General features: G+C 39.4%; 2 protein-coding genes across 5 annotated transcripts; both read right to left on the bottom strand.

Annotated features, from left to right (window-relative positions):
• Nucleotides 1-24,274: 24,274 nt before the first annotated feature.
• On the bottom strand, nt 24,275-25,150 carry LOC111161305 (transcription elongation factor A like 3). The gene has a single exon (XM_022524894.1). The coding sequence runs from the start codon at nt 25,133-25,135 to the stop codon at nt 24,533-24,535; it is 603 nt and encodes a 200-aa protein (XP_022380602.1). The 5' UTR covers nt 25,136-25,150; the 3' UTR covers nt 24,275-24,532.
• Nucleotides 25,151-35,814: 10,664 nt separating this feature from the next.
• LOC111161273 (transcription elongation factor A protein-like 4) lies at nt 35,815-38,473 on the bottom strand. 4 transcript variants are annotated; one of them, XM_022524855.1, is made up of 4 exons: nt 38,372-38,473; nt 37,718-37,787; nt 36,911-37,376; nt 35,815-36,820 (listed from the first exon to the last, which is right to left on the bottom strand). In XM_022524855.1, exons 3-4 carry the CDS (start codon nt 37,346-37,348, stop codon nt 35,996-35,998), a joined length of 1,263 nt encoding a protein of 420 aa, XP_022380563.1. In that variant the 5' UTR covers nt 37,349-37,376; nt 37,718-37,787; nt 38,372-38,473; the 3' UTR covers nt 35,815-35,995. The 4 variants fall into 4 exon arrangements, with proteins under 4 accessions (XP_022380563.1, XP_022380559.1, XP_022380562.1 ...); XM_022524851.1 differs by having other exon boundaries at nt 35,815-37,376; XM_022524854.1 differs by having other exon boundaries at nt 35,815-37,371; nt 38,372-38,445.
• Between the last annotated feature and the right edge of the window lie 33,616 nt (nt 38,474-72,089).

A 72,089-nucleotide genomic window follows, 5' to 3' on the forward strand; every position in this document is an offset into this window, starting at 1 on the left:
ACACACACTCTCTCTCTCCCTCCCCCTTCCTTATGCCCAGAGAAACAAGGAAGGGGCTCTGAGGAAAGGTGGGGTAGCAACTCAGGCTGCTGGGGAACATTCAGGGACTGGGAAGGCAGGTCCAACCTGGGCCAGAAGAAGGCAGTACCAGGCTCTGGGCTGGGCAGGACCCAGGCTGTCACTTACTTGCTGGAGGGCTCTGGAGGCCCAGGAGGCTTCTACCCCTCTTCAGGCCTCTGCTCCTGTCCTCCTTCTTCTCCCTAAAAGGCGGGGCAGGGGGTTGTGGTAGAACAATGAACAAGGTCCCTTCCAGCTCCAGGCTGCCTGCCATGGTGAGGAGGGCTTCTCTTAGGAACACCGTTTGGTCTGAGGGGGACCTCTCTAGACTGTGGCGGCTGCTGCTGCTTTTCCCAGAATCTAGACAAGGTCAGAGCACAGAACTTGTGCTATGCTGGCCTTCCCTGCTGGACTCCAACATACACACTCACAGCCTAACTCTTGGCCTCAGACACCCTCAGAAGGGTCCAGGACAACCCCAGTCTGAGGTCTGGATGACAGAGGTTGGGGCAGAGGCAGGGTAGGCTACATAATTTGTGAGGCCCTTTATAAAATTATAATGCAAGGCCCCTTGTTCAAAGCGCAAGGGAGGAAGTACCTTTAAAGGGACTAAAATATAAAGCTTGTCTTTCTTCTGTGGTCTCCCTTTTGACTTTTCCTTTTTTTTTTTTTTTTGATAGACTTCATTTTTTAGAACGGTTATAGATTCACAGAGAAATTGAGAAGATATAGAGAATTCACATATATTCTACACCCAGAAGAAGCTTACATTAATATGGTGCATTTGTTATAAATAATGAACCAATATTGACATATTGTCATTAGTTGAAATTTATACTTTATTAACATTTCCTTTGTTTTTTTTTTTTTTTTTACCTAATGCCCCTTTTCTACTCTTGGGCCCCATCCAGAATGCTGTGTTTCTTTTAGTTGTCGTATCTCCTTAGGCTCCCCTTCGCTATGACAGTTTCTCACTCTTTCTCTGATTTTGATGATGTTTACAATATCTAATGAGATTTGGCTGGTGTTTTTCTCTTGATTAGACTGGGATTATGGGTTTTGGGGAGGAACATCACAGAGATAAAGTACCATTTCATCACAGCATAGCTGCATGCTATCAGTAGGATTTATGACATGGATGTTGACCTTGAAATGGTGCTTTTTATTTATTATGTAAAATTTTATATTATTAGCATGAACTCTATAGTTCATTGTTGTATTCTTTGATGCTGGTTTTAAATGCAAACACAAGAGCATGTGACTCATATGCAGAATCACCAGAATTACACAATTCGTCTTTTGTAGCTTGTACATGCATTCATACTTACTTCTTACCAGAATAATGGAAATGCTGCACAGAAATAAACTTTTTTCTTCTCTTGATATGTGGACATATGTACATTCTACAAAAGGAATGAAAGGTGAAAAACTGTGTGGTGGTCTCTCTTTCCTTCTTTTAAAGTTTCTTTTTAAGTAATCTCTATGCCCAACGTGGGGCTTGAACTCCTGACCCCAATATCAAGAGTCACAGGCTCTTCTGACTTAGCCAACCAGGTGCCCCTCCCTTTCCTTCTTTGTAGTCAGTATAAGTGGTTGGCAAATACAGGGAAGTTACACATGTCAGAAAGGATGTGATTGGGTTTCTTGGTTGTTTGTGTTTCTTAGAATGCATTCTGTGTTGGAAGTAAGTTCTGAATGGAACCAAAAGGGTAGCCTCTCCTGCCAGTTAACAGTCATAGAAGTAACATGCTCACCATTTCCTTGCTCAAATACATCATGTAGTGTCTTTGTATGGTTTTGGTAACAGGATAATAGTGGCCTCATAGAATGAGTGGGGAAGTATTCTATTTCTTGGAAAAGTTTGTGAAGCATTAGCCCTCATTCATCTTTATATGTTTAGTAGAATTCACCAGTGAAGCCATCTGGAACTAGATTTTTCCATTTCAGTAACTTTTTGTTTACTAATTCAGTCTCTTATTATAGGTGTATTCATATTTGCTATTTCATCTGGAGTCAGTCTTGATAATTTGTGTCTTTCTTGGAATTTGTCCATGTCATCTAAATTATCTAATGTACTGGCATACAGTTATTCATAGTATTCCTTCCTAATCCTTTTATTTCTGTAAAGTCAGTAGTTATGTCCTCTTTCATTTCTGACTCTAGTAATTTGAGTTTTCTTTCTTTTTCTTTTCCTGGGTCATCAATCTATCTTTTTAGAAGATTTTATTTATTTATTTATTTGATACACAGAGAGAGAGTACAAGCAGTGAGAGCAGCAGAAGGAGAGGAAGAAGCAGGCTCCCCAGCCCGATGTGGATCCCAGACCATGGGATCATGACCTGACCTGAAGGCAGAGGCTTTAACCCACTGAACCACCCAGGCGCCCCCTTAGTATTATTTCTAATCTTTCAAGTTTATTGTGGTTTGTTTTATTGCCTAACATATGGTCTCTTCTGGAGTATGTTGTTCCACATGCACTTGAGAAGAATATATATCCTCTTGCTGGTGGGTGAAGTATTCTATAGATGTCAGTTAGGTCCAGTTGGTTTATAATGTTCAAGTCTTCTGTTTTCTTTCTTTTTTTTTTAAGTAATCTTTACAACCAATGTGGCTTAAACTCATGACCCTGAGATCAAGAGTCTTATGTTCTACCAACTGAGCTAACTAGGTGCCCCAAACCTATTTTCTTATTGATCTTCTGCCTTATTGTTCTATCCATTATTAAAAGTTGAAAGTCTCCAACTGTTATCATTGAATTGTCTATTCTCCCTTCATTTTTGTCAATTTTTCTTCATGTATCCTGATAGTCTCTGTTAGGTGCATATATATTTATGACTGTTATATCTTCCTAATGGATTGACCCTTTTATTATTAAATGTCTTTCTTTATCTCTATAAAATTTTTTATCTCTATTAAAAAAAAGGTCTAAAGTCTATTTTGTCTGATTACTATAGCCACTCCATTTTCTTGTGGTTGCTGTGTGTGTATCATTTTTATCCTTTTACTCTCAATCTATTTGTATTTTTGAATCTAAAATGTGTCTCCTATAAAGAGCATATTATTAGGTTTTGTTTCTTTATATCCAGTCTGACAACCCTGCCTTTTTTTGAATAGCTTAATCCAGTCATGCTTTATTATCACTTAAAGAGTTGAATTTAGATCTGCCATTTTACTTTTCGTTATCTATATGTCACATATCTTTTTTGTCCCTTTATTCCTCTTTTGCATTAAGTGAGTGCTTTCTAATGTTGCATTTTAGTTTTATTAATGGTTTTTTTTTGCTATATATTTTAGTTATGTCCTTAGTGTTTGCTCTAGTTGCTTACCATATATGTATTAGCTTATCAGTTTCAGCTTCAGGTTCATACTAATTTAATTCTAGTGATATCCAGAAATATTACTCCTATGTAACTCTACTCCACTGATTTTATTGTTATATATTGTTATATATAATATACCTATACCTCTTGAAAACTCAACAATACACTGTTATAATTATTACTTTGTGTAATTTTACATATTTTAAAGGCTCAGAGGGGAGAAAAGAAAGCAAGTATATGTTTCTAACTTTTGCTATGTTAATCCTTTTTTGGGCAAAGATTTTATTTATTTATTTGACAGAGAGAGAGCAGAAGCAGGGGAAGCAGCAGAGGCAGAGGGAAAAGCAGGCCTCCTGTAGAGCAGGGAACCCAACACTAGGCTCCATCCCAGGACCCTGGGATCATGACCTGAGATGAAGGCAGAGTCTTAACCAACTGAGCCACCCAAGCACCCCTGTTACGTTGATCTTCTTATATATAATTTCTGGGTCTCTTCACTTCGTTCCTTGGGATTCAAGTTACCATTGGGAGTCATTTTCTTAGCTAATATAGCACTTTGTAGTATGTAACATTTCTCTGAGGCTTTGTACATTTTTCTTTGTCCTTTTCCTCTCTGTTGTTCAGATGGCTTAATCTCTATCACTCTGTCTTTGAGTTCACTAATTAGTCTTCCAGTTCAAACATACTGTTGAATTTTTCATGCCAGTTATTGTACTTTTCAACTCCTGAATTTCCATTTGTTCTTTTAAAATTTGTTTTAATTTTTAAATTATTTTTAAGATTTTATTTATTTATTTATTTGAGAGAAAGAATGTGCATGAACAGTGGGGAGGGATAAAGGGAGAGGGAAAAGCAGGCTCCCCACTGAGCAGGGAGCCTGACACCAGGGCTCGATCCCAAGACCCCAAGACCATGACCCGAGCTGAAGGCAGTTGCCCAACTGACTGAACCTCCGAGGTGCCCCATTTGTTCTTTTTTAAAAAATAATTTCTCTCTCTCTTTTTAAGATTTTATTTGTTTATTTGATAGGGAGAGAGAGAGGGGGGGGACACAAGCAAGGTGAGCAGCAGGCAGAGGGAGAGGGAGATGCAGGCCTCCTTCCCAGGACCTTAATAAGATCAGGGCCTGAGCTGAAGGCAGACACCCAACCATATGAGCTACTCTAAAAATAATTTCTCTTTATTGATATTCTGTATTTGATTTCACATTGTCATCATATTTTCCTTTCTTCTTCAATCATGGTTTCCTTTAATTCTGGAATCACATTTATAGTGGCTACTTTAAAGTCTTTTTTAATCTGGTGTCTGGTCACTCTTATAGGCAGTTTACGTTGCCTGCTTTTTTTCCTGATATATGGGGCATACTTTCCTGTTTCTTTGCACATCTCATAGTATTTTGTTGGAGACTGGACATTTTAGATAATGTATTTTAGTAACTCTGGGTATTGGTTCCTCCCCACAAAGGGCTTGTTTTTGTTATTTTTCTGTTTGTTTAGTGACTAGCTGGATTATTTTAGATAACTTAGATTATTTTAGATACTTCAGCTGTTCTAAACAAATAATGTCTGTTCCACACACAGTGTGAAACCCCTAGCTTGTTCCTCAGTGGGCTCAGCTTTAGGTATGCCCACAGTCATCCTGGGATGACAGAGTTTTGGCAGGGCTCTCTATGTCTATTTCCCTGACCACACGTGCCTGTTAAACACCACTAATTGTGTGCTGATTGCTCTATTGTTTTCAACAATGCCCTGAGGCATAAATTGTTCTACAGACGGAAATTAGTTCTGCTCCCAGGTCTTCTCTTAGCTCTCTCTGTCAGATTTTCTCTGGTGAATGAGCTAACCTACAGTTTAGTCTCTATCTCCAATGAATCTACCAATGTCCTCTCAATTGCTTTTCACCATGTGTGGTGTTTTCTGGCACTACTTCTGACACCAAAGGCATTATGTTTTTCCACACTAACCAGTTCTCTGATTCTCCAACACCAGCTGGCTTTCCTACAATTCAATCCAATTCTGGCACTAACTCACTAGTTAGTGCAGACCTTATAGTTTAAGGGCTCAGTTTTGCAAGACTGCCCCCACTTCAGACACTTGCCACAAATGGGGTGCCCAGGCTACCCATGCTTCTGCCCAGCCAACTACAAATTTGTAAGTTCCCATGACCCCCTCTTCAGTTTTAGTACTTTACTAGAACAACTCACAGAACTCAAGAAAGTGCTTTTCAATTTTTTTCCAAAAATAAAGTGCTTTAGTTACTGGTACTGGTTTATTTTAAAGGATGCAACTCTGAAACAGCTAAGTGGAAAAGAAACATAGAGCAAGGTATTGGGGGGTAGGGAGAGGTGCAGGATTTCCATGCTCTCTCCAGGCACACCACTTTCCCAGCACATTAATGTGTTTACCAACCTGGAAGCTCCCCAATCCCTGTCATTTAGGGAGGTTTATGGATATTTCATTACATAGGTACAATTGATTAAATCATCAGTTATTGGTAATTGAATTCAATCTCCAGCTCAATCTCACTCCTGAGAGGTTGGAAGAAGGGAAATGGGACTGAAACTTCCAACCTTTTAATAATTTGTTTGGTCTTTCTGGTGACCAGCCCCCATTCTGAAGCTATGGTGACCCTGTGAGTCACCTCATTAGTATAAACTCAGATGTGGTCAAATGGGGCTCATTATGAATAACAAAAGACAGTCCTATACTTTAGGAAACCCCAAGAGCTTTAAGAGTTCTGTGCCAGGAACTGGAGACCAAGACCAAATATATATTTTTTATTATACCACACAGTACAACCTCTACTGTTTTCAAGAGCTCCTTGAGGCTCAATCTTCTCCACACACTGTTGCAAATGAAATCATTTCCTTTGAGAAGAAATTTAAAGCTCTCTGTTTGACAATGTGCTTCTCCCCCCCAGATAAAAAACTGAGCCATTGCTCTGGAGTTTGCAGTTATTTATTTTATATTATCACAAAATATACCTTCAAATAATATTATATGACTTCATGATTAATGGAAGAAGTTTACAACCATGTATTTCCCCCATCATCCTTTTTCCATTGTGTTATTTTTATTTCTACAGATGATATAAACACATAGTACATTAGTGTTATTTTCATTGTATAATCATTTCTCATTAACAGTGTTATTGAGATATAGTTTATATGCTATATAATTCACTCATGTAAAGTGTACAAATCAATGGTTTTTAGTATATCCATAGGGTTGGGCATCCATCACCTAATCTAATTTTAGAACATTTTTATTATCCCGGGGCTACTGGGAGGCTCAGTCAGTTAAGCATCTGTCTTCAGCACAGGTTATGATCCCAGGGTCCTGGGATTGAGCCCCACATCGTTGTCGTCCTCCTCATCTGTTGTCTTTGTCATCAGGCAGAGAGCCTGTTTCTCTCTCTCCTTCTATGGCTCACCCTGCTTGTGCTCTTTCACTCTTTGTCAAATAAATGAATAAAATTCTTTAAAAAAAGAACATTTTTATTATCCCAAAAAGAAACCTGGTATTCGCTACCAATTATTTTCTTTCCCTACCCTACTGCCAGCCCCAAGAAACCACTAATCTACTTTCCATCTCTACAGGTTTGCTGATATGGCAATTTCTTAGAAATTGAATAATACAATATAGGTTCTTCTGTGGCTGACTTCTTTCACTTAGCATATTGTTTTCAAGGTTTATCCATGTCATAGCATGTATCAATACTTCTTCCTTTTTTTTAAGATTTTATTTATTTATTTGTCAGAGAGAGAACATGCACAGGCAGGGGGGAGTGGCAGAGGCAGAGGGAGACGCAGGTTCCCCACCGAGCAAGGAGTCTGATGTAGGACTCGATCCCAGGACCCTAGGCTCACCACCCAAGCCAAAGGCAGACACTCAACTGAGTGAGCCACCCAGGTATCCCTATACTTCTTCCTTTTATTGTTAAATATATTTTATTATATGATATACCACATTTTTTTCCTTTTTTAACATATAATGTGTTATTAGCCCCAGGGGTACCACATATTGTTTAATGTACTCATCAATTGATAGACATTTCGGGTTTTTCCAATTTTTCTATTGGCTATTATAAACAATGCTTCTATGAACATCTGTGTTTAAGTTTTAGGTAGCCATATCTTTTTATTTCTCTTGGGTATATACCAAGGAATAGAATGGGTGAGTCATTTGATAAATCTGTGTTTAACATTTGGAAGTACTGCCAATCTATTTTCCAAATTGGGAGCAGCTTTTTACATTCCCATCAGCAATGTTTTAGGGATCCAGTTTCTCATTATTTTTTCTAAAGCTTATTTTCCATCCTTTTCATTTTGCTATCATATTGTATGTGAATTGTTATCTCCTTTTGGTTCTGATTCACATTTCCCTAATGATCAATGATATTGAGCTTTTTTTAAATGTGCCTATTGGTTATCTGTTTATCTTTGGAGAAATGTCTATTAAAATAACTTGTCCATTTTTAAATCAGATCATTTGTCTTTTTATGGCTGAATTTCCAGAGTTCTTTATATATTCTGGAAGTTAGTTCTTTATCAAATTGATTTGCAAGTATTTTTTCTCATTCTTTGGGTTTCCTCTTCACTTTCTTAATGGTGTAATTGGAAGCTCAAAACTTTTTCATTTTGATAATGTCTAATATATCCTATCTTTTGTCATACATACTTTTGTTGTCATATCTAAGGAAGCATTATTAAACCCAAGGTCATGAAAATTTCCTCCTATGTTTTAAGGGTTTTATAATTTTGGCTCTTATATTAATACTTATGACCCAGATTGAGATAATTTTGGTATACTTATGATGTAGTGGTCTAAATTCAATCTGTGGCTTGTGGATATCCAATTGTTCCACCACTTTAGTTTCAAAACTATTCTTTCCCCTTCAGTTATCTTGACACATTTGTCAAAAATCAATTGAGCTTAAATATGAGGGTTTACTCTTAGGCTCTCAGTTCTTTTCCATTGATCTATATTATCTGTCCTCATACCCATACCACACTGTCTTGATTATTGTTATTTTGTAGTAAGTTTTGAAATTGGGAAGTATGAGATAGTTCATATTATTCTTTCTAAGATTATTTTTTCTGTTCTAGGTCCCATGAATTTCAAATTATTTTGTCATTTTCTACATAGATACCAGATGGAATTTTGATAGGGATTGCGCTGAATCTGTAGATCAATTAGAGAATATTGCCATCTGAACAATACTGTCTTTCAATCCATGAACATGGGATTTCCCTTTATTTAGGTCTTCTTTATTTTTTTAAAATTTTTTAAAGGTTTATTTATTTATTTGAGAGAGAGAGAGAGAGAGAGAGCACGCACAGGGGAGGGGCAGAGGGAGAAAGAGAGAGAATCCTGAGCAGACTACTTGCTGAGCATGGAACCAACCCTGAGATCATGACCTGAGCCAAAATCAAGATTTGGACATTAACTTACTGAGTCACCCAGGTGCCCCTTCTTTATATTTTTTAAATAATATTTTGCGTTTTCAATTTATAAGTCTGGCATTTCTTTTGTTTGATATATTACTAGCAATGTTTTTGTTTTTGATGCCACTGTAAATGGAATTATTTTCTCAAGTTCACTTTCAGATTGTTAATTTTCAAAGTAAAGGAATACAGGGACAACTGGGTGGCTCAGTTCACTAAGCATTTGCCTTCAGCTCAGGTCATGATCCCAGGGTCCTGCGATTGAGTACCACATCGGGACTTCTCCCTCTCACTCTGCCTGCTGCTCCCCCTGCTTGTTCTCTCTCTTTCTCTTTCTCAAATGAATAAATAAAATCTTTTTTAAAAAGAAGAAATACAATTAACTTTTATATATTGATATTGTATCCTGCCACAGTATTATGCTAATATATTTAATATTTAATGGATTCCTTAGGATTTGCTCTATGTAAGATTATATTGCTTTCAAGTAGAGATCTTTTTACTTATTTATTTCCTAACTGGATGCCTTTTTATTTCTTTTTCTTGACTAATTGTCGTGACTAGAACTTGTAGTACAATTTGTAAAAATGGCCAAAGAGGACATCTTCATATTGTTTCTGTTCTTAGAAGGAACACTTTTAGTCTTTCTCCCTTAAGTGTGATGTAAGTTGTGTGTTTTGGTAGATATACTTATCAAATTGAAGAAGTTCTTTTGTATCCTAGTTTGTTGGATATTTTTATCATGACAGGGTGCTGGATTTTGTCAAATGCTTTTTCTGCATCTATTATATTGAGATGATCTTGTGGTTTTTGGCTTTCATTCTGTTAATATGGTGGCTTATATTGACTGACTTTTGTGTATTATACTAAATTTACATTTCTGGGATAAATTCCACTTGGTCATTGGGTATAATAATTTTTATATATTGCTGGATTCAATTTGGTAGTAATTTGTTGAGGGTTTTCCATCTAATTTATAAAAGGTATTGGTCTGCAGTTTTCTTATTATACTTGGTCTTGTTTTGATATCAGGGTGATACCAGTCTCATAGAATTAATTGGGAAGTGTTTCTCCCTCTTCTGTATTGTAATCATAATCATATTGAAAAATTTACTGTGAGGAAGAATACACTTCTAGAAATTATGAAATATATTTATAAATTTGCCAACCCATACGTTAGTGTAATAGGCAGTCCACAATTGCTTACTTCTTAGTTTTCATTAGAAATTACAGTTTCTGGGGGCACTTGGGTGGCTCAATTTGTTAAGAGTCTGCCTTTGGCTTAGGTCATGATCTAGGGGTCCTGGGATCAAACCTGCATCAGGCTCCCTGCTCAACAAGGAGTCTGCTTTTCCCTCTGCCCCGTCCCCCTGCTTGTGCTCTCTCTCTCTCTCTCTCTCTCTCTCTCTGTCAGATAAATAAATAAATTCCTTAAAAAAACAAGGAGGGGAGTGCCTGAGTGGCTCAGTTGGTTAAGCAACTGCCTTCAGCTCAGGTCATGATCCCAGGGTCCTGGGATTGAGTCCCACATCAGGCACTCAGCTCCATGGGTAGTCTGCTTCTCCCTCTGACCTCCCCTCTCTCACTCTCTCTCTCTCTCTCAAATAAATAAATAAAATCTTAAAAAAAAAACCCAAAAAAACAAAACAAACAAAAAAGACAAGGAAGATGATGTTGTTTAACTCTGGTAAATATCACTGAATCTAACACTAAGGCCATAGGTACACAGCAAAAATCCCTAGGCTTTCTTGCTTTGGTGGCTTTAGATAATAGAATTGCTTTAGATTGCTTGTTGGCTGAACAAGGAGGAGTTTGTGCCATAGCAAATGCCTCCCACTGTACCTGGATCAGTACCTCTGGTATTGTAGCAAATACAAGGAATTAACAAACAGGCCACTTAGCTAAAACAGATTGATGTCTCTTCAAGTATATTTTAAAAATTTATTTGCTATTAATTGGTTTGGTTCGTGGGGCCCCTTATTTAGGAGCATACTTCAGTCTTTGGCATTATCCCCTGATAGTCATCACTGTAGTCTCCCTGGTGTGCTGCATTCTCTCAAGGGTCTGAAGTACATATTCACAGTCATCAGCATACAGCAGATGGTCTCACCATACTTGGAGAAACAAACAAGATGAACAACAAAGTGGAATAGCAAAAACAATTCTTCCACAAAACTGACATCATAACTTAATGAGTTTCATGAGACAAGACTAGTTTAAACCTGATGGTGATGGAGAGTGACACTAATACCAAAATTTTGATTAATCTCTCACGAATGAGAGAATGACCAAAAGGAGGGAATTATTTTTTTTAATTTAAATTTTATTATTTTTTTAAACATATATTTTTATCCCCAGGGGTACAGGTCTGTGAATCGCCAGGTTTACACATTTCACAGCACTCACCATAGCATACCCTCCCCAATGTCCATAACCCCACCCCCCCTCTCCCCACCCCCCTCCCCCATCAACCCTCAGTTTGTTTTGTGAGATTAAGAGTCACTTATGGTTTGTCTCCCTCCCAATCCCATCTTGTTTCATTTACTCTTCTCCTACCCCCTTAACCCCCCATGTTGCATCTCCTCTCCCTCATATCAGGGAGGTCATATGATAGTTGTCTTTCCAAAAGGAGGGAATTATTAAAGTAATTGAGCAAGGTCATCATTAGACTGAAGTGGCACTAATGACTTGGTAGACTAAAGCAAACCAAAACCTAAACCCGAGTCAATTCCTATAACTATATCAAGGTTAGAAGAACAACCATCACAAACAGCTAACTAAGCTTCCCAGAATAATGCAATCACTTAAGATATCCAATTAAATAATTTCCTCATTTTGCTTCTGTATGTTCTCTATAAAAATCCTGCCCCTATGCCTGCGTGGCTGAGTGGGTTAAGCTTCTGCTTTCTGCTCAGGTCATGCTCCCAAGCTCCCAGGAAGCCTGCTTCTCCCTCTCCCTCTGCCTGCCACTCTCCATGCTTGTGCTCTCTCCACATCCACCCCTGTCAAGTAAATAAATAAAATCTTAAAAAAAAACAAACAAACCCAGCGCCTAGCTCCTGTCTGTGGAGCATTCCTAACCTCTTCCAATTTGGCACTGTTGGATTTGAGCTGATGTTTGCTCAAACCCTTAAAAATGTTAATATGCCTCAGTTTATCTTTTTTTTAAAGATTTTATTTATTTATTTGACAGACAGAGATCACAGGTAGGCAGAGAGGCAGGCAGAGAGAGAGGAAGGGAAGCAGGCTCCCTGCTGAGCAGAAAGCCTGATGCAGGGCTCGACCCCAGGACCCCAGGACCATGACCTGAGCTGAAGGCAGAGGCTTTAACCCACTGAGCCACCCAGGCGCCCCGTGCCTCAGTTTCTTTTTTAACAATTCTTCAGATTTGTAAAGTATTGGCATTTACTCTTCTTTAAACACTGGTAGATGTAAAGAAAAAACACACTCATGTGTCTCCTCTACTCTCAATACTCTGCTACAACACTATTTCACTTTGACAGCAGACTTGTGGGTTTTCCACACATCAAGCAGTTCTGCAACACCTGCTGAGTGTTCGCTACTCAATTCTGACACTGTCTACTAGGAGACAGCATCATATCCCACGGAGTAGTTCTACAACCCTGTACCCATTGCCACTTCAGATGCCAATTGCAAGTGAGGATACCTGTGCTTCTGTCTGACTGGCTGGAGATTGGAGGTTCCCATGACCCCCACCTCAGGTTTAATTAATTTGCTAGAGCAGCTCTTAAAACTCAGGAAACCATTTTACTTACTAGATTACCAGTTTATTGTAAAAGGATATAACTCAGGAACGGCCAAATAGAAGAGATTCATAGGGCAAGATATGTGTGAAAGGATGTAGAGCTTCCATGCCTTCTCTGTGAGAGCTACTCTACCAGAACATCCATGTTCTTGCTAACTGGTAAGCTTCTTGAACCCCATATTCAGGGATTTTTATGGAGGTTTCATTACATAGGCATGAGTGATTAAATTATTGGTCATTGGCAATTAATCTCTAGCTCCCTTTCCCTCCCCTGAGGTGGGATGGGGGAGGGAAGGATGAGCTGAGAATCCCATCCCTCTAATTATGGTTGGTTCTCTTGGCAACTAGCCTCAGTCCTTAGGTTACCTAGGGACTTTTCAAAGGTCATCTCATTAATATAAAGTGGTATGGCTGAAAACGGCTTGTTATGAATAGTAAGACACCTTTATTGCTGTCATCACTTAGGAAGTTCCAAGGGTTTTAGGAGCTCTGTGCCAGGAACAGGACAGAGAACAAATACATATTTCTTTTTAAAAATATTTTATTTATTTCCTTGGCAGAATGAGAGAGATCACAAGTAGGCAGAGAGGCAGGCAGAAAGAGAGAGGGAAGCAGGCTCCCTGCTGAGCAGAGAGCCCAATGCAGGGCTTGATCCCAGGACACTGAGATTATGACCTGAGCCAAAAGCAGAGGCCTAACCCACTGAGCTGCCCAGGGGCCCCCCAGATATATACTTCTTGTTATAAACCACAATATCACAGTGGAATTCATCAGTGCAACTATCTGAACCTGGGGTTTTCTTCACAGAAAGTTTTTGGTTTATTTTTTAAGTAACAAATTTCATCTCTTTACTTGTTACAGGTCTATTCAGACTTTGTATTTCTTCTTGACTTGGTTTTGGTAGTTTAACTCCTTCCAGGAATGTCCATTTCATCTAGGTTATGTAATTCATTGTCATACAACTATTTATTGTATTGTCTTACAATCCTTTATTTGTGTAAGGTTGATAGTGGTGTCCCCTCTTTCATTCCTGATCTTAGTAATATGAATCTTCTCACTTTTTTCTCTCTTTTGTTTTTCAGTGCAGTTAATGATTTGTTGCCTTTGTTGTTCTTTTCAAAGAACCAAATTTTGGGTTCATTGATTTTCTTTACTGTTTTTGTGTTTCCTATCTCATTAATTTCTATTCTAATCTTTATTATTTCCTGCCTTTAACTTGCATTGTGTTCAGGTTGGTATTCTTTTCAGTTTCTTGAGGTGGAAGACTAGGTTATTGAGATCTTTCTTCCTTTTAAAATATAGATGTTTACAGCTACGATTTTTTCTCTAGGCTCTGCTTTAACTGCATTCCATAAGTTTTGGTATGTAGTGTTTTCAATTTCTTTCATCTCAAATTATTGTGTAATCCCACCCCTCTTTGACCTATTGGCTTTTTAGGAGGTTTTTTTTTTTTTTAAATTTCCTGAACATTTGTGAATTCCCCACATGTGCTAATTTCTAATTTCATGACATTCTGGCCGTAGAATATATTTGTAGATTGTAGATTCCAATACTTTTAAATATTTTGAGACTTATTCTATGGTTTAACACAATTATTGGGGGGAAAAATAGAACAAACTAAACCAAAGCAAACAGAAGGAAGGAAAGAATAAATAAAGATTAGTGTGAAAATAAATGTAATAGAGTACAGGAAAATAGAGACAATGAAATCAAAATTGGTTCTTTAAAAAGATCAACAAAATTAACAGACTGATAGCCACACTAAGAAAAAGCAAGTAGATTCTCATTACTAAAATCAGGAACAAAAGTGGGGACATCATTGCTGACCTTATAGAATGAAGAGAACTGTAATGAAAATCTATGAATCTATGAATCTATTGCAAGTCAACAAACTAGACAATCTACAAGAAATGGATGTTTTTCTAAAAAGATATACTATACTGGAGCTGACTCAAAAAGAATTAGAAAATCTGAATAGACCTATATCAAGTAAAGAGATTGAATTAGTAATCCAAAAAAAGCTCATAAAGAAAAGCCCAGGCCCAGACAGCCTCATTGGTTTATTCTACTATTTATTTATTTATTTATTTGAGATTTTATTTATTTGACAAAGGGAGAGACAGCAAGAAAGGAACACAAGGAGTGGGAGAGGGAAAAGCAGGCTTCCTGCTGAGCAGGGAGCCTGATGCAGGGCTCTGTACAAGGACCCCGGGGTCATGACCTGAGCCGAAGGCAGATGCTTAATGCTTAATGCCTAATCTCTACTAAACTTTTAAAGAAAAATTAATAATAAACCTTTAATATTCTTATAAAAATAGGAGAGAAAACTCTTTTCAACACATTCTATAATATGAGCATTACCCTGATACCAAACCAGATAAAAATATCAAAAAGACAACTATAAAACAATATGCCTTATGAATATAGACACTAAATGCTAACAAAATAATCCAATATCATATATAACAATACCATGACCAAATGGAATTCATCCCAAGAATGCAAGCTTATTTTTGAAATTTTTTTATTATTTTATTTATTTACTTGTCAGAGAGAAGAGAGAGAGCACAAGCAGGGGGAGCAGTAGGCAGAGGGAGCAGTGGGCAGAAGGAGAAGCAGGCTCCCCACTGAGCAGGGAGCCAAACAAGGGACTTGATCAACTTGATTGCAGGATCCTGGGATCATGATCTGAGCCGAAGGCAGACGCTTAACTGACTGAGCCACCCAGGCATCCCGAATGCAAGCTTATTTGATGTATGAAAATCAACCAACATAAAATGCCATATTAATTCAATAAAGAAAAAAAAATCTCATGATCTTCTCACTAGATGCAGAAAAAGCATTTGACAAAATGGGAACTTCCTCAATCCGATAAAGATACAATGTAACTATACCACCTTACATTATACTTCATGGTGAAAGATTTAATGCTTTTTCCTAAGATCAGGTACAAGGCAAGAATATTTTATATTCATACTTTTATTCAATATTATACTGGTGGTTCTAGCCAGGGCAATTAGGCAAGAAAAAGAAATAAAAGGCATCCAGATTTGAAGCAAGAAGTAAATCTATATTCATAGCGTGATTTTATAAATAATATTCCAAAGGTATGCACACACTAAAAAGCTTTTAAAACTAATAAGTGCATTCAGAAAGGTTGCAGAATGCCATAACAATATACAAAATGAGTTATATTTCTATACACTGGCAATGAACTATCTAAAGATGAAAATGAAAAAAATGGAGTACCTGGGGAAGGCCTGGGTGGCTCAGTCAGTTGAGTGTCTGCCTTCCACTCATGTTTTGATCCCAGGGACCTGGGATCAAGTCCCATATTGGGCTCCTTGCTCAGTGGGGAGCCTGCTTCTCTCCCTCTACCTGCTCTGCATGCTGCTCCCTGACTTGTGCTCTCTCTCTCTCTCTCTGACAAATAAATAAAATCTTTTAAAAAAAAAGAAAGAAAAGAAAATGGAGCACCTGGGTAGCTCAGTCGGTTAAGTGTCTGCCTTAGGCTCAGGTCATGATCCCAGGGCTCTGGGATCCAGTCCCATGTTGGGCTCCCTGCTCTGTGGGGAGTCTGCTTCTTTCTCTTCCTCTGCCCTTCCTCCCCAATCATGCTCTCTCTCTCTCTCTCTCAAGTAAATAAATAAAATCTTTTAAAAAAATAAAACTAAGAAAATGATCCCACTTACAGTAAGGTAAAAAAGAATAAAATATTTGAGAACAAATTTAACCAAAGAAATGCAACCACTGTACACTGAAAAAATTTTTAAATACTGCTTAAAGAAATGAAGAAAGACCTAAATAAATGTAAAGATATTCTGTGTTCATGGATTGGAAGACTTAATATTGTTAATTTAGCACTACTTCCCAAACTGACCTGCAGATTTACTGTAACCTCTATCAAAGTTCCTGCTGACATCTTTTCAGAACTTGACAAGCTAATCCCAAAATTCTTTTGGACATCCAAAATACCCAGAATAGTCAAAACAATATTGAAAAAGGAAAAAATTGAAGGCCTCATAGTTTTGTATTTCCAAGTTTATTACAAAGCTACAATAATCAAGACAGTGTGGTACTTACATAAGGATAGGAATATAGAAAAATAAAATATAATTCAGAGTCTAGAGCTAAACCTTCATGTTTGTGGTCAATTGATTTTTGACAAATGTGCCAAGATAATTCAATGGGGGAAAGAACAGTTTTTTTAGGAAATGGTGCTAGGACATATAAAAGAATTAATTTGAGCCCCTACATCACATCCTATGTGAACTCAAAATGAATCATAGTTCTAAGTGTAAAAGCTGAGACTATAAAACTCTTAGAAGAAAACATATGAGTAAACATTTATGATCATAAGTTAGGCAATATTTTCTTAGACATGACACCAAAAGCATAGGTAACAAAAGATAAAATAGATGAATTGGCGGCTTAGTCAAAATAAAAAACTTTTATGCTTCAAAGGACACCATTCAGGAAATGAAAAATCAACCTATAGAATGAGAGAAAATACTTGCAAATCAAATATCTGATAAGGGACTGCTATCCAGAATATATAAATGTCTCTTACAAGTCAACAATTAAAGGACAACTAATCAAATCTATTTTTTAAACGGGCAAATGTTTTGCATATACCTTTTTCTAAAGAAGATATACAAATGGTGATCATGCCCATGAAAACATATTCAATAATATTACCTGTTATGGAAATATAAATCACACTACAGTGAGATACCACTTCATATCAACAAGGATAGACAAAATAAAAAGACAGACGATAGCAAGTCCTGGTGAGAATGTGAAGAAACTGAAACCTCATACATTGTTGGTGGGAATGTACAATGGTGTAGCCACTTTGAAAAACATTTGGTAGTTTGCAAAATGTTAAACATAGAATTACCATACAACCTAGCGATTCTAATCCTAGGTGTATACTCCAAAGAATTAAAACATGTTCACACATCAGCTTTTACACAAATGTTCATAGCAGCATTATTCATTGTAGCCAAAAATGAGAACAACCCAAATGTTCATCATCTGATGAATGGATAAATAAATGTGCTATGCTATCGAATGGAATACTATTAGGCAGTAAAAAGGAATGGAATACTGATACATGCTACAACATAGATGAACTTTCAAAACATCGTGTTGAGTGAAAGAAGCTAGTCACAAAGACTGCATGTTGTATGATTACATTTATATGAAATGTCCACAATGCCAAATCCATAGAGACAGGGAAGGTAGATTAGTGGTTACCAGTTCCTGGGTAAGGTGAGGATGGTGGTGGAGGAGAATGTGTAATGTTTGCTCATGTATAGGGTTTCTTTTATGGATGATGAGGATACTCTAAAATTAGATAGTGGTGGTGGTTGCACAACTTTGTGAATATTCTAATATAACTGAATTGTATACTTTAAAAAGGGATGAATTTTGTGGCATGTGAATTATATCTTAATAAAACTGGTATCTAAGAAAGTGTAATTATTTCCATTTAAAGACAAACCACTTTTTTTCTGTGGTGGAAGAGGCCCACTGTAATCAACCTTCCCCATGTGAATGTCTGGTACCCCCTGGAAATGGTGCCCTTGGCAGGTTCTGTACTCAGCTGTGACAAGTAGTCACATCAGGTTGATAAGGGGAGTCAATATTGTTGCACTCTTGCATAGCTCTATTCTTGCTCTCATGGCCACTTTACGGGGGCTCATTGAGCAAACAACAGGATTGCTGGGAGGAAAAACTGAATGATATCTACAGAGATGGTCATTTTTTTCTCCTAATTATTGAGCGCTTTCTCTGCAGTGGATGCCCCCAGTGGGTACACTCGCTATCTGAATATATAGATATGGACTATTTAGAAGGGAATGTGGTCTAGATGTCAAGATCCTCCCAATGGCTAAAAACATGCAGAAACTTGTTCAGGGCATCCACCATGAAGAATCCCTGTGCCCCTGTTTCTTCATAACCATCCAGATACCTTTTGTGAGTTGGTGCCTAAACACTGCCTGATCTTTTCTATCTTTCTTTTTTTTTTTTTTTTTAGATTTTATGTATGTATGTATTTATTTATTTATTTATTTATTTAAGAGAGAGAGAGAGAGCACGCGAGCATGCGAGCGCACAGAGAGAGAGTGAGAGGAAAAAGCAGATTCACCACTGAGCAGAGAACCTGACGTGGGGCTTGATCCCAGGACTCTGGGATCATGACCTGAGCGGAAGGCAGAAGCTTAATCGACTGAGCCACCCAGACACCCCATCTTTTTTTTTTAATTGAGATAACTTAGTAGATACCTTCAGACCAGCTGAGCCTGGTCTTTTCTCTTTTTTAAAAGATTTATTTATTTATTTATTTATTTGAGAGAGTGGGGGGAGTGAAGGGGCAAAAGGAGAGACTCTCAAGCAGACTCCGTGCTGAGGGGCATGGAGGCTGTTGTGGGGCTTGATCTCAGGACCCCAAGGTCATGATCTGAGCTGAAACCAAGAGTTGGATGCTTAACCAACTGAACCATCCAGGCACCCTGAGCCTGATCTTTTCTATGCTGCCTCTGACAATATTTTCCCAAAAGCCTGTGGAAACTGGCTAGCATAAGGCTCTCTCTCTCCTCGGTCCTGAACCCTAAATTTCTTTGGGGTTAATTGGGCAAGTCCCTCCTTGAAAAAGTAATTGAGATAACCAGACTTTAGCACAGACAGGGAGGGGCTTAGAGAGCCAAGCTTTGAACAATTTTGACCCTGTGCCATTGAATAACAATCAGGATGCTTTAACCTTGAAGAACAGTCAGTAGACATAAATGGTCCAGAAAATAAAACCACAAACCAAAAAAAAAAAATTTTTTTTTTTTAGAAATGAAACTCTTAAGATTATTTATTTTGAGAGAGAGAGAAAGAAAGAGAGACTGGGGGAGGGGCAGAGGGAGAGAATCTTTCACACAGATTCCCTGCTGAGTGAGGATCCCAGCTCCTGGCTCCATCCCACAACCCATGAGATCATGACCTGAGCTAAAACCAAGAGTTGGATGCTTAACCAACTGAGCCATCCAGACACACCCCCATTTTTTTAAATGAGGGCACAGGCTGGCTTAATCATTTTGTGAGTTGACAGAAAAAGAACTTTGAATGTCTGACAAATTTTAGAAAAATTGAATGGAGGGAATACAAGGCATTAGATGTTCAGTTGCTTAGTTACAAGCCACAGAAGCCAACTCTGGTTAATTTGAGCAGAAAGAGACTATTATTAAAGGGTATTGAGTGGCCTTGGGATGGGGATGGTGCTAGAAGAGGCAGATGATAAGGGTTAAAGTTCCTACAGTTAGGAACAAATCAGAATACACTTGAGAATCAATCTGATTTCTGTCCCTTTTAGTTTTTGCTTTTTCCAGAATGTCTTATAAATGGAAGCAAACTAGAGTATAGCCTTTTAAAAAAGATTTTATTTATTCATTTGACACACACAGAGAGACAGTGACAGAGGGAACACAAGCAGGGGGAGGGGGAGAGGGAGAAGCAGGCTCCCCACTGAACAGGGAGCCCAACGTGGGACTCCATCCCAGGAGCCTGGGATCATGACCTGAGCCAAGGCAGAGGCAGACGCTTAATGACTGAGCCACCCAGGCGCCCCCAGAGCATAGCCTTTTTTGGTCTGGCTTCTTTCACCTTAGCCTAATGAATTTGAGTCATTCATGTTTTTGCATGAGCCAGTAGTTTTTCTTGTTTATCCATTCACCATTTGGGGGATAATTTGGATTGTTTCCAGTTTTGAGCTCTCATGAATAAAGCTACTAAAGTTTTCATTTCTCTTGGGTAAATACTTAGGAGTGGGATTACTGGGTCATATGGTAAATGTATGGCTGTCAAACTTTTCTAAAGAGGCCATGCCATTTTTTCCCATTTATTTTAAGTAAACTCTACATCCAGCATGGGGCTCAAACTCATGACCCCAAGATCAAGAGTGGCATGCTCTACTGACTTGAGCCAGCCAGGTGCCCCAGGCCATGCCATTTTGTATTCCCACCAACAATGAGAATTCTAGTTGTTCCATATCCTTGTTAGAACTTTTTAATAACAGCCTTTTGTTTTTGTTTTTTTAGTTTAGCCACTCTAGTTGGAGTGTAGTAGTATCTCATTTCCCTGAAAATTAATGGTGTTGAACATGTTTTCATCTGAACATTTGCCATATTCATCTTTTCTTTGGTGAAGTGTCTATTCAAATCTTTGCCTATTTTTAAATTGTCTAATTTTCTTGTTATTTGTCTTATTATTACTGAGTTGTAAGAGTTCTTTGTATATTCTAGAGACAGATAGTTTATCAATGATCTTCCAGGTGGAAGGTTGTCTTTTCACTTTCCTAACATGTTAATGGCTTTTGAGGAGCTTTTTAATGAGGAGCCATTAAAATATAAAAATATTTTAATATTGATGTGGTCCAATTTATATATATTTTTTACTAGCACTTAACATCCTTCTGTGAAAGGTTTGCCTAACCCAAGATTATCTCTTTATTCCTATTTTTTCTAACAGTATTTAATTTTATATATTTTTAAGGTAATCTCTACACTCAATGTGGGGCTTGAACTCACAACCCCTTTGGGCTCTGGACCCCAAAGTCCAGAGCATGCACCACTGACTGAGCCAGCCAGGCACTCTTCTAACAATACTTTAAATTCTATTGTCTGCATTTAAATGTTTTATCATTAGCATTTGTCTTTTTCTATTTCTTAGTAGGAAAAACTGGAACTTATTAAGTAGATAGTGGAAGAAAAATAATTTCAAAAGTCTTTAAACCACTATAACATTAAGTAAGCAATATTTTACTCTGCAGATTATTCCATATTTTTCCTATTTTTGAATGAAGTATTAATAATTTTAGTTTTTGCATTTTGACCTATGAGCTGTTTTGAGTCCATATTTTGTATATGGTGTGAGGCAAGGGTACTTTTTTTTAAAGATTTTATTTATTTATTTAAAGATTTTATGTATTTGTTTGAGAGAGAGAGAGAGCATGAGAAGGGGGAGGGTCAGAGGGAGAATCAGACTCCATGCTGAGCAGGGAGCCCTATGCAGGATTCAATCTCCAGACTCCAGGGTCATGACCTGAGCTGAAGGCAGTCACTTAACGAACTGAGCCACCCAGGCACCCCAAAGATTTTATTTATTTGTTTATTTGACAGAGAGAGAGAGAGAGAGATCACAAGTAGGCAGAGAGGCAGGCAGAGAGAGAGGGGGCTCGATCCTGGGACCCTGAGATCATGACCTGAGCCAAAGGCAGAGAGAGGCTTAACCACTGAGCCACCCAGGTGCCCCAAAGGTACTCTTTTTTTTGTATACGGATGTCTTCTATAGACTGAATGTGTAACGCTCAAATTCATATTTAAATCCTAACATCCAATGTGGTGGAATTTGGAGGTGGGATCTTTGGGAAGTGAATAGGCCATGTGGTGGAACTGTCATGAATGGGATTAGTTTCATTATAAAAGAGACCCCAGAAAGTTCCTTTGCCCCTTCTGTCATGTGAATACATCTCTTTATGAACCAGGAATCAGGCCTCACCAGATACCAAATTCATCAGTGCCTTGATCTTAGGCTTCCCAGATTCCAGAACTGTGAGAATAAATGTTTGTTGTTTAAGCCACACAGTCCATGGTATTTTTGTTATAGCAGCTAGAACTAAGACAACATCTGATTGTTCCAGATTGAACAGTTGAACAGATTGTTCACTTGTTGAACAGTTTATTTTTCTCCATTGAATTACTTTGAGATCTTTTTAAAAGATGAATTGTCTATATACATATGGACCTATTTCTGGAATGTCTGTTTTACTCTATTGACTATGTCTATAGTCTATAGAATCCAGCATTGGGCTCCCTGCTCATCATGGAGTCTGATTCTCCCTCTGACCCTCCCCCTTCTCATGTCTATCCTTATGCCAATATTACACAGTCTTGATTACTATAGCTTTATATTTAGTCTTGAAGTCAGGCAGAGTCCTCCAACTTTGTTCTTCTTTTTCAACATATTCTGGCTATCTTATGTCCTTTGCTTTTCCATATAACTTTTAGAATCCCAGTTTGCTGGGATTTCTATTGGGATAACATTGAATTTATAGATCAGTTTTAGAGAGAATTACTATATTACCACTACTGGGTCTTCTAATCCATGAATAGTTCTCTCTCTAAACTCAGGGCCCCATATTCAATCATAATTTTTAAGTATATGTGTCAAGGACAGTGGAGGAGATATCAGGATGAATAAGAAAGTGTTTTGATAAAGGAAAATACTGGTGGGTTAAATAAAATACCTAACATTGAAAGTTTTAAATATTTTTAAGAGCACTATTACCCTTTTCAGTTGGAATTGGGTTTGCAATGGAAAGGGATATTTTCAGCTTGAAACTCAGTTGCATAACCCTCTCTGATTATGTGTGGACAGGTCCCTTAATTTTGTATTGTGAGCCAGCCAGGAGACTTTAGAAAACTCAGACTAAGAAAGGTATGTAAATTTAGATATGGTTTTCTTGGGGTACTGTGGTATAGTGTTCAATTCAAATCACCATCCATTGTCTGGTCCATAGATTAGTCTCAGGACACAGCCCCCAGTAGACCCCAAATATCTGAGTCCTCCGAAGAGAAAAGGAGCTATAAGCAAATATAAAATGAACTGAAAGTGGTAATGACTATGCTAAGAACTGTGGAATACAGGGCAGCCCAGTGAGCTGTGGGGCAGTACCACCTGAGTGGGCATGACTCTGAAGCTGGGAGAGAGGCTTTATCCACACTCCTACAGCAGTCAAGTAGGGGCTTTGGCCCTTTGGGGATGATAGGGAATCAGAGGGGCTTTGTCACCACAACTCCATATCAATAGTTGTTAGCAGAGGATACAGGGCAGAACAGAACAGGAGTGCCCAGCACATATGGTAGTATCCAGAGAATGGTGGTACCCTCTTCTCAGCTGCTTGGTCTTATTCCTAGGTACAGGTGAGACCTACCTTTGGCCTTCCCCTTAGTGTTTGACAGTCCAGGGTCCTACTACTACCAAGGTGCCAGCCCAGCATAGCTCACATACTCAGTATCTAATCTGACCCATTCAGCAGTATGTGAGTTTAAGTTTTATTCCCATTTCACAGATGACAAGACTGACCCTTAGAGCACTGGTTCTGTTGCTATAACCACCAGTTGATTTCTCTAGCTGGGAGTCTCAGAGATAATGTGAGTTTTACTTATCATTTTACATTCTGACAACAGGAATTTTAAGTGTCTTTATTGCCCTCATAAACTCATTGAACATTTCAGTTGTTTATCATGTATTGATTTCTAGGGTTTTTGAAATTATGACAAATGTAATCCATCCTTTAGGAAAAAGTGGTTAGTGAGAAAAGCGAATAAAAAGAATCACACATGGTGGCAGTCATAGGATGGTAGAGGACTCAGAAGAAGGAGCAGCAGTGCCCACTGACAGTTACAACTAGAGGAAGGCATAGGGATGAGTAATGCCCACAGAATGGCATAGAGGTACCTAACCATAAGGTGATTGGACTCATGTTTGAATAAAAATGAGACCTTTTTTTTTTTTGGCTACCATACAGGAAAAACCATCATCTGTTTTTTAGTATACACATTTTCAGAGCTTTATCTATGCACAAATGCATTATGCAAACATTTATATTTTTACAAAAATGGTCTGATACTGTATGTGTGGTTCTGAAAACTGTATTTTCTTTATTGTTATTTTACAGTGTACCATGAACATTTCTTCCATGCACATGGGTGAAAATTCCCTACTGAAAGACAGAGAACATTGTAGTTGGATCAAAAGGCTGCTGGTAACAAGAGTGACACCTAAAGCAAAGTATCAGCTTAAGGTTAAAGCACATAGCCTGGCAAATGCCTGCCAGGGAAAGCATGGTCAGAAATATTCTCATTAGAGAAGTTAAAATTGAAGGCCAAAGGCATTAAAGATATGGGATATCATGTAAGCCCTTTTGGCCCCTACCTCCGCCCCTCACGCCCCTGACACCCCGCTGCCCCCTTGGGGCAAACGGATCCTGTACATCTCTTTGCATCCAATGAAAACCACCCATTTTCTGTTTTTTTCTTAGCTCTTCCTGAGCCCTTGACATATCTCCACATTCTCTCATCATCTCCTCACTGCCCAAGTGCCTTTCCTGTAAGTCCTCCTGATAGTCCTTAGGGGAATCGTCTGTCCCCCTGTCCGTTTTTCTTTTTGCTTTCCTGGGCACATAATCTTCAGCTGGGCGCTTTTCAGCAGCCCGTGGCTCACTCTCAGGCTTTGCCAGGGATTCTGGCTTGCCCTCACCGTGTGGTTTTCCCTCATTTTCAGACTTGCCCTGCTTTTCTTGCTTTCCCTCATTTTCTGGTTGTCCCCCATTATCTGGCTGTCCCTTATTCTGGAGCTTTCCCTTATGCCCTGGCTTCCCCTCCACTTCCAGCTTTTCTTCCTCATCTGATTTTCCTTCATCTTCAGGCTCTACTTCATCTTCAGGCTTTCCCTCAACTTCCAGCTTTCCTTCATTTTCATTGTAGAGTTTTTCCATGTTGAATTTTCCCTTCTTTTCCTTGTCCTGGGTGGGGGGTAGAGTGGGAGAGTGGGGGTAAGAGAAGTCAAAGGAGACAAGGGAGACTGAGGACTTGGAGGTGGAATGCAGGTGCTGATAGTACTGGCATCTTTCCCCTTGGCTGGGTTCCCCTGACCTGCTTAAGCCCTCCAAGTTTGTCTTCTCCCCACCTTTGACCCCATAATTCACCCTACACCTGAGAGCCAACCATTTCCCTGGCAGGCCCTACCACCTTTTGTACCATCCCTCAGTATGGTGGGGTGGATGCAACATACATGGTGGTGAGATGGGCATTGGGGACCTCAAATTGTGCCCACACCGTGCCCTCTACACCCTCCCCCTACCATTCCTGTCCAGTGCCCCTCCACCCTTTCACTCACCTGAAGGGATTCTAAACAGGTTCTTCCTCCTTTTCTAGAAAGCCTTGCAGAGTGCAGGGGACAGACAGACAGACCTGCAGACAGACAGGAGACAGGGGGCAGGGCCTGTGTGCTCAGCCAACTTAAGTTTCTTTCCTGAACCTGGGCTTTCCTCATGCAACATTTTCCTCTCCTACCTCCCCCGCATCCCAGCCGCCATTACTTTTCAGGCCTCAGGCACCAAACCAGGATGCTTTCCAAACTGTTTGGGTTTCTGTGTTCCCCCTTCCCTGCAGGCAAGCCGCCCACCCTACCCCTTTCCGCGGAGGGCAGTATTTCCTCTTTGGTGCAGAGTGTGAGGGGGGTTATTTCTAAAATGTCTACATTTTGCTGTCGCACTGCAGGGGCGCCCCCCCTATTTCAGGTCCAAAAATGGATGGAGGGCGCACAGGAGGGGCGTCGAGGAGGCGGCGGTGGGGTGCTCCATCCCCACCTGCCCATGTCCACGCTGTATCCCCCTCCTTACCGATCTCCCGGACCCCCATTCCACTCCCCGCTGCTCCGGGTTCCTACTCCCATCCACCTCCACCCCTGCCCACGGCTGCCCGCAGTGCCCACCTTTACACTGACCTGTGGGGCCCGGGCAGGCCTGCGCCTCCTCGGGCTCGCCGAAGCCCGCTAGCCCCTCGCGGGCCACCCAGACAGCTCACAGAGCTGGTTCTGCGCAGGCGATGGGAGCGGACAGCGCAGGGACGACCGCAGGGCGGGCGAGCGGGCGGACGCGGGGGCTGCTGCCCACGTCGGCGCCCAACCGGTCACGTGAGCGCCGCGTCACCCAAGCTCGGTCCCCCACCCCGCCCCCCTTACCCCTATCCCCAAGGGACCAAGCAACCACACACGGTGGAGGGCCGAGTGGCAAATAGGGAATCGAGAGGGCAGGAGCCGGGAGGCTTTGGACCGCAGGTGCTTTACCTGGCGCATCTCAGGCCCTCCCACTGCATCCCTCTGCGATGTACGTCATTGCCAGATGTGACCGCTGTTCACAGGGACGGTACCCGACTTTGCCAGGAGCGCTCAACAACCGAGTCCCACAGGCTGCTTTCAAGACCGGCTCTGCCACCTTGATTAGCTGTATTCCTGAACCTCTTCTCTGTACCCATGTTCTCTCTCCCTGAATGATTTCTGTTCATTGCCCTCTAAGCACAGATGATTCTCAAATCTCCATCTCCAGGCTGTTCCCTCCCCCCGAGCCTTAGATCCACTTTTTGCTTTCCCATCAGCAGCATGGGAGAGTGCTTGATTCTTCACACGTTTTCCACCATGTGTTGGAATACTTTTTCATTTTCACTAACATGATAGGTGAGTAGTAGTATCTCAATGGCATTTTATTTTGCATTTTTTGGACAATTTAAATACCATTGTAAATTGTCTGTTCACGTCTTTCCACATTTTTGTTGGGTTGTTGGTCCTTCTCCCCTCATTTTCAGTACCCTTTATACATTAACAGTATTAGGCCTTTATGTTTTATGTTGCAAATATTTACTTCCGGTTTGTTGCTTTTCTACTTTGTATATGGTGTATTTCTGCCATGCATTAAAAAAAGTAGTCAAATTTATCAAATGTTTATTGCATCTAGATTTTGATTCATAGTTAAGAATTCTTTTCCTACATGAGGCCAGAGGAATTCACCCATGTCTTCTTTTAGTACTCATATAGTTAACTGTATTTGTCCTGAGGGCATCTGTGGTTAGGAATAGAGGTTAAGTAATACACCAGTGCCAAACTGAGTTGAATCTACTGCTGACTCAAGGCAGCAAATCAAAGTCCCAAGGCTCATTACAAGGAGAGGAGTTTCCTAACAAACCAGCACCCATATAATGCTGGGAACCTCAAATCTTTCAGTTTAGGGGTAATTAAAAACTGGAAATAAACTAGCTCTCACAAAGTCTTTTAGTTTGGCCTTGCAACACCTAATTGGACTAGTAAACTTTAAGCTTTGAACATAGATTGTGGTGGTTCCAGACAGGAAGAACCCTTATAAGTCCTGACCCATGCAAATAAAATCTTCTCTGGAGTAAGTGTCCATCATCCTAGGCCCCAAATTATTACAACAAACAATTGTTCATGTACAATGTCCACACAGAAAGATAACCAGGAATACAAATTTTAAAAAAGGCATCATAAGTAAGAAGCAGTAGAGACAACAGCTAACACAAACAGATCCATTAGTTTTGAATTATCTGAATCATCAGATACAAACTGTTAAACCACAATGCTTCGTGTATTCAGATAAATAAAATCCAATCTTGAAAATTTCAACAGGGTGCTAGAAATCAGAAAAAGTGGGAAAAAAAGAGGAATTCTAAAACTACAAAAAAAAACCCCAGCTGAAATTAGAAACTCAATGGATGGCTTTAACAGTAGATTAGATGCAGCTCAAAAGAGAATTAAAGAACTAGAAATTATGTTCAGAAGAAACTATCCATAAGGCTGCACAGGTAGTAAAAAAGATGGAAAATTCAGATGGGAGGGCATAAGATCTAACAAATGTTTACTTGGAATTCCAGAAGGAAAAGAGAAATGGATGTGTTCAGAGGCAACCTCTGAAGAGACAAGTGAGGATTTTTCAGAACTGATGAAAGACATTGATCCATAGATCGAAGAAGTCCAAGATATCCCAAATAAGATAAAAAGAAACTCATACAGAGATGCATAATAGTAACCTCGCAGAGAATCAAAGACAAAGAGAAAAATCATAATAGAATACCCCTTGAAGGAACAAAAGTTAGGGTGATCGATGGTTTCTCAATAGAAACAATGGAGGTATGAAGATAGTAGAATGATATCTTTATTAACTTGAAGGAAAATAAATGCCAGACAAAAAAAATGAGAACCAGTAAAAATACCCTTCAAAATTAAAGGTGAAATAAAGACCTTTAAAAATAAAAAGAGTTTCCCATCGGCAGGCATAAACCAAAGGAAATACTGAATGCTACAAGGCATTTTTCCCATCACAGAAAAATGATCCCAGATGGAATACTGGAGATAAGAAAGGGAAAAACAACAATTAAAAAGACAAATATGTATGTAAACTTAAATCAATACTACATAAAACTAGTAATACCTTGTTAATTCATATCAAAAAATGACATAGGAGTCAAGAGGGCTGAAGTAAAAGTACAAAATTAATATTAGCCTTTGATAAGTCAAGATTGTATGTTCTTTATTTTTTTTTAAATTTTTAAAAAAATTTTTATTTATTTATTTGACAGAGAGAGAGATCACAGGTAGGCAGAGAGGCAGGCAGAGAGAGAGGAGGAAGCAGACTCCCTGCTGAGCAGAGAGCACGATGCAGGACTCGATCCCAGGACCCTGAGATCATGACCTGAGCCGAAGGCAGAGGCTTAACCCACTGAGCCACCCAGGTGCCCAAGACTGTATGTTCTAATTGCCAGAAAACATTAAGGTAAAACTTCTAAGCTAATAGAGGGGCAAAAATAAGAAAATAATCCTAAAGAAGAGAAAACTAACATACATTAGATGGGACATAGAGAAGGAACTTGATACAATGGTTAATTTATATCTATTAATATCAGTGAGTACATTAAATATGATTTACATGAAGCAATTAAAAGAAAGATTTTCAGACTGGAAAAACACAATGTTATACTGTTTATGAAAGACATCTGAAATACAAAAATACATAGAGACTGAAAGTAAAAGTATAGAAGAAAATTATAATATGAAAACAGTAACCAAAAGGAAGACATTATAAATAACAAAATAGACTTCAAAACAAAAAGCGTTACAAAACATAACGAGTATCACTTTATGGCATTTTAAAATTTGTATGCACTTATTAGATTGACCTCAAAATAAATAAATCAACATTTGACAGAACTACAAGGAGAAATAAAGCTTTTATTTAAGCATTATAACACTCCTATTTCTGTAACTGTGTAAATATTTAAAGTGTTGAAAGGAAAAAAATCACCAAATTAAAATTTTATATCCAGCAAAATTGTTCTTCAAAAGTGAAGGAGAAATAGATTTTTCTCAGACAAACAAAAACTGATGACCAGCAAACTGTCCATTAAAGAAACATTAAAAGATTTTCTCTAGGGAAAAGAAAATTGATCAGCAACACAAATTAGTTCAGCAACTCAAATATTCATAAAAAGCAGTGGAAAGAAATATATGAAAGTATAATGAAATTGTTTCTTTTTCTTATTGACACAAAAGATAAATATCTGAAGTATTAATGTTAACAATATATTTAGTGATTATAGCATATGGATAAGTGAAATGAATGAATGCTCTGTAGTAAGGTATCTACAATACATATAAGTGAAGCAGAAGAATGTTCTTTGAAAGTAAACCTAGTGAAAAATACATATTGTAACCTTGAGGGAAATCACTAAAAAATTTTTTAAAAGAAATATAATTGATACACTAAGAGAAGACAAATGGAATCATGTAAAATACTCAAAACTGAAAAAGAACTCTTGGAAACAAATGGAAAACAGTTACAGATGGTTGATACTAATCCAAAGGTATCTCAAGAATCATTTTAAGTACAAATGCTCCAAATAAACCCATTTAAGACAAATTGTTAGAATGAACACATAAAAGCCAACTATACGTTTTGGACAAGAGGCCCATTTTAAAAAGAAAGACTCTGGGCACTTGGGTGGCTCAGTTGGTTAAGCATCTGCCTTTGGCTCAGGTCATGATCCCAGGATCCTGGGATCAAGTCTTGCAATGGGCTCCTTGCTCAGAGGGGAGTCTGTTTCTCCTTCTCCCTGCTTATCCCCTTGCTGTGCTTTCTGGCAAATAAATAAATAAATAAAATCTTTAAAATAAATAAAGACTCTGAAAGGTTATAAGTAAAACAATGGAGAAAGATATATACAACCATATAAGCTAAATAAAGGAAATATGGACAAAAGAAGGATGATGGAGGAGTGCCTGGCTGGCTCAGTGGGTACAGCATTTGACTCTTAATCTTGGGGGCATGAGTTCAAGCCCCACAGTGGTTACAGAGCCTACAAAAAAAATGCTGGAATAGCTATACAATTTCAGATAAAGAAGACTTGAGAACAATTAAAGTATCAGAGATTAAAAAAAGAGGCACTACATAATGACAAAGGGATCAATTATGGAAAAAAACAAATACATAATAATCTTAAATATATATGTACCTAGCAAAAATATCAAAATATATGAGGGAAAACTGAAAAAACAATCTGATGAAACAGACAAATCTATTATCAGAGTTGCAGTCTTCAACCACCCCTAGTCAGTAATTGACAGATTAAGCAGGCAAAATATAGTTGGCAAAATATAGATATAAGCAGGCAAAAAAAGATATAGTTGACCTGAACAGCACTATTAATCAACTTGATCCAAATGGCATTTAGAGAACATTACATCTAATATCAGAACATTTTTTATCAAGTTCATATAGAACATTCACTGCGAGTCCATATTCTAGGCCATTAAATACACTTTACCAAATTTAAAAGAACAGAAATCATAAAAAGTATGCTCTCAGTGGAATTAAAGTAGAAATCAACAATGGAAAGATGGACAAACACATGTATTTGGAAATTAACACAATTCTAAACACATGAGTCAGGGAAAAATATAAGAGAAATGCAAAAATATTTTGAACTAAATGAAAATAAAATTAACCTATCAAAATTTGGGGGATATAGAAAAAGCAGTGCTTAGAAGGAAATTTCTAGTTTAAATGAGTATGTGAGAAAAGATCTAACATCTATAACCTAAGTTTTCTCCTGAGGAAACTAAAGGAAGTAATTTTAAACCTAGTGTAAGCAGAAGAGAAGAAATCAATACAAGTAAAACAGAAAAAAAAATAGAAAAAAAAAATCAACAAAACCAAAATATGATTCTTTGAAAAGGTAAAAAAAAATTGGTACATCTCTTGCCAGGATAATCAAGAAAAAAGAAAGAAGATCCAAATTAACAAAATCAGAAATGAAAGTGAGGTTATCAGTAAGTGATTCCATGGACATTAAGAAGATAATGAAGGAATTCTATTAACAACTCTGTGCCTACAAATTTGATAACTTAGATACAATGAACCAATCCCCTTCAATGATACAAACTACTAAAACTCATACAAGGAGAAAACAATAACCTAAACAGCCTTGTATCAAAGAATTTGAATGAATAATCCATAACCTTCCAGACAGAAATCACCAAGACCAAATTCTACCAAACATTTAAGCAGCACCAGTGAACTTTTAGAAATCACCAGGGAATTCTACCACACATCTGAGTAAGAAATAATACCAATTCTCCACAATATTTTCCATAAAACAGAAGTAGAGAGAATATTAGATTTATTCTCTGAGGCCAATATTACCCTAATTCCAAAACCAGACAGAAGGCATTACAAGAAAAGAAAACTACAGACCAGTCTCTCTCATGAACACAGACACAAAATCCTCAACAAAGTATCAAAAAATCAAATCCAACAATGTATAAAAATCATGCACCTAACAAGGGAATGAATTTACTGTACACTCAAAGCTGATTCAACATCTGAAAATCAATCAGTATAATCCACCACATAAACAGCCTAAATAAAATATATTATATGATCTTATCACTTGATACAGAAAAAGTACATGACAGAATCCAACGCCCATCTATGATAAAGGTTCTTAAAATAGAATTAGAGGGGAACACCTCAATTTGATAAGGAATATCTACAAGAAACCTCTAACAACATACTTAAGGGTAAGGAACAGGAACAAGGCAATATCAGGAACAAGGCAAGGTATTCTTTTCTCATTGGTCTTAGTAAACATCATCCTGGAAGTCCTAGCTAGTGCAGTAACACAAAAAAAGAAATAAAACATATACAGATTAGAATGGAAGAAATAATACTGTCTCTTTACAGATGACATGATTTTCTATGTAGAAATGCCACAGCATTGACAAACTCCTGGCTACAAGATCTGTAAAGGTGTAAAGCTAATATACAAAAGTCAGTTGCTTTCTTATATACCAGCAATGAACTGGAATTAGAAATTTAAAAATACCATAAATAATAGTACTCCCCAAATGCAGAATGTGCCTAAAGAATCTAAGTTTATTACAAATATATGAAACAACCACACTGAAAAGGAAGGAGGAATAAGGTGTTGACATAAGGTAACTTTGGAAGTGAGTGGAGTCTATAAAACTAAAGGCAAATATTTCCTATAAATAAATATATAAAAGTAATTAAAGATAAAAACATACATAAACATGCAGATACACACAGGTTATTATACATCAATAGATCTCCTTGCTCTATTAACTGCAAGGGCCTAGAAGCAATGATACCCCAATAGTAATGAGTACTCTTAGCACCCAGATCTTGGTTTTGATACCATTCTCTAACCAAAGGTACCAGGGCCCCTTGGATAAATGGCAAATTCTAGGACTTGGACAGGAAATATACAAGACTTCCTCATCTTGTAGTGCCAGAAAGTGTTAAACACATACATACACGTGCACACATGTGCACACAGGGATGGAAAGAGGTATGTTAAATAAATACAAGTGCCAAGTGAAAGAGCTCTCAATGGCCGAAGTTGGAACTAGAGCAATAAAAATATGTGAAGTAGTATTAGATTATAATCCAAAGTATATGATAAATATTGACTGCTGGATTTTAAGGTAGTTATATTTTAACTCTTTGAGGAACAATGGAGTATTATTCAGCCACAAAAAGGAATGAAATCTTGCCATTTGCACCGACAGTATTAAGTCAGTCAGTCAGAGAGAGACAAATACCATATGCTTTCAGTCATAATTAGAACTTGAGAAACCAAACAAAGGGAAAAAATAAGAGAGACATAGCAAGAAACAGACTCAATTATGGAGAACAATATGATGGTTACCAGAGGGGAAGGTGGTGTGGGGATGGGTTAAATAGGTGATGGGGATCAAGGAGTGCATTTGTCATGATGAGCACTGGGTGATGTATGGAACTGTTGAATTACTATGCTGTACACCTGAACTAATATAACACTGTATGGTAACTAACTGGAATTAAAATTAAAACTTAAAAAAAGGATCCATACCGATACCCTCAAGTAAGTGGAACCTAACATCCTATTCAGTCTTTCCTAAGACTGTACATAGTGACTTTCTTCCAAAGAGGACAGTATGGAAAGGGAGAAATAAGAGTAACTTTACCATAGAGAATCCTGACAAACCCTACCTCAGCCTAGGTCACAAAAGTTTACAACAGTGGTAATATTGATAGTATGTACCCTTTTCTGAAAAAGTAAACTAGACAGGGTGTCTGGCTGGGTCACTCGTTAAGAAACTGCCTTCGGCTCAGGTCATGATCCCAGGGTCCTGGGATCCAGCCCCACATCAGGCTCCCTGTGTGGAGGAGAGCCTGCTTTTTCCTCTCCCACTCCCCCTGCTTGTGTTCTCTCTCTCACTGTCTTTTTGTCAAAAAAATAAAATAAAATCTGGGGTGCCTGGGTGGCTCAGTTGTTAAGCAACTGCCTTCGGCTCAAGTCACAATCCCAGGATGCTGGCATGGAGCCCGCATCAGGCTCCCTGCTCAGTGGGAAGCCTGCTTCTCCCTCTCCAGCTCACCCCCCCTGTGTTCCCTCTCTGTCAAATAAATAAAATCTTAAAAAAAAAAGAAGTAAACTAGACACCCAACATGGGGCTTGAACTCACGACCCCAAGATCAAGAATGGCATGTTCTATGGACTGAACCAGTCAGGCACCCTGGTAACATGTACCCCTTATATAAATGTGGTGACATAGCACTTACCTCTCTGGTCCTCTTCCCGAAAGCACTTAATGCCTGTGTAACGAGGAAAAAATCAAGCAAACTGAAATTGTGGGACATTATACAAAATACCTGACCAGTACTTCTCAAAAGTGTCAAGGGCATCAAAAACAGGGAAAGTGAGAACCTGTCACAGCCAGAAAGAGCCTATGGAGACAAGATGACTAAATATAAAGGTGGTAACCTGGATAGGATCCTGGAACAGGAAAAGGGCATTAGGGAAAAACTGAGGGAATTTAATAGGTACTTTGGTAAATAATAATGTATTATTTGGTCAATATTGGTTCACTGTGACAAATGCATCATACTAATGTAAGATGTTAATAGAGAATATTGTGTATGGGGTATACAGAAACTCTGTACTATCTTTGCAATAATTCTGTAAGTCATTAACTTCTAAAATAAAAGTTCATTCAAAAAACACTAAAAGCAAATTAAAGGCTAATGAAGAGCTGGGACGGGGTGGGGCGCAGGGGCAAGGGGGAATCACATAGGTAGATGGATCTGTTGAAATGGTAAGGCAGGGCTTAACAGCAACTTCCTGAGAGACAATTCCTCCTAAGAAAAAAGTGTCAGCAGACATGAGATTAACAGGTGAGAATAGTACAACATCTGGTCACTCAGATTTTTCTGGCTCAACCTCCAGTATCTAAATCCAGTGGAGATGGCACTGTATGCAAAAACAGAGTGACAAAAATTCTGGAAAGGAGTGTTTTTTAAAAACTTTATAAAATATCAACACCCAATGACAATTGGGTAATACCCACCTGAATTAGGGTAACTCTGCTGTAGGTAGAGAATTCCCCACCTTTTTGTTGAGACAGTGTTGCTTTAGTCCATCATGGTCTCCAGACCACCAGTAGCTGTGGGAGCTTCAGGCAATTACAGAGCCCCTGAGAAGGGGCACAGTGCCCAAGAGACATGGCATTACCCAGGGGACAGTGGCACCCACATTTTATCTGACTTCTGAGACCTCTTATACCTCCCCTAAACATCTGAAAGAATTCTGGTTCTGCTACTGCAAGGCAAAGGGTAGGAGCCAGCCCAACACAGGTCACACTCATTACCTCATCTATCTTCTCCATGACCCTGGAAGGCAAGTTTTACCCCATTCAACAGATGACAAGGCTGTTTGTTACAGCAATGGATCTGTAATATCGGCCAGGTTGTCTTCCAGCTTCCAGTCTCAAACATGAGTTTTAAGAAATATTTTATATCCTGACCAAGAATTTTTGGTGTCTCCACTACATTCATGAGCTAACTAAATAGTTTTTTGGATTGCTTGGCATATATTGTTTTCATGATGAAAGTAATCAGTGTTTTTTTAGGAGAAAACATACAATGAACAAAAAAGAACAAAAAAATCACCTTCAGATAACCAGGACATAGCTTTCAGAGTTTTCTCTGTACATAGATCACTAGGTAAATGCCTTTGTAGTTTTACAAAAATGGACTGATGCCATATATATGGTTCAACAAACTTTTTTCTTTTTAATTTTACAATATGCCATAAACATTTTTCCATGCAATGGACAAAAATCTGCTACTGAAACATTGAAGGCTGCAGTTAGGTACAAGAGTGATAGCTAAAGCAAGTATTAGTATAAGGTCAAAGCACAAGGCCTAGGCAAATGCCTGCCAGGGGCACTACACAAAAGGAATGTCTTCAAAGCCCCTCTGTGGGGCCCTGCATCCACCCCTGAGTTCCCTTGGGCCCCTCGGGTGGAAGGGGTCCTGTAAACTTTTTTGCATCCACATAAACCCCCCCAATTTCTGTCTGGTTTTCTTCACCTCATCCTCTACCCGGGCCATCTCATCAAATTCTCTTATCATCTCCTCATTGCTCAAATGCATATCGTGTATGGCCTCCTTATATTCCTTGAGACACTGAGCCAGCCCCTTGTTGGTTTTTCTTTTAGCCTTCCTGGGTACATCATCCCCAGCTGGGCGCTTTCCTGCAACCCTTGGTTCGATGGCTGGCTTTTCTTCTTTTGGCTTCTCCTCATTCACTGGCTTTCCCTCATTCACTGGTTTTCCTTCTTCTTTGGGCTTTCCCTCACTCACTAATTTTCCTTCTTTTGGTTTTCCCTCATTCACTGGTTTTCCTTCTTCTTTTGGCTTTCCCTCACCCACTGGTTTTCCTCCTTCTTCTGGCTTTCCCTCGTTCACTGGCTTTGCCTCGATTACTGGCTTTCCCTCGCTTTCCGGCTTTCTCTTGCTCACCGGCATTGCCTCGCTCTCCGGCTTTCTCTCCCTCTCTGGCATTGCCTCGCTCACAGGCACTGCCTCCATCACGGGCACTGCCTCGCTCTCCGGCTTTCTCTCCCTCTCCAGCATTGCCTCGCTCACTGGCATTGTCTCCATCACCTGCACTGCCTCGCTCTCCTCCGGCACTGCCTCGCTCTCCTCCGGCACTGCCTCGCTCCCTGGCTTTCCCTCCCTCTCCGGCTTCCCCTCGCTCACCGGCATTGCCTCCCTCTCCGGCTTTCCCTCGCTCACCGCCATTGCCTCCGTCACCGGCTCTAACTCGCTCTCCGGCTTCCCCTCGCTCACCCGCATTGCCTCCCTCTCCGGCTTTCCCTCGCTCACCGGCATTACCTCCATCACTGGCAATGCCTCCCTCTCCAGCTTGCCCTCGCTCACCGGCACTGCCTCGCTCTCCGGCTTTCCCTCGCTCACCGGCACTGCCTCCATCACCGCCTCTGCCTCGCTCTCCGGCTCTGCCTCGCTCTCAGGCTCTCCCTCGCTCTCAGGCTCTTCCTCGCTCTCCCGCTCTCCCTCGCTCTCCGGGTTTCCATCTTTTGGCTTTGTCATACTCTCTGGCTTTTCTTTATCCTTTAGTATTTCCTCATCTTCTGTCATTGTCTCTTTTTCTAACTTTTCCTTGTTTTCCATAGTACAGGCTACTTCTGGCTTTCCCGCATCCTGTGACTGTTCTTTGTATTCCATCTTTTCTTCGTTCTCAGTCATTCCATCATTTTCACTGCAGAGTTTTTCCATGTTGAGATTTCCCCCTCCTTCTCCTGTCCTGGGGTGGGGAGAAGAGGAAACAAAGGGGAGACAAGGGAAACTGAGAGCTTGGGGTGGAATGCAGGTCCGAATAGTACAGGCATCTCTCCCCTTGTCAGGGTTCCCCTAACCTGGGCCGGCTTTTAAGTGTGCTTTCTGCCCACCCTCTCCCCTCACACATGTGAGCCAACCATTTCTCCCGCAAGCCCTGCCATTTTCTCTACGTTTGCTCAGCACGACAGAGTGTGTATAAATGCATTTGGAGCAGGGAACTGACGCCCCATATTCTGCTGGTACTGTACCCCCCAGCACTCCCCACCCCTTTGCGTCCCTGCCCAGAGACGCCCCTCCTTCACTGACCTGCAGGGATTCTGAACAGATTCCTCCTCCTTTTCTAGCCTTGCAGAGTGCTGAGAACAGACACGCAGACCTGCAGACAGACAGGAGACAGGCGCTGCGCGTTTGGGTGGATGCACAGGGACCAAGCCCCTTTCTCGAATCCCGGCCCTCCTCATCCAACGTTTCCCTCCCCCACCTCCTCCGCCCCCCCGCACCCTAGCCGCCATTTCTTTTCACGCCTCGGGCGCCAGACCAGGATGTTTTCCAAACTAATTTTGGATCTCTGCGTCCGTCTCCCCAGAGGCAAGTCGCCTCCCCACCCTTGAGGTCAACTTTTTTTCTCTACGCATAGAGTGGTAGAGAGGGTTTATTTCTACTGTCTCGCTGGCGGGGCGCCCCCCAGCTCACCAGCTCCGGCTCCAAAATGGACGGAGGGCATCGAGAAGGAGGTGCGGGAGAAAAGGGTACACGGGTACTAGGGGTGTCTGCTCTGCCCAGCCTCCGCCGATTGGTCGCTAGCTCCCCCTTAGCCATATTCCCACCCCCATCTCTAGCTACACTCCGGCCAGCTTCCCTCAACCCGGACCCCATCCCCACCCTTTTTCCTCTCGGTGTTCGTGCCTCACCCCCCCATTCCAGGGTTCCACAGGAGGCGACGAAGGCCCTCACACTGACCTCAAAGAACCTGGAGCAACAATTAGGAGCTTGCAGACCGCTCCGGATCCGACCGCAGGGGAAGAGGGCGGGCTCCCAGACTGGTGCCCACATCTGCGCCCCGACGATCACGTGAGCGTCGCGTCACCCGGGCTCGCCCCCCTCCCCCTCTCTCCCAGCCGCCCCGCCCACCAGCCGGCGTCTGCCAGTCAGTCACCCCACCGCTCTCTGGAGCGCTTCCCCTCTGACCTCTCTGGGCCCTTTTGTCCTTTTTCTCTTCTTGAGGTAGTCGAAGAAATAATTTTAATAAAAACCACAGAAGCTTTTTTTCATGGTTTGGGCGGTCGGGGGAGGAGTCTTGACCAGTTGCTCTTAATTTCCATTGAAAGGACTAGAGCCAGCCAATGAAATCGTATGAATGTGAACTTTCATGTGGTACGTAGAATATTGCCCTTTATTTTTTTATTTTAAAATTTTAAAGTTGTATTTATTTATTTTAGGGTGGAGGGGCAGAGAAAGGGAGAGAGAGAATATCCAGCAGACTCCCCGTTGAGCTCTGAGCCCATGCAGGGCTTCATCCCACCACTCTGAAATCAGGACCTGAGCAAAAATCAAGAGTCTGAGGCTTAACGCACTGAGCCACCCAGGCGCCCCAGAATATTGCACTTTAGAAAAAATTAGGAAAAATGGTCCTCTCAAGATAAATTTGTTCCTTTTTTCTGACATGTGCAAACATTAATTTTCTAATTATTTAAATCTTAAAATCATATTTGAAGCAGAATAAAGGAACGATTAGTTTTTTTTTATAAGCGAGCTACTAAATATACAACGGACAATGACCTGACCATACATGACAATAGAACTGGGGACCCACAACCTCTGCAGCAAGCAGCCCAGGAAGCCAAACCCTAGCCTCTGAAGCAATCTTCAGGACTTGATCATTGACGTCCAGCCTCCCTATTTTTGCCCCCCTCCCAAGAGAAATCGAAATATACTCCCCAAACCAATCATATAAGGTGTGCCGCTTTTAGTTAGCCTGCTTCCAGCTTCCCCATGCCAACAGCCTCCAATCAGAGAATACTTAAAATCTTCTCTTTTGTTGGGCTAAAGCTTTTCCACTCCCCAGAGACATTCAGTCTCTGCCAAACACAAGTAATGGTGGCTGAGTCCCTTGTTATAACAAGTTCTGAATTAATAGTCTATGTTTAAGGTTTTTGTGTGGGAGGCCTTTAAAAATATAACAGACATGAACAACTAAGGAAAACGTTGATAGATTTGACTTCCTGAAAATGTGTACCAATTTCTTTCTTTAAAACAATAGTATCATTTTCACTATTTTAAAAAGGATTTTATTTATTTATTTGACAGTAAGAGAGACAGCGAGAGAGGGAACACAAGCAGGGGGAGTGGGAGAGGGAGAAGCAGTCTTCCCACTGAGCAGGGACCCCAATGCAGGGCTCAATCCTAGGACCCTGGGATCATGACCTGAGGAGAAGGTAAGACACTTAATGGCTGAGCCACCCAGGCACCCTGTGTACCAATTTCTTAAGGGATTGAGGACACATGCACTCTTCCCTGCTCTAGTTGAGTGGAAAGGTAAAAAATATTCTGAAAAGTAAGCTGGTAAATTGTTTTAAAATAAAAATATTTGGGGTGCCCGGGGGGCTCAGTGGGTTAAGCCTCTGCCTTCAGCTCAGGTCATGATCTGGGGGTCCTGGGATTGAGCCCTGTGTAGAGCCAGCATCCAGCAGGCATGGAGACCTGCATCAGGCTCCCTGTTGGGCGGGGAGCCTGCTTACCCCCTCTCTCTGCCTGCCTCTCTGCCTACCTGTGATCTCTCTCTGTCAAATAAATAAATAAAAACCTAAAAAAAATTTGATATTTTGGTTCAGTAATTTCACTTCTAGTAATTACCCATGGAGAGAATTAATAATGTGCTAAACTATAATCTTATTTTTAAAAAAATGCTTTATATTTTAAAAATTCCTATAATAATTGTTTATTATGCATTTATTCTTTGTTGGAACTGGGGCTACAGTATTCATTATGTAGGCTTTGTTTATAATGGAAAAAATGGAATATCACAATTGTCCATCACACAGATTTAGTTGCATAATCTTCTTTTTTTTTTTTTAAGATTTTACTTATCTATTTGACAGAGATCACAAGTAGTCAGAGAGGCAGGCAGAGAGAGAGGAGGAAGCAGGCTCCCGGAGGAACAGAGAGCCTGATGCAGGGCTTGATTTCAGGATCCTGGGATCATGACCTGAGCCTAAGATAGAGGCTTTAACCCACTGAGCCACCCAGGTGCCCCTGCATAATCTTCTTAATACATTTGTTTACCCTGGTTATCCTTGGATGTTTGGTTAAGAAAAATAATGAAAATGTTGGGTTTTCAATACGCAGTAGAAATTATTAACTATTTATGATCCCCAATTACTATGGGTAGTGGGACACAAGAGATAGTCACAGGATGTGGTATTGCCCTCTAGAGAATGCCACCTATGTGCCAGGAACTGTGTTAGCTACTTTATCTTACCTGGTACGGAATTCATTTACTTATTTATTATTCTTTTTTTCCTAAGATTTTATTTATTTAGTTGACAGAGAACACAAGTAGGCAGAGTGGCAAGCAGAGGGAGAGGGAGAAACCGGCTCCCCACTGAGCAGAGAGCCTGATATGGGGCTCGATTCCAGACCCTGGGATCATAACCTGAGCTGAAGGCAGACGCTTAACCGACTGAGCCACAGGCATCCCCAGAATTCATTTATACCTGATAAAGGAACTCACACTTCAGGGAAGCAGAATAATTTATAAAGCTATATGCTTAACTCAGCATGGAATTGGAATAAGCATAGCAGGAGGAATAAAACACAGAGATCTCACAACATACCCAAGTATAAAGGTTTTTAGTATGTGATAAGAATCCATCTCTGGTCAGTAGAGAAAAATAGGTTATTATGGAAATTACTTTGTATAATTAAATAGTTAAAGAAAAAGGAAGATCCTTATTTTCTGACCTACAATCAAGTTCTTATAGGCAAGTACAATGAAATAAAAGGCATCCAGATTACAAAGAAAGAAAAAGTTCCTTTATGTGCAGATGGCTTGACCTTGTATATAGAAAATCCCAAGAAATCCACTAAAGAACTATGAGAATTAATAAATGAGTTCAGAGCAATACATAAAAATCAATTGTATTTCTATGTTAGGAGTGAACAATTTGAAATTGAAAGTAAAACATTTCCATTTAAAATGCATCAAAAAGAATAAAATACTTGGAAATAAATTTATTAAAAAGTCCAAGACTTATACACTGAAAGCTATAAAATTATGTTCAAAGAAATTAAAGAATACTTAAATAAAGGGAAAGATATCTTATATTCATAGATTGGAAGACCTAATATTGTTAAGATGGGTAACATTTCTCAAATTGATCTACAGATTCAACACAATCTCTGTCAAAATCTCAGCTGCTTTGTTTGCAGAAATTTACAAGCTGATCCCAAAATTCACATGGAAATGCAACAAACACGGAATAGACAAAACAATCTTGAAAAAGAAGGGCAAAGTTGGAGGCCTCACACTTCCAGATTTCAAAACTTACTATAAAATTATAGGAATCAAGACAGTGTGGTACTGGCATAAGGGCTTATAACCAATGAAATAGAATTTAGAATCCAGACATGAACCTTCAGATTTATAGTCATGGATTGTCAACCAGAGTCCAAAGAAAATTGCATGGTGAAAGAATGCTCTTTTCAATAAATGCTGCTGAGACAACATGCAGAAATGAATTTGGACCTCCACCTCATACCACATAGAAAACTTAACTCAAAAATAAATCAAAGTTCTGGGGGTACCTGGCTGTCTCAGTCAATAGAGCATGCAACTCTCGATCTCAGGGTCCTGAGTTCAAGCCCCACTTCGAGCATACAGCTTACTTTAAAAAGTTAAATTAAGGGCGCCTGGGTGGCTCAGTGGGTTAAGCCGCTGCCTTCGGCTCAGGTCATGATCTCAGAGTCCTGGGATCGAGCCCCACATCGGGCTCTCTGCTCAGCAGGGAGCCTGCTTCCTCCTCTCTCTCTGCCTGCCTCTCTGCCTGCTTGTGATCTCTCTGTCAAATAAATAAATAAAAAAAATCTTAAAAAAAAAAAAAGTTAAATTAAATTAAATTAAATCAAAGTCCTACATGTAAAAGCTGAAACTATTAATCTCTTAGAAGAAAATAGAGAGGTAATTCTTCATGACCTTGGATTAGGCAATTGTCTCTTAGATATGACACTAAAATCTCAGACAACAGAAGAAATATAGATAAATGGGATTCTATCAAAATGTAAAAATTCTTTAATTCAAAAGAGAACATCAAGAAAGTGAAAAGACAACCCACAGAATGGAAGACAATTTTTGAAAGTAATATATCTGATAAGGGACTTATATTCAGACTATATAAGGAACTGTTGCAACTTGATAAGGAAATAGACAACCCAATTTTACTTTAGGGATTTTGAGGCTTTTAAAAATTGAAATATATTTGACCTATAACATCACTTAAATTTAAGGTGTATAACACATTGATTTAATAAAGTATATATTATACTGTGGTTGCCACTGTGTTGATAATTAGCACCTCTATCATGTAACATAATTATCATTTCTTATTAGTGGTTGGAATAATTGCAATCTGGCCTCTTAGTAAGTTTAATGATTATAATCTAACATTGTTGTCTATATTCACTATACTGTGCATTAGATCTCTAGGACTTAATTACTATTCATTGTAAGTTTGTAGCCTTAGACAACATCTGTCTTATCTCCTTACCTCTTAGGCCCTAGTAAGCACCACTTTACTCTCTATTTTTACAAGTTTGGCTGTTTTAGATTCCACATATAAGTGATATTGTACAGTATTTGTCTTTCTCTGACTTGTCTCACTTGGCATAATGTCCTCAAGATATATCCATGTTGTCACAAATGGCAGACTGTCCTTTTTCAGGGCTGAATAATATTCCATTGTATAAATATACCACAGCTTCCTTTTTTTTTAACCACATCTTCTTTATCCCATTCATTTTCTGCACAGAAAAAGAAACAACCAACAAAAAGAAAAAAAACAGCCTAGAGAATGTGAAAAAATTTTTGTAAACCATCCATCAGATAAGGAGTTAATATCCAAAATATATATAGAACTAATATATCCAAAATATATAAAGAACTCATACTATTCAAAAACAAAGAAACTCAGACAATCCTATTTAAAAATGAACAGAGGAACTAAATAGATATTTTCCCAAAGAAAATGTCCAGATGGCTAATAGATACAGGAAAAGACACTCAGCATCACTAACCATCAGGGAAATGCAAATCAAAACCCCAGTGAGATATCACCTCACACCTGTTAGAATGGCTATCATCAGGAAGAGAACAGTTAAGTGTTGGTGAGGATGTGGAGAAAAGACTTGTACACTATTGATATAGAAATGTAAATCAGTTCAACCACTATGGAAAACAATGTGTTAGTTCCTCAAATGTTTTCTAGAAAATTAAAAATAGACTAGCATATGATCCAGCAATTCCACTTCTGGGTATATACCTGAAGAAAATGAAAATGGGTTATTAAAGAGATATCTGCACTCACTGTGTATCACAGCATTATTCACAATAGCCAAGATATGGAAACATCCTAAGTACCCATCAACTCAATTTTGAAATGAGAAAAGGATCTGAATATATATTTATGCAAAGAAAATATACAAATGACCAATAAGCACAATGTGTTCAATGTCATTAGCCATCAGGGAAATGCAAATCTAAACCACAATGAGATAACACTTCATACTCATAAAAAGACAAATAATAGCATGTGTTGACAAAATATGTAGAGAAATAGGAACCATCATACTCTGACGGTGGAAATGTCAAATGGTGCGGGCACTGTAGAAAATGGTGAAAGAACCCAGTCACAAAAGACTACATACGGCGATTTCATTTATATGGGGAATTTAAGAAACAAAGCAAATGAACAAAGAAAAGAACAAAGGGAAAAATAGAGAGACCAAAAAAAAAAAAAACCCCCACCCAGACTCTTTTTAAGATTTTTTATTTATTTATGCAAGAGAGAGAGAGTGAGCGAGAGAGCACATCAGCAGGGACAAAGGGAGAGAGAGAGAAGCAGACTTCCCTGCTAAGCAGGAAACCTGACGCTGGGCTTGATCCCAGGATCCTGGGATCATGACCTGAGCCCAAGGCAGGTGCTTAACTGACTGAGCCATGCAGATGGCCCTGGACTCTTAACTATATGGGACAAACTGGTGGTTACCAGAGAGGAGATAGGTGGGGACAGGTGAAGGAGGTTAAGAGTACCTTATCATGATGAGCACTGAGTAATATATAGAAGTGCTTAATCACTATATTATACATCTGAAACTAATATAACAATTGTACATTAATTATACTGGAGATAAATAGATTAGATAGATTAGATAGATAGATAGATAATTATAACCTCCCAGGCACTCCACACTAAAACAAAAAAATAAGACGACATAGGGTATGATTCCATTAATATGAAACATCTAGACTAGGCATATTCTTAGAGACAGAAAGATTAATAGTTGCTTAGGGCTTGGTTGGAATGATGAATAATACACTTTCTTTTTGGGGTGATGGAAATGTTCTAAGATAGATTGTGGTGATGGTGGCACAACTCTGAATAACTAAAAACCAATGAATTGTGCACTCTAAATGGATAAATTATATGCTATGAGAATTGAAGCTGTTATAGAAATCTGTCATAATTTTGGTGATTTCAAAGTATTTTATTCTATAGATTTTCTATCCAACAGGTTGAATTAAGCTCACATAATTTTTTTCTCTATTGGGGATGTTTTTGTATTTATATATTGGTGTATTTCTCTGGTCATTTTCTTTGGATTTATTCTTTTTTTAAAAGTAAACTCTAAAAAATAAAATAAACTCTACCCCTGATATGGGACTTGAACTCATTACCCAGAGGTCAGTAGTTGCATACTCTACCAACTCGGCCAAACAGGCACCCCATCTTTGGGTTTATTCTAAGAAATTGAATTGGAAGATCTAAAGTTATGAAAAATTTAAGGTTTCTTGACACACATAGCTAAAATTTAACTAGTTATTAATTATAAAAATTTCAGGGGGGCACCTGGGTGGCTCAGTTAAGCATCTGACTCTTGATTTGGGCTCAGATCATGATCTCAGAGTCCTAAGATTGAGTCCTGTGTGGGACTCATTGTTCAGTGAGCAGTCTGCTTCCCCCCTCCCTCTACCCCTTTCCCTGCTTGTGTACTCTCTTTCTCTCTCTAAAATAAATAAATCTTCTAAAAGTTTTCAGAAAACATAAACATATATAATGTAGAAAGTAGATCTGCATGTTATGTATTAAATTTTTTCTATGCTTATTTCATACACATAATTTCTATATTTAGTGAAATTATATCATATATATTGTTGGACTACTTGATTCTTCCACTTAAAAGCATATCTTCAGGAAGGAAAAAATGAAAGAAGATGGGATCGGAAGGGAGACAAACCGTAAGAGACTCTTAATCTCACAAAACAAACTGAGGGTTGCTGGTGGGTGAGGGGGTAGGGAGAGGGTGGTTGGGTTATAGACATTGGGGAGGGTATGTGTTATGGTGAGTGCTGTGAAACGTGTTAACCCTGATACCCCTGGAGCAAATAATACATTATATATTTTTTAAAGATTTTATTTATTTATTTGACAGACAGAGATCACAAGTAGGCAGAGAGGCAGGCAGAGAGGGAGAGAGGAGGAAGCAGGCTCGCCGCCGAGCAGAGAGCCCGATGCGGGGCTCGATCCCAGGACCCTGAGATCATGACCTGAGCTGAAGGCAGAGGCTTTAAACCACTGAGCCACCTAGGCGCCCCAATACATTATATGTTAATAAAAATAATTTTTATAAAGTATATCTTCAGCACATTTGCATGTCAGTATACATGGAACTACCTATGCATTTCAATTGTTGCATGTGATTCTACTCTTTAGATTTATTACATTTTATTTAATCAAACCCCTATTAATATTAAAAATGTTTCATACTTTCACTATTAACATTGCTCCAATGAATACACACACACACACACACACAAAGATAGCCTTTTCAGAGAAAGAACTGTAGGCCATAGAAAAAAAGAACTTGGGGTGCCTGGGTAAATCAGTCAATTTAGCATCTGCGTTTGGCTCAGGTCATGATCCCAGAGTCCTGGGATAGGACCCTCCAATGGGCTCTCTGCTCAGCAGGGAGCTTGCTTTTCTCTCTCTCTCTCAAATAACTAAATAAAATCTTAAAACAAAGAAAAATAGAACTGCATTTTACGAGTCAGCTTAATTTCTATCATACTAATTACTGCTGCTTTAAAAGGCCCATGTTTGTCAATATGACATACAGATGTTTTTCAACGTTATCTGTCATATTGGTCCCATACACATTGTATTATGTAAAAAGTCATTTTAAGAACTTGAATCCATTAGGTTATGTGTGTGTGTGTGGGGGGTGCATATGTGTGTGCGGTGTATGTGTGTGTGTGCCCGCTGTGGATGTCTTGCATTTGTAATTTCAGATATCAAATGAGAGCACTAGGAGAACAACATTAAAATGCACCATAGAGATGCCTGGGTGACTCAGTCGGCTGAGTGGCAGCCTTCAGACCAGGTCATGATCTCGGAGTCCTGGATCGAGCCCCACATCTGGCTCCTTGCTCAGTGGAGAGCCTGCTTCTCCCTCTGCCTGCTGCTCCCCCTGCTTGTGCTCTCACTCTCTCTCACTCTCGCTCTATCTCAAATATGTAAAATCTTAAAAAAAAAAATGCACCGTAATTGGGCTGTGGATGAGGCACTTGGAGTGGAAGTGTGAGAGACACCTATGAAATCTGGAGAAGAGAAAGGAAGATGAAGTTTGATGTTGAAGACCACAGTGGGAGTTGAGTACATCTGATTATTCCTATGAGTGGATGATTGAGGTAAAAATTACCTAGTGAGCAATCATGATGTAATGCTGTGGTTATTTTTTTTAAAGATTTTATTTATTTGTCAGAGAGCACACAAGGAAGCAGAGAGGCAGGCAGAGGCAGAGACAAAAGTAGGCTCCCTGCTGAGCCAGGAGCCCGATACGGGACTCCCAGGACCCCGAGATCATGATCTGAGCTGAAGGCAGTGGCTTAACCCACTGAGCCACTCAGGCGTCCCAATGCTGTGGTTATTGAGATGAAATGAGGGAATGGCTACTGCTTCACTAACAAATTATAAGGAACAACTCAGGGAAAATAGCAGTAATAGGACAGGCATATACAAATCAAACTTTTTCAATGCTATTCATATTGTGAAATTCTTTGAAAAGCATAAGCAAGGACCCAAATTCAGTACGCAAATGTCTAAATCTGAAAGTTCAAGAAACAACACCTATTCAGGACCCTTTCCAACGGAAGCTGCTACTCTTAACTCATTCAGTTTTATCTGACTTTGTTCTTTTCAGGTTATAAACTTTCATTCTTGACAGGTCAGATCTTAATTATTTACAACATTATGGGTATTATGGAGCATCCAATTGAAGCAACCACATACAATTCTGAGTCAGCCTCTGATGGACCTGCAGCCTCTGAGTCACAACCATTGGCCCTCCTATATATGAGGAGGTGTCTCAAGATGAGCCAATACATGTCTTCCTTGGTTATTCCACCTGGGAGACTGAGGGGGAAGCACCTCTGATTCTTTCTTTCTTTCTTCTTGTTTTTTTTTTTTTTTTTTTTAACGAGCTCAACCTGTTTGTTATTAAATTCAACAGAAATAAAGACACTCAGTCAGATTGCTATTGAGGTTTGTAAATGCTTCTTTCAATATCTGTGTTTACGCTGTTGTGGGAGGCTAACAGTTTGTGGATCAGCACCAGCCCAGTGGGCACATTTTGAGTAGCAATGTGATGGAAGATGAAGCGACTTGCCTGAAGGATGCTGGGTGTGAGCATCTGAGGAGGAGCTCAAATCCACTCCAGGTGCAGAAAGACTTGCTCCTCCTGCAAGCCTGCCACTGCATCCACCTGAAGCCTGTCTTCCCCTATAGCCGTGGACAGAAGGAGGTCCCTGAGGCGGGTAGCAGTCCTTCAGACACAGCAACAGAGACGTCACTGTCCATTCTCCCCATCTCCCCCACTATAGGCAACCGCTGTTTCTGCTTTGGGTCTCTGCAGATTTGCCTGTTCCGGACATTTCATAAGAATGGAATCACGCAATATGTAGTGTTTTCTGACTGGCCCCTTTCCCTTGCATCATTATGCAAGGTTTGTCCATGTTGCAGCTTGTATCAGTCCTTCATTCATTTTTATGGCTGAATAATATTCCATTCATACCACATCTGTTTATCCATTCATCAGTTGCTGGCCATTTGGGTTTCCCCCACTTTGGGGATATTACAAACAATGCTGTTATAACCATTCTTTTATAAGGTTTTATGTGGACATAGATTTTCATTTCTCGTAGGTATATATTTCAGATGGAATTTCTGGGTTACATGTTAACTCTATGTTTAACCTTTTGAGGAACTGTCAGATGGTTTACACAGTGGCTGCACAATTTTACTTTCCCATCAGCAACAAATGAGAGTCTCATTTTCTCCTCATCCTTGGTAGCACTTTGTTACTATCGGTGTTTTTGACTGTAGCCATCCTAGTGGGTGTGAAGTGCTATCTTACTGTTTTTGATTTGCATTCCCAGTGACTAATGATTTTGAACATCTTTTCATGTGCTTAGTGGACATTTGTATATCTTATTTGGAAAAATGTGCATTCAGATACTTTGTCCATTATTTCATTTGGTTATTTGTTACTTATTACTGAGTTGTAAGTATTCTTTCTTTATATGTTGTAGATACAAGTCCCTTATCAGATATATGCACATGTACTTGTAAACATTTCCTTTATATCCTCACCGACACTTAATATTTCTTGTCTTTTTAATTCTGGCCATTATGAATGAAGTAAGGTGATATCTCATTGTGATTTTGATTTGCATTTCTCTGATGATGAGTGATGTCGAGCATCTTTTTTTTTTTTTTTTTTAAGACTGCTTTGGCAAAGATTTCGGCTTCCTCCAAGGATTGCTAATCAGAGGGACGCATTGGCAATTGGGTATCTTTCTTTCTTTCTTTCTTTATTTGACAGACAGAGATCACAAGTAGGCAGAGAGGCAGGCAGAGAGAGAGAGAGGAGGAAGCAGGCTCCCTGCGGAGCAGAGAGCCCGATGTGGGGCTCGATCCCAGGACCCCGGGATCACGACCTGAGCCGAAGGCAGAAGCCTTAACCCACTGAGCCACCCAGGCGCCCCTTGAGCATCTTTTCATGTGTGTATTGGTCATCTGTATGTCTTTTTTGGAAAAATAGTTATTCAGGTCCTCTGCCCATTTTAAATTGGATTATTTGTAGGTTTTTTTTTTTTTTTTTTGCTGTTACATTTTATAAGTTCTTTATATATTTTGGATACTAACCCCTTCTTGGATAATTGTTTGCAAATGTCTTCTTGTATTCAGTTGGTTGCCTTTTTGTTTTGTCGATGGTATCCTTCACTCTACAAAAGTTTTTTTATTTTGAGAAGTCCTGATAGTTTATTTTTGCTTTTGTTTTCCTTGCCTTAAGAGACATATCTAGAATATTACTATAGCTTATGTCAAAGAAATTACTGCCTATGTCCTCTTCTAGGAGTTTTATGGTTTTAGGTTTTACATTTAGGTCTGTAATCCATTTTGAATTAATTTTTGTGTGTGGTGTAAGAAAGTGGTCCAGTTTCATTCTTTTGAATGCAGCTGTCCAGTTTTCCTGGTAACATTTATTGAAGAAACTGTCTTTTCTCCATTTTATATTTTTGCCTCTTTTGTCATAGATTAACTGATGATATAAGTGTGGGTTTGATAGATGAATGAATAAAGACAATCTAGTATATATACAGTGGAATATTACTTAGCTATAAAAAAGGGATGAAAGTTTGTCATTTGTAAGAACATGGATGGACCTTGAGGGTATTATGATAAGTGAAATAAGTCCAAGGGAGAAAGATAAATTCACTCATATGTGTAATCTAAACAGCAAAACAAATGAATAAACAAACAAACAAAAAGCAGAATCAGACCTATAAATACAGAGAACAAACTGATGGTTGTCAGAGGGGAGGAGGTAGGGGGATGACAAAATGGTTGAAGAGGAATGGGAGATAGAGACTTACAGTTTTGGAATGAATAAGTCATGGGAATAAAAAGTACGGCATAGGGAATATAGTTGATGGTTTGTTATTTTTTTAGTTAATGGTTTTATAATAGCATTGTATGGTGACAGATGGTAGGTACGCTTGTGGTAAGCATAGCATAAGGTATAGAGTTGTTGAATCACTGTGTTGTACACCTGAAACTAATGTATCATTGTGTGTCAACTATATACAAATACAAATAAATAAATAAAATGCCCCTCTCCTCATGACTTTTTTCTGAGGTATGTATTTTTCATATTAATTTACAATTTAGCTTTATATGCTGTAATGGGTATTTTATTTTATGTTTTAAATTAATTAAAATAAATATACTAAAATTCTCAATTTTTATATTAATACAGTAAATTTTGATAGATGTAACCCACATAAAAAAAATTAAACTCCATAATTTTTAAATCTTAAAGTGCTCTGAGACCAGAACTGCTCCAGGTATTGTTTGCAGTATAATCATATCACTTGGAAATAACTGGCCTCTTTTTCAGTGGTTTTTCTGCAGGAGAAGATGGCTATCCCATCCCTGCCCTGTAAGATAAAGTTCATTTGCATATTTGTAGTCTGGGAATTATTTCCATTGCTCTAAGTTGTCTAAAGCTTGCAGTTATAAAATAGTTCCCATTGAATCAGAATCAAATAACACAGAATGGTGTACTCATAATTTTCCTTTGAAGAATAATTTTTCCCTATCATCTCTCCTCTAGTTTTGATAAACAGTAATCTCAAAAATTAATCTTTTTTTAAAAAGATTTTATTTATTTATTCATTTGAGAGAGAGACACAGCGAGAAATGGAACACAAGCAGGGGGAGTGGGAGAGGGAGAAGCAGACTCCCCACTGAGCTGGGAGCCCTACATGGGCCTGGATCCTAGGACCAGGAGATCACGACCTGAGCCAAAGGCAGACCCTTAACCATCTGAGCCACCCAGGTGAACCTGTATGTTTAATTTTTGAGGAAACACCATAATGTTTTCTTTAATAGCTGCACCATTTTACTTTCCCATAAGCAAAGCACAAGGTTTCCAATTTCTTCACATCTTCAACAATAATTGTTATTTTCTGTTTTTTTTTTATAATGTCATCTTAATGGGTATGAAGTGGTAGCTCATTATGGTTCTGATTTGCATTTCCCCCATGATTGGTAATGTACATCTTTTCATGTGTTTGTTGGTCATCCGTATATTTTCTTTTTTTTCTAAAGTTTTAAAATATTTTATTTATTTATTTGTAAGGCAGAGAGAGAGAGAACACAAGCAGGGGAATTGGGAGAGGAAGAAGCAGGCTCCCCTCTGAGCAAGAAACTGGATACAGGGCTTGATCCCAGAACCCTGGGATCACAACCTGAGCCAAAGGCAGACGTTTAACTGACTGAGCCACCCAGGCGCCCCCCATCTGCATATTTTCTTTAGAGAAATGCCTATTCAAGTCCTTTGCCTATTTTTAAATCTGGTTACTTGTTTTTTTGTTGTTGTTGAGTTGTAAGAGTTCTTTATATGTCCTGGATATTAGCCTCTTGTCAGATATATGGTTTACAGATATTATTTCCCATCAGTGGTTTGCCTTTTCACCCTTTTGATTACTTCCTTTGCTGCACAATTTTTAAGTTTGATGTAGTCTCATTTGTCTATTTTTGCTTTTGGTGTCATCTCTAAGAAATAATTGCCAAATCTGTGTCATAAAAATATTCTCCTATATTTTCTTCTAGGAGTTTTATAATATCAGGTCTTAAATTTAGGTCTTAGGTCCATTCTGAATTAATTTTTATATGTGGTATAGGGTAGAAGTCTAACTTCATTTTTTTCATATGGATACCCAGTTTTCCCAGAACAATTTGTTGAAAAGACTATTCTTTTCTTATTGAATGGTTTTGCCATTCATGTCAAAAATCAATTGATCGTATGTGTGAAGGTTTATTTCTGAGTTCTCTGTTCTATTCCATTGATCTAAAGGTCTGTCTTTATGCCAACACCACACTGTTTTGATCACTGTAGCTTTGTAGTAAGTTTTAAAATCAGGAAGTGTGAGACCTCCAACTTTTTTTTCCAGAATATTTTGATTCTTCAGGGTCCCTTGAGATTCCATATGAATTTTGGGATAAATTTTTCTATTTCTGCAAGAAGTATCATTGGAATTTTGATAGGGATTTCAACAATCTGTAGTTCGCTTTGGGTACTATTGACATCTTAGCAATATTAAGTCTTCCAAACTTGATTTTTATGTATTGGTTTCAAATTCTACAACTTTGCTGAATTAGTTTATTAGTTCTAACAGGTTTTTTGTGGAGTCCTTAGGTTTTTCTACATATTGGCGCGTGTCATCTGTGAAGAGATGATCTTATATCTTCCTTTCCAATTTGGGTGCTTTTAATTTATTTTTCTTACCTAACTGTCCTGGATAGAAATTTCAATACTATGTTGAACTGAAGTGGTGAAAGTGGGCAAACTTTTCTTGTTCCTGGTCTTAGAGGAAAGGTTTTAGTCTTTCACCATTGAGTATGATGTTAGCTGTGGGTTTTTCACATTGTACTTTTAAAAGCCTCTTATTATTTACCTATCCTAAGGCTAGCAAGAAAAGCCAAGAGACTATCTCCCCCAAACTTCACCTACAAGGTGTATAAATTGGGGAAATTCATTTCTCAAGGTTACCAAACTATCTCAGAGTTCCTGACCAGCCTATAAGGCTGAGTTCCTTTCTCATCTAAAAGACTGGAGACCCTGTCAGCCAAGTATCAAACCAGTTTTCTTCAGTGGGTTCTTTAGAGTCAACTTTAATGCTCTAATTATAGCAGGTCATACCCAATTAAATGACTATCATTCTCAAATATGGTATCTCAGGCAAGGCCTTAGTTACATAACCAAAGTTTCTAATTATATTCTGTTAAAAAGGAGCACACTTTTTTTGGCTGGTCTCCAGAGCATTTATTCATTCCAGTAGAGAGGGTATAAGGGTCCAGTGGTCTGAGGGATCCAGGCCCCTACATGTACCACATGAAGCCATAGTTGGCATTGAGGATCTCCTTGTTCATGTATAGCCCATAATCTCACCCGTCATGGGGGTCACCCAGTGCACTGTGTAGAAGACAGACTGGCCCACGTCCCAGTCAGGAACATCCTTCATGATGATTGCTTCCTCCTCCAGACTCTCCTGAAGCATCATCAGGACCCTCCCATCCTTCTCTGCTTGCAACAGTGGCATCAGCATGATTCAGTCCTCTAAGTCCTCAATTTGCAGTCTCCTGCCTTCCTGGTTCCACTTTGTCATGCTATAGTATCCTAAGAGCAATGTCCCAATGCCCACAGCAAACACCCTGTCATCCGACGGGTTCTACTTGTAGTCGATGGGCCATAGGGCGCCTGTCCTATTTCACCTTCATTGTTACCATGCTCCAAGGAGTACATGTTATTACTGAATCTGTGCAAATCATTACATTGTAATTAAAAGTAAGAAGACCCAATTAGGGTTTGTAAATTCTACATAGGGTTGGGGGGGTCAGTGAGAAAAAAAGTCATTTACAAATGTTTTATTTCAATTTACAAATGCAGTACATAGTAAATTGTTATAGGCTGTAGATAGTGTCAGAAAGATTTAGGGCCACACTGTAAATCCAGAATATAGATGAAAACAGTATCAACAATATTCTAAACAAAAACTATGGTCATCCCTCATCAGGTCATTTAGTCCTATATAGTTAACTCTTGTTCTGCTGGATCTTGGGTTAGTAGTCTCATGGACCCATCTGTTTCTGAACTAAAAAAACATCCTGGAAGTCAGGACTCAGTCCATTGGTATGGTTTAAGTTGCTGAAGCAAAGATTTCAGAAGTCCATATCCACAAATGTACTCTTTCAAGTGTCAGTAGGCTAAAATACCTAGCATAGTCCTTTTTTGGGAAAGAGCTCCTTTCTAGCACCACAACAACTTTGCATGTATCCACATTGGCCTTGTAGCTAACATCAGCTCATCTGAGTGATGAGAATCTGAAGAATGCCTTTTGTTGGTTTTCCAGAACTTGAGAGCATGGAAGCCTTCTGAGAAGCTGTTACCATAGCATTGCCCACTCACCTCCTTACCTAGCAGATTATCCTAAGAGTTTTTTGTTGCCTCCTGGATTCTGATGAGGTGTGAATCTTTCTGCCTCTCTCTTTTGAGGTACAGCTATAGGCTATAAAACTGTTGAGCTGCAGGACAGTATTGACTCCCCAGAAATAGGGTGTCCTATAATCCATTTGCAGTTTTCTGGCCCCTTTTGCATTTTTTCCCAATGCTAGGGACAAGGAGAACTGTTACCTGCAGCTACTCAACCTTTTAATATCTGTGTAAGTAATGCACTGTCTGAATCTTAAAGGAGCTCGCTCACTGTTTTTTTTACTAAGCATATTTCTATCCTCTTTGTGTTGAAATAGATTTCTGCCGTGCTCTGAAGCAGTCCCTCTTTACTGAAGACATAAACTCTGGCCTATAGCTGATTTTAGAGTCTTTGGGCAAGTATCAGAGTAAAACAAAGCCTATTTATAGATATGACATTTTGATTTATGATAAGAAATATGTATTTGTTTTTTGTCTCTGTTCCTAGCACAGAGCTCCTAGAACCCTTGGAGTTTCCTAAGTGCAGAGAGCAATAATAATATCTTTTGTTATGTTAATGAGGCAACCTGGCAAGACCTGAGAAGGGTGGGCTGGTTGCTAGGGGAACTGATCCTGTGCTTAGAGCGTTGGAACTTTCTGTCCCACCCCAAATCACCCTTTGGGGAAGGGAGAGGGACTGGAGATAGAGTTGGTGGCTCGGTCAGTAGGGCAAGAGATTCTTGAACTTGGGGCTGTGAGTTCAAACTCCACATTGTGCGTTGAGATTACTGAAAAAAAACTTAAAAGATAACTAACAGTTAATGATTTAATCAATCGTGCTTACATAATGAAGCCTCCATAAAAACCCAAGATAGGGCCCAGAGTTGTTTGGGTTGGTGAACACACGGAAATTTGAAAAGGCTGGAGCACTTGGAGATGGTACCAAAGCTCTGCACCCTTTTCTCTATACCTTCCCTTATGCATCTCTTCCATCTGGCTGTTCCTGAGTTATATCCTTTTATAATAAACCAGTAATCTAGTAAGTACAATGAGTAAGTAAAATAAGTAAATAAAATGTTTCTCTGAGTTCTGTGAGCCTGTGTAGCAAATTAATTAAATCCAAGGAGGGGCTGGTTGGAACCTCCAAATCTGTAGCTTATCAGTCAGAAGAATAGGTGAAGCCTGGACTTGAGATTGATGTCTGAAGTGGAGTGGTGGTGGCTATCTACTCCAGGTAGTTAGTGTCAGAATTGAATTGAAATGTAGGACATACAGCAGGTGCTGGAGAATTGTTTCATGGTATGGAAAAAACATGGGAGTTGGAGTCAGAATTGTAGTAGATGACAGAACTTAAATAGCCGTCATTAACTCATTTTATTTTTTTAAACTATTTTATTTCTTTATTTTAGAGAGAGAAAGGGCATGAGTAGGGCAAGGAGCAGAGGGAGAGGGAGTGAGAGAATCCCAAGCAGACTCTGGGGTGAGTGTGGAGCCTGATGTGGGGCTCCATCCCAGGACCCTGAGATCAGGACTTGAGCCAAAACTAACAGTTGGACGCTCAACTGACTGAGTCACCTGGGCGCCCCTGTGGTTAATTTATTGATGGTAATTTGCTAAAGTGAAAAAGCTGAGGAGCTTATAACAAGAATAATACAATTGACAAGGAAATTTTATTTCTGTGGCATACAAAACAATGACAACAAAGACAATTCACAAAGTCTTAGACAAAATGTGTTTAAGGATCATTATTATGCATATTTTCAATGAAGACAATGACTGTTATATCTGATTTGCAAAAAATAGATGAGCATAATATTTATAAAGAAACAAAAATTTCAAGATTTATAATAATCCAGGGCAACTGGGTGGCTCAGTAGGTTAAATGTCTGACTCTTGATTTCAGCTCAGGTCTTCATCTCAGGGTTGTGAGGTAGAGAGCCCATGTCAGGCTTCACCCTGCATGTAGAACCTGCTTGGGATTCTCTCTCTCATTTTCCCTCTGCCCCTCCCCCATACCTGCACTCCCGCTTTTGTGCACATTCTCTCTCTCTCCCTCTCTCTTAAAAAAAAGATATGTAATAATCCCAGGACAGGGACGCCTGGGTGGCTCAGTCGGTTTAGCTGCTGACTTCGGCTCAGGTCATGATCCCAGGGTCCTAGAATCGAGTCCCCATCGGGCTCCTGCTCAGCAGGGAGCTTGCTTCTCTCTCTGCCTCTGCCTGCCACTCTGCCTGCTTGTGCTCAATCTCTCTCTCTCTCTCTGAGAAATAAATAAATAAATAAATAAATAAATAAATAAATAAATAAAATCTTAAAAAAAAATCCCAGGACATAACATACACAATACACCATGACTATACCAAGCATGCAGTAAAAATGTACACCAAGGGAATGTCAAATAGAGAGAGAGATTCAGTAAGTCTAGAGTAGGTCCAAAACATCTATATTTTAATAAAACTTCATAGGAAAGTCTTTACATTCCTCACTATATGTGAGGTCCAATGCTTAGTTCCTGAACCTGTTTTGAAAGCATAAGCAGAACTATAGTTGTATTAGTTGCATTATTAACTTAACTCCTCATTTTTTGTTTTGTTCCCTACTTATGCTTTATGTACCTCTTAATCTCATGCACAACCAATCATTAATTTTGTCTTTTTACCCCTGGTCCCTGTTTACCCACAGATTGTAGAAACCTAGTAGGGACTGGACAATAACATCTGTCTTGATGAATCTGATCATACAGGTCCCAAATATCACCTCATTGTCTGGGAGAATGCTTACCTCCAGATTGTTTCAAGGTCTCCTCCCCCATAAAGTTTCAAGAAACCCCTTAGCCTCCTCTCATGTATATAAGCTGCCCCAAGGATCAAGGCAAGGCAGCTTTGGGAATGATCCTCTGTCTTCTCACTGGGCAGTCTTCTGATGGTAAAGTTTTCTTTACTTCAAAACCAGTGTCTCAAACACTGGCATACGGCTCACTGGGTGTACAGACAAGTTTGAGTTTTGGCGACATATGTCTATGGGTTTGCCTAGGTATCACTGCATAACTTGCAGTTTCCACCACATATTTGGTTTGAGAGTCACCTACATTCTATTTTTGACTGGTATATTGTATTTCACTGTATTATTGTACCATGATTTATTTATCCAGAATAATCTGTTGATGAATGTTTGAGTTATTTTCAGATTTGTGCTTTTAAAAAGAGTGGTGCAAAGGCCTTTCCTGTACAGGCCTCCTTGGGCACACTTGACAGTGGTTCTGGGTATATAATTTGGGGTCCATTTGAGGATAGGCACAATCTGCTAGATATGATCAAATTGCTCTGTAAGTTGATGCAAGGTTACAGTTCAACAAATTGTGTATGAGAATCCCCATTGCTCTGCATAGTCCATCTAAAGAGGAGCTAGAGTGCCTGGTTCCAAGCACAGGACTTTGAATCAAGCACATGGGGGTTATGATAGCATTTCTTTATCATAGTAGTTGTGTGACCCTGGCACATATTTAACCTCTTTGAGCCTCACTCTTATAATCTGTAAAAGGACATCCTAATGCCAAGCAGAATATCTAGAATGTATAGGAGAGACTGGCAGCAAATGTTTGTTTCCTTCTCATTCTATCTTTTCCCCTCTTTAAGAGAGATTTTGTTTTCCTCAAGAGTGTCACTATGTCTTAGAGAGAATTTTGAGGATGTTAAAAGAAGAAGGAAAACAGACATCCTCAGCTACAGCTACATCATGTAACAGATTTAGGATCATTTCTGCGATGAAGAATGCTATAGAATGAGTTGTCTGATGGAGTGGGGTGGGAGAAAAAGACTTAGTATTTTCTACTGAACGATTATGCCTTTGCTGCGGCCTTTTTGGGTCCAGTAGGTTCAGTTCAGGTGTATTCATGAGTTGGAAGGCTGGGACCTTCTTGGAGTTCCAGAGAGATGAGGCATTTGGTGACTATGGATCTATGGGGAGGGACACTAGAGCAAGAGCCAGAAGGGCTGCCTGAGTCTCAGTGCCTGAGCCTTCACCATTGACCGGACCTTGGGTGAATCATCTCCTCTCTTCTCTCCTCAGCTACCAAAGAGAATTGTACCAGGGAGCCAGGTCAAAGAGGGTATGGTACCTGGATTGAGTAACAACTATATTCTAGGCACTATGCCATCTGTTTTACTTGCATTTTTCCCTTTTTGTCAATCACTTTTGCTCAAGTGGTCTTCATGGTGCAAAATCCAGCATCCTGTGAAAGAACAATACTGGGGACCTAATTTAGATGGTAAGGAGGTAAAAAAAAAATTCTCTCTGAGGGTGCCTGGGTGGCTCAGTGGGTTAAAGCCTCTGCCTTTGGCTCAGGTCATGATCCCAGGGTCCTGGGATCGAGCCCCACATCAGGCTCTTTGCTCAGCAGCAGGGAACTTGCTTTCTCCTCTCTCTCTGCCTGCTTCTCTGCCTACTTGTGATCTCTGTCTGTCAAATAAATAAATAAACTCTTTAAAAAAATTCTCTCTGAGAAATTACATTTAAAGGGTAACCTGAAGTGTGAGTAGGAGAGAGCTAGGGTGGGATAGAATCCCGGGTGGGAGGGGGTAGCATGTGCAAAGGCCCTGGGGTGGGAAGTAGTTTGACCCTTTTGGAACGGAGTGAGGCCATGGTAGCAGAGTGATTGTGAGAGAGTAAGTGACCCTAGATAGGACTAGTAAGGAAGGCAGGGGCCAGAGTATGCAGGGCCCTCTAGGCCATGGTTGGGAGTTTGCCTTTTACCTGCAGAGCTCTGGCAAGGCACTGGAGAGTTTGTAACCAGGTGAGAGTCCACTTGCTTTTGGTAACCAGGAAGGTGTTGGATTCTGAGAGTAGAAATATCATCCTTCCCCAGAGCAGAGCAGCCATGAAGAACAGCTTTGTGGATACAGCTTCTGTTGCTGAGGTGACAGGACTTTGTCCTTGTTACTATGGAAACCTGATGTATGGCTAGTGGCTGGTGATGATATGTGACAGGCTGTGGGCTGGCAAGTAAGACTCCTGATTCTCCCACCCCTGTGAATGTACTGCATAAGGTAAAGAGGGCTGGGGGGCAGCTGATCCTTCATCAGTCTATAAGCCTTGCTAAGGGAGGACAGAGGTCACAGAGACACACAGCTCACTTTCTTTGTCTGGGTCTGAAACACCTAGAAATTCTTTTTTCAAAAAAATATTTATTTATTTATTTATTTATTTATTTGAGAGAGAGAGAGAGAGAGGAAGGTTGGGGCAGAGGGAGAGGGAGAAAGAGAATTCCCAAGCAGACTCCCTGCTGAGTGTGTAGCCCCATGTGAAGCTCAGTCCCATGACCCTGAGATTATGACCTGAACTGAAATCAAGAGCCAGATGTTCAACTCTGTGAGCCACCCAAGTACCTCTGAAATATCTAAAAATTCTTATGCTCATAACAAGAGACCCATATTCTTCTATGACATTTTTTCTATTATAATAACAATACTCAGGCACAGTTCCTGATCATTCGATATTCTTTAAAAGATACTATTATTATTCACTCAGGGCATAGTATTTTCTCTTCATGAATTATAATTCAAAAGGAATATAGACCACATTTATTTAAATTTTAGCTGTATCCACTGAACATTTTATTTTTTGCATTTTTTTTTCTCTCATAAACCATGTGAAGCTAGTTATCATTCCTACATTAATTTTAGTGGAACAAAGAGTTAGACAAATATATTGTAAGTGCATATTGAATATCATTTTTATACTTCTCCTCAGTACCCTTACTTCCTGTCACAATATCTTCCATATATGCTATTTCATAATGGATTATAAATAGAACTAATTTATGTGCAGTTTAAAATGCCCCATAGCCACAGTGAAAGTCTCCCTCTTCTTTTAAAGATTTTATTTATTTACTTATTTGTCGGAGAGAGAAAGAGAACATACAAGCATGCAGAGTGGCAGGCAGAGGCAGAGAAAGAAGCAGGCTCCCTGCCAAGCAAGGAGCCCAGTGCAGAACTTGATCCCAAGACCCTGGGATCATGACCTGAGCCAAAGGCAGCAGCTTAACTGACTGAGTCACCCAGGCGTCCCCACAGTGAAAGTCTCTTTCCTGACCTTTATTCCTCCTTCCTGTTCCCCAAAGGTAACCACTGCTATCATTTGATTTTACTTGGCATTCACTTTTCTATGCATCCTGAAAAATATATCTATGAATATACATATATTGCCCTTTTCATCAGTTGATTTATTTTTCAGATATGAAATTGGAATCACAGAATTAACACTAATCTACTTATGTTCTTCAATTAACAAATGACTGTTTTTAAAATTTTTTTTCATTAAGTTATGATTAAGAAAAAAAATTCACTCTTTTTAGTATACAGTTCCATGAGTCTTGAAAAATACATACAGTTGTATAACCATCACCACAGTCAAGATAGACAAGAGTTCTATCTTGTCAAAAAATTTCCCTGTTCCTTTTGTAGTCACTCATTCTCCCCATCCCAACCATGACAACAGTTTGTTTTCTAATCCTGAAATTTTGATAGTTGTAGGTTTTCATTTTGTCTTTTCATTTAAATTGTGTTCTATAGTTTTTAAATTTTTCTTGATACTTCCTGCCTTGGGCTCAGGTCATGATCCCAGGGTCCTGGGATCAAGTCCCACGTCAGGCTCCCTGCTCAGTGAGGAGCCTGCTTCTCCCTCTCTCTGCCTGGTGTTCTCTCTCTCTCTCTCTGTCAAAGAAATAAATAAGTAAATTCTTTTTAAAAAGTAAATAAAATTCACAATAATAGTATAATTTAAAAGTAACAGAGGTCATTATTAATAAGTTAAACAACACTTTGGGCAGCATCAAATGCCCAGAGAGATTAGAGCATTCAGAGCCTTGGCAGCTTCAGGACGCATGAGAAAAATTTTAGTGTAATTCCAGGTTTCACTACTGGGCAGGCTTTCAGAGCAGTTTCCCTGATTTACTTAACCTCTCCTAACTTCCTGTCATGATCTGGATTATAGGATTGAATAGGTAACTTGAAGAAGTGTTCAGACTAAAGGAGATACTACAGGGTGCTTGGCTGGCTCAGTCTTGATCTTGGGGTCTTTAGTTCAAGCCCCATGTTGGGTACAGAGACTTACTTTAAAAAAAGATTAAAGGAGATTGAAATTTATTTATTTATTTATTTATTTTTAAAGATTTTATTTATTTATTTGACAGAGAGAAATCACAAGTAGGCAGAGAGGCAGGCAGAGAGAGAGGAGGAAGCAGGCTCCCTGTTGAGCAGAAAGCCCGATGTGGGGCTCGAACCCAGGACCTGGGATCATGACCTGAGCCGAAGGCAGCGGCTTAACCCACTGAGCCACCCAGGCGCCCCAGGAGATTGAAATTTAGAATATCACTTGTTTACATTAGTTCTATAAACATTAATTTCCTACCCTCTGTATCCTCTTTCCCAGAGAAAATATTTGTTCTGACTGATCCTTTTCTATTTATCATCTTAAAAACCAACAACAAGGGGCGCCTGGGTGGCTCAGTGGGTTGAGGCCTCTGCCTTCGGGTTGGTTCATTATCCCAGGGTTCTGGGATAGAGCCCTGCATCAGGCTCTCTGCTTGGCAGGGAGCCTGCTTCCTCCTCTCTCTCTCTCTGCCTGCCTCTCTGCCTACTTGTGATCTCTGTCTGTCAAATAAATAAAATCTTTAAAAAGAAAAAACCCAACAACAATTTACATACCCAATTCTCTTGACTTTAGGTACAGGATTTCATTTCTATAATCATCATTATCATCATCACCATCACCATCACTGTCACCACCAAGAGTGATTGTTGAGTATCCATGGAGAAGCTTAAATGACCTGTTGCTAATTCCTGGTGGCCCATGAGACACATAAAAGGTCATAGTGTGTACAAAGTGTTGTCAAGTTTCTTTCATTATCTCCCCCCTCAAGGAGCCTTTTCAGACTTTTTTTTTAACTGAATCACCTGCAACCCCACTCCCCGTGGAATATGACATTTTTCAGACCACAAATGTAGTTTATCTGTTTGTATACTGTGGTCCTTTGAAGGTTCACGGACCACTGTAATATCTATTGTAATATCTATGAAAACTCTATCCCCAAGAACCAATCTTCAGCTCCCTGGGGGCTATGTCACCTCTGTTGAGAATGCATGATGTATTGTAATTAGGGCAAAAGCTAGAATCCCATTCTTTCTTCATCCATCTCTGGATCTAGAAAATCTATCACATCTAGGTGCCCAGCCTTGATGGACCATCCACGGAGTCACTCCCAGTGTTTATGGAGCACTGCTTGTGTACCTACTCTTGAAAAGACCAGTAGACCTCCAACCTCATCCCTCTCTGAGAGAATATTTCCTTCTCTGTGTTTTCAGAGGCCCTTTCCTCCCTACAAGGTACAAGAAGCCCAATCATTTCCATCAATTTAAGTTTTCACAAAGGATGAAAGAAACACAGGCTTCAGACAGCTGCTTCCAGTCCCCTCACTAACCTCCCCTGAAAAGGGGGAAGAGTCACCAAGCCTGGCTCCCTGCAGCAGGGAGGGTAAACACCAGGAGAACAGAAATTAACCACCTCAACAGAACATGTCCTGATACCTTTGTTAAAACTTGCCACCAGCAACTAACAGTATCCAGACTGCCAGGTCCCATCCCTGACTCTAGTAGTGGGCATGGGGAGCAATCTCTTTGTCATCTGTGTCTGTGCTTAGGAGCATGTGCTTTAGAATAACATATATCTATGAAGAGAGAATAGTGATACCCCACTAGCAGGGCTATTGTGAGATTAAATACCACCACTAGCATGAAGAGCCTGGATCTGGGCCCCTAAAAACAATCTGTTCCATAAATAGTAGCTATCTTTCCTCTTTGAATCAGGAAATTGGTTCTGACCTTCTCTGTCACCCAGGTCCCCTTAACTAGATTGTACCTCAGAATCACTTTGGGGATCCATTTCTAAACTCTCACATGCATTTCTCTTGTTGGTAAAAATAAGACTTCCGTATTAGGGCCATTCAAATCATTAAGCTATAGTAATATGGTTCTCAGAAAATGAATATGCTCTTTGACAGATTCATATGTTCCTCTCCTAGGGTTGCCAGATTTAGCAAATAATGTACAGGATGCCCAGTTGAACTTGAATTTCAGATAACAAAGTGACATTGCATGTGAAATATTTACGGTAAAAATTATTTGTTAGCTACCTATAATTCAAATTTAACTTGGTGTCCTGATATTATCTGGCAACCGTATACAAGTAAGATGCTGTGGAGGAGAACCAAGGTGCCCCAGTGAACAGCTCCAGCTGAATCCCCAGCAACAACGAACACCAATGGCCCATGTGAGCGATTAGATGTCCCAGCTGAGTGGGAACTCCAGATGACTGCAGCCCCAGGTGACAAATATCACATGGAGCAGAAAACAACCTAGCTGAGGCCGGGTAGCCCACAGAATCCTGAGGGATAAAAATTGGTTATTGGTGGTATTTGTTGAACAGAATTGGATATCCAACACATGTGCTTTTGGTGGTCTGTAATCATTGGATAAAACAGGGATTTGCTTATTCTTGAAAGTTTGGTAGGACTTAGTTATAATTTTGGCTATGGTTAGTGTGTGAGTTTAAGTGTGGGTATAGAGTTTGAACATTTCCTCAATTCTTTCTTGAATGGATTGCCAACAAAATTTTCATGATGTTTGATTTTCATCCTATTCTTGGAATTTAGAAATTTATTCCAACCCCCTTCTACAAGAAGAGACTCCCCTGCAGTCATGCTTGTCAAGGAAATGACAGGGTAATGCTTCAAGCTGCTTCCTGAGATGCATGGAAAACCATATCCTCAAAAGGTGGCTTGGTGAGTACGTAATTAGAACAAGGACTATTTAGTCATCTCAAGAAGTTTTCTCAAAGAAACTGTCCCGAAATACTTTTTCCTGCTACAGAGACATACTTGCAAGGAACACACTCTTCTTGAATACACACAGAACTCCTTCATCAGACAGCAGATATAGATGCATTGCAGTCCTTAACCTTTCTGAATGTCCCCGTGCAGCACTGCTGGATAGTAATGTTTGCTCAGTTCTGGGGTTCATTAATAAGAAGCCTAATTCCCTTGTGGCAAACCTAAGCCACATTCTCCAATATCATCTTTATAAAAAATAAAGTAGATATACTTTCCTTAATATTCTTTTTTCCTGTTTTTTTTTAGGTGGTTTAGAACCCAGATATGGAGAAGGGGTGTATTTTGGGGATCCCTTAAAGGCCCAAACATTTTGGACCAAGACCGTAGGAACACTGGGGAAGAAAAGAAGACACAGAAAAGGGGAGAAGAGCTGGGAGTCTATTTTTAGACTCATCCTTGAGGGCAGAGGAAAATATGTGCTCCATAAGGGCAGCTTGCCAAAAGAGTTTTGAAGGGAGAGAGCTTGGGTCCTACAACCCATTTGTCCTTCCAACCTCATTAATCAAGTAAGTGATTCTCTTGAGATGGAAGCAAGTGTGTTTGGTTATAGATGTCCCTACACCTGGAAGAAAATATGGGAAATGGAGGATAAGAGTTCTCCAGGAAAAAACAATGCATGGTACAACTGACTAGGTGTCTGCCTACTAACTGGCTGGTATAGTTTAGGGCTGCTTCCCTGAAATTACTCTGAGATTTCTGAAATGACATTATTTGCGTATGTATCTAGATCATTCAGTCACATTGCAGACAATCTTTCAGTTTTCTGCCTCAGATGGCTAACCGCTTAGCATGGTCCTGATTTCTATGTTTACCCTCCAAGGTCTAGTTTATCTTCAAGAACCCTAGGAAATCTCCCCTGGGCCTCTGTGTACTGATAATACTACCCTAGTGTTTCTTCGAAAGAAGCAAAATTCTTGAAGACCGTGACATGTTTTGTTCCATCAACAAGAGCAGACTTCCACGAATTGTTCGGGTCCGAGTCTGGTGCCTCTAACTACTACGCTTTCTCACGTGGTGGCCTGAAGAGTCAAGTGCTAGCTTACAACTATGTGCGAGGGGGTGGAGCCGAGTACAGAAGCTCTGCGAGTTGTGGAGGACCAGCCCACGCTTCGCGGTTGCCATAGAAATCTGACGTCAATATGGCGACCGTGACGACTTTTTAGTAGAGACGGACGTGCTTTCGATAGAAGAGCAGGGGTCCGCCTTCGGGAGTTTGGGGCTCTGTTGAAGGTGTGGGTCCCCGCGGTGGGGGCTGAACCGCCCCGGGGCGTGAGGAGACAAAGAACTCCAGATCCAAGCTGATTCCTTCCCGAGTTGGAAGTCGGTGCCACCGCTGTCTTGTAGGTAAAACCATTGGGATCTCACCCCGCCCCAGTTAGTGTGGGTCCTGCTCGAGGGGATGCCATGGAGATGCTTTCATTTAAAGACAGGAGCGCGGGAGGTAAGACAAAGAACGACCCTGAGACCCAACTTTCCCGTCTGTAAAATGGGGATGAGAATGCTGCATCCACAGGATCGCTGAGAACAATCAGTGATACACACGAGCAAGCCCATGGCCCGGTGGTTACTGTGGGATCATGAATGTATGAACTCAGGCCACTTCTTACTCCTTTTCAGCTTTGTTGTTGGAGGATAAATTAGGAAAGAAGGAGAAAAAGGCTCTTTGAGAAGCCCATTAAAACGTGGTTGTTACGATCACGATGCAGTTTGTATCAGCGTCATTGCCACTAACCCAGTGCCTGGCATGGTGCTGAGCACATACTTAGGCCAGTAAATCATAGTGATTTCTGGATCTGTCTCTCCCTGTGCAGCTCTTCATGAACTCCTATCAGGTACTTGGAGAAGGCAGATTCCGAGGATATGCATCCTGATGGCTGCTGAAGCTTCTACTCCAAATTCAAGGGCAGCAGTCCTCAGGAGACCCCAACACTTCACTCTCCTGGTGGAAATTGATGCCTGGATCAAGTGAATGCATAGATCTGAACAAAAGCATGATGTGGAATAGCTCTTGTGAGGTTCACAAACTAGTCTAAAAATAGAGATCTATTTTGATCCCATCATGGCAGAAAAGTTTTAGCAGGTGGAATTCTATTCCTTCAGTGTCTACATGCTGTGTAGTAACTCTTGAGGTTCATCTTAAAGAAGCTTTTTTTTCCCTGAAAAATAATTGTCTAGTTGGTGAAGGAAGTTGGTGCTTTTTTCTTCTTCAAATTTTTATTTAAATTCTAGTTGTTAACATATAGTGTAGTATTGATTTCAGTAGAATTTAGTGATTCATCACTTAGATACAATACCCAGTGCCCATCACAACAAGCGCCCTCTTCTTTTTTCTCTTATTCTATTTTATTTTATTTATATATTTTTATTAACATATAATGTATTATTTGTTTCAGGGGTACCGGTCTGTGATTCATCAGTCAGCAGGTGCCATCCTTAATACCCTTCACCCATATAGCCCATTCCCCACCCAATTTCCTCCCAACAATTCTGTTTGTTCTTTATCATTAAGTCTCTCATGGTTTGTTTCCCCCTCTTTTTTCCCTTCCCCTATGCTCATCTGTTTTGTTTCTTAATTCCACATATAAGTGAAATCATATTGCATTTGTTTTTCTCTCACTGACTTATTTCATTTAGCATAATACACTGTAGCTCCATCCATGTCATTGTAAGTGGCAAGATTTCATTCTTTTTGATGGCTGAGTAATATTCCATTATAGATGTGTGTGTGTGTGTGTGTGTGTGTGTGTGTGTGTATGTGTATGCGCCACATCTTCTTTATCTGTTCATCAGTTGATGGACACTTGTGTTCTTTCCATAATATGGCTGTTGTTGATAATGCTGCTGTAAACATCGGGTGCCCCTTTGAATCAGTATTTTTGTAGCCTTTGGATAAATACCTCGTAGTGCAGTTGCTGGATCTCAGGGTAGTTCGATTTTTAACATAACGAGGAACCTCCATACTGTTTTCCTGAGTCTCTGCACTGGATTGCATTCCCACCAACAGTGTAAGGAGGGTTCCCCTTTCTCAGCATCCTCGTCAACATCTGTTGTTTCCTGTGTTGTTAATTTTAGCCATTCTGACTGGTGTGAAGTGATAGCTCATTGTAGTTTTGAGTTGCATTTTCCTGATGATGAGTGGTGTTGAGCGTCTTTTCATGTGTGTGTTGGCCATCTGGATGTCTTCTTTGGGAAAATGTTTATTCCTGTCTTCTGCCCATTTCTTAAGTGGGTTATTTGTTTTTTGGGTATTGAATTTGATAAGTTCTTTGTAGATTTTGGATACTAATCCTTTATCCAACATGTCATATGCAAATACCTTCTATTCCACAGGCTGCCTTTTAGTTTTGTTGATTGTTTCCTTCACTTTAGCTTTTTATCTTGATGAAGTCCTAATAGTTCATTTTTGCTCTTGTTTCCCTTGCCTCTGGAGATGTGTCTAGTAAGAAGTTGCTATAACCAAGGTATTTCCTAATATATATATTTTTTTCTGTATTTCCTAAATATTTGGATATATTTCACTGGAAATTATTATTTTTGTTTTGATTCTATGTACCATGGACCAGTTTGACAAGACATAGTATGGTTGTGTTAATACTGTAAGAACATAATGGTGGGAATCTTTCATCTAATTAATTGCATTGCAGAATTATGAATGTATAAATATTCTACAAATACTTAATTCAGGTATGATTAACATGCAACATACTATACATATTTAAAGTTTTCACTTTAATAAGTTTTAATATGTATGTACTTGTAAATCCAATACTACAGTCAAGATAATGAGCATATCCATCACCTTAAAAAGCTTCTTCATACCCCTTTGTAGTGCTACATCAACCTCTCTCCAGTATTTCTGTCCTTGTTACTCTACCCCATTCCAGGCAACCCACTGATCTTCTGTCACTATGGATTAGTTATTTTCCCTATAATTTTATGTGAATGGAATCATATTGTGTATTCTTTTTTGCCAGTCTTCTTTCCTTCAACCTAATTATTTCTAGATTTATCCATTTGTTACATATGTTAATATTTCCTTCTTTTTTGTTGCCTAATATTCTGCTTTATGGATATGCCAAAATTTGTTCTATCTGTTCACCTGGTAATGGATATTTGGATTATTTTCAATTTTATATTAATTTTATTTTCAATTTTATAAATAAAGCTGCTATGAATATTTGGGTATAAGCCTTTGCTTGGGCATATGTTTTCTTTCTCCAGTACTGAGGTGTATTTACTTAAAGAATTTGTAAAATTAACTTTGTAGGAGTGCTAAACTGTTTTTCCAATGTAGTTGCACAATGTTTCATTGTCACCAGTAGTGTATGAGAGTTCCATCCTCCACAACTATGTTAGGACTTGGTGTGGTCACTGTTTTTATTTTAGCCATTTTCAGGGTGTAGTGGAATTACATTTCCCTAATGACTAATGATGTTCAGAATCTTTTCATTTGCTTATTTAACATTTGTATTCCTTCTTTGGTGGAGCATTTTTTCAGATCTTTTGTCCACTTATTTATTAGAGTGTCTGTTTTCTTATTGACTTTGCAAGGTTTTTTAATTCTGGATACAAGTCTTTTATCAGATATAAGATTTGCAAATATTTTCTTGCAGTCAGAAGCTTGTCTTTTAATTATCTCAACAGTGTCTTTGAAAGAACAGAAGTTTTTAATTTTGAGGATGTCTACTTTTAATTTTTCAGTTATGGTTTTGATTTTGCTTTTGATGTCCTATCTAGGAAATCTTCATTTAACCTAAGACCACAAGAGTTTTTTCTTGTGTTTTCTTCTAGAAGTTTTATAGTTTTAGCTCTTGTACTTTTCTTAGTAATTCACTTTGAGTTGACTTTTGCATATGTTACAATATATATATGGATCACAGTTTATGTTTGTGTATATGGATACATACTTGTCCCAGAACCATTTGTTGAAAAGACTGTCCTTTCTTCACTGAATTGCCTTTGTAGGTTTGTTGAAAACCAGTCATCTATATATGTGTGGGTATTTGTGGACTCTTCATTTTGTTCCTTTGATATACATTTCTACCTTTGTCCCAATATCACACTATATGGATTACTGTAGATTCATAATGAGTCTTGAAATAAGATAGTGCTTATTTTCCAACTTTCTTCTTTTTCAAAGTTATTTTCATAGTCTAGGCCCTTTGTATTTCCACATGACTTTTGAAAAAAGCCTGTCAATTTCTTCTAAAAAAAAGTAAGCTAGGACTTTTTAGAATTGCATCGAATCTACAGATCACCATGGGGAGAATAGACATCTTAATGATAATGAGACTTCCGAACCCTGAAGATGATATGTCCTTCCTTTACTTAGGCTTTGTTTAATTTGTCTCAGCAATGTTTTATACTGTTCAGAGTATAGTCTTTACACATTTGTGGACATAGCTGTGCTACATAAATTACCTCGGTGTAGTTTATCCTTTTTTTTAAAAAGATTTTATTTATTTATTTGACAAAGACAGAGAGAGATCACAAGTAGGCAGAGAGGCAGGCAGAGAGAGAGGGGGAAGCAGGCTCCCTGCTGAGCAGAGAGCCCAATGCGGGACTTGATCCCAGGATCCTGAGATCATGACCTGAGCTGAAGGCAGAGGCTTAACCCACTGAGCCACCCAGGCACCCCTAGTTTATCCTTTCTGATGCTGTTGTCAGTGGCATTATTTTTTTTAAATCAGTTTTGCCTATCCCCTCATCCCTCTCCCCTCTGGCAACTACCAGGTTTTTTCTCTGTATTTATGGGCCTGTTTCTGCTGCTTTTGTTCAGTCATTTTTAAAAAATATTCTACATATAAGTGAAATCATATGGTATTTGTCTTTCTCTGACTTATTTTGCTTGGTATAATACTCTGTAGGTCCATCCATGTTTTGACAAATAGCAAGATCTCATTCTTTTTTATGGCCAAATAATATCTCATCGAGTGTGTGTTTGTGTGTGTGTGTCTTTCTATATGCCACATTTTCTTTATCCATTCATCTATCAATAGATACTTAGGATGCTTTCATATCCTGGCTGTTTTTAAATTTTTGAGGAGCCTCCATACAATTTTCCACAGTGGCTGCACCAATTTACATTCTGACTAACAGTGCATGAAGATTACCTTTTCTCCATATCCTTGTCAACACTTGTTATTTCTTGTCTTTTTTTAAAGATTTTATTTATTTGAGAATGAGAGAGAGAGAGCATGAGAGGGAGAAGGTCAGAATGAGAAGCACACTCCCTGCTGAGCAGGGAGCCTGGTGCAGGACTCAATCCCGGGACTCAAGGATCATGATCTGAGCTGAAGGCAGTTGCTTAACCAACTGAGCCACCCAGGTGCCCCATCAATGGTAATTTTTTTTAAAGATTTTTATTTATTCATTTGAGAGAAAGAGTGAGAGAAAGCACAAAGAGAGCAGGGGAAGGAACAGAGGGAGAGGAAGAAATAGACTCCCCTCTGAGCAGGGAGCCAGATGTGTGGGGCTTGCTGCCAGGACTCCAGAATCATGCCAGGACCCCAGGATAATGACCGGAGTTGAAGGCAGATGCTTAACCAACTGAACCACCCAGGTGCCCCTCAATGGTAATACTTTTTAAAAAAGATTTTATTTATTTATATGTCAGAGAGAGAGAGTACAAGCAGGGGGAGTGGCAGGCAGAGGGAGAAGCAGGCTCCCCGGTGAGCAAGGAGCTTGATGCAGGACTTGATCCCAGGACCCTGGGATCATGACCTGAGCTGAAGGCGGATGCTTAAGTAACTGAACCACCCAGGTGCCCTAATGGTAATATTTTTATTATACTTCTCAAGTATTATATTTTCACTGTGCTGTCAGTAGCCAAATGTTGCCAGGAATCTTTTCAGTTGAAAGCACAAGTTACTTTGGGCTGAAAAAGATACTTGATGCTTAGCATCTGTATTAGTCAGGGTTCTCCAGAGGAACAGAACCAATAGCATATTTATGGAAAGAGATTTATTTTAAGAAATTGACTCATGAGATTGTGGAGACCTGGCAGGTCCAAAATCTGGTGGGGGCGCTGGCAGTCTGGGGACTCTGGAATGAGTTACAGTTGGAATCTGAAGGCTGTCTGCTAGAGAAACATGAGATGGTGAAGTTGTAGATAAATTCCAAAGGCAAGTCTGGCAGAATTCCTTCTGGCTTGGGGAGATCAGTCCTTTATGCTATTCAGGCCTTCAGGTGATTGAGTGAGGACCACCCACCTTATGGCTGGCTGCTTTACTGAAAGACTACCCATTTAAATGTTTATCTCTTTCAAAAGTAGTCTTACAGAAACAACCAGAATAATGTTTGATCAAATATTTGGTTATTGTGGCCTAGAGAAGTTGATGCATAAAATTTAAATTTTAAAATTTATCACCACAATATTTATTTGCCTAGATTTCCATATTAGCTTTTAGATATTATTGATAAAGTACTTAA

Source organism: Enhydra lutris, unplaced genomic scaffold (genome assembly GCF_002288905.1).
Source record: "Enhydra lutris kenyoni isolate GAN:26980312 unplaced genomic scaffold, ASM228890v2 scaffoldscaffold83, whole genome shotgun sequence".
Classification (NCBI taxonomy): domain Eukaryota; kingdom Metazoa; phylum Chordata; class Mammalia; order Carnivora; family Mustelidae; genus Enhydra; species Enhydra lutris.

Bases quoted from the DNA above. Each gene is read 5' to 3' on its own strand.
- LOC111161305 (XM_022524894.1), bottom strand. From the start codon at position 25,135: ATGGAAAAACTCTACAATGAAAATGAAGGAAAGCTGGAAGTTGAGGGA.
- LOC111161273 (XM_022524851.1), bottom strand. From the start codon at position 37,348: ATGGAAAAACTCTGCAGTGAAAATGATGGAATGACTGAGAACGAAGAA.